The sequence below is a fragment of the Calonectris borealis genome, chromosome 1, assembly GCF_964195595.1.
Source record: "Calonectris borealis chromosome 1, bCalBor7.hap1.2, whole genome shotgun sequence".
Lineage (NCBI taxonomy): Eukaryota > Metazoa > Chordata > Aves > Procellariiformes > Procellariidae > Calonectris > Calonectris borealis.
The window spans coordinates 217,606,035-217,677,550 of record NC_134312.1 but is presented as its reverse complement, the minus strand read 5'-3'; the positions used below and the strand labels follow the sequence as shown (position 1 = coordinate 217,677,550).

Here is a 71,516-nt window from a genome sequence, read left to right as displayed (position 1 = left end):
ACCAACCTTCTGGGGTCTGGCTGGGGCTTGCCATCATCACCAGCACTTGGGGGGTTACACATAGGACATCTCCACCCCTCTCTCAGCTCTGATGCTGAGTGATTAGTCTTCGAGGCAGAGAGATAATTCAGTCCTCATGCCAGAGGAGGCCCTGTCTCAGTGAGCAGAAAGGCACACCAGTGATGACGATTACCTTTGAATCCTAGGCTATAATTTTTGGATACTGAGCTCAGAGCAGCTGACCTGTCATTCTGCAGTAAGACCTTGAGCCAGGGCCATGGAGGTCAGAGAAAATAAGAGAGCAAGAGAGCAGCAAATGATTCATTCTTTCAGTCACTCAATCCTCGGGAGCAATAGCTATCTCAATCTTCAGCATGGAGGCTGATGATGAATGGTTTTATTACCAATGATAATTTAAACCATGTGCAATGTTTACCATATTACCTGTTTGCCTCCCTGCCCTCAGCTATGGGAGTTCTGCTTTAAGGATACTTTCACCGTTCACCTCCGGTGTTGCGATGGGTGAAGCAGTACAGCGTGACAGAGGACTTTCCTCGTCCCCTTTCCAAAAAGCTCTCACTGACTTGGGGTCCATTTCTCTCCCCTTAAATTGCTTTTTTTTTTCTCTTGTCTCTCTTGCTTTTTAAGAAACTGCCAGACATCTTAAACACATTTAAAAATACATGTCCTCCACTGTAATCCATTATCTAAGGTTCCCATGTGGGCTCCATCATCAGAGACCGCCAGATTGATAGCGTGGTTTGCATGGGGCCCCCAGCATGGGATGGGTTGGAAACAGGATTAGTGCACACAGCACATCCTCTGTGTTTCTACCTTTATTGGAAAGGGGGAATGAGCTGTGTCAGGTGAAGGGCATGAGCAAGATACAAAGCAATGATCTAGTTACGCGGGATAACAGATGGCAAGATGGAGACCGGGGAGGTGGAAAGCAAGGGGGAGCGAAGAGGTTCCTCCGATAGAGCTGAAACGGCACTATCCTTGCTGATGGTTTTCAGCTGTTTGGGTGCATGTGGAGATTTCTGCTTTATTAAAAAGGGTTCACGTTTGAGATAGGCGCAGGCTGAAATCTGAACTCTCACACACCTTGGAGGGGTTTGGATTTAGACCTGGATGCAAACCACATCTCGCATATCCAGGGGCTGAGAACAGAGAAAGGTGTCGTGTCAAGAGGTAAATGACGAGGATTCAGAAAGGCAAGTTGTACTGCTCTTGTTACCACCGGTCAGCTAAATCAAAGGGGGGGCTGTTCCCTTGCTGGGCTGATCAGCACCATGTGTTTCTGGAGGAAATACACACGTCCAAGTGCAAAGTATGTGTTCTGTGCATGGTCTCGCGTTAAGCTCTTCAATGCACGGTGTGCTGTGCCTCTAAAGCAGCCCGGTCAAAAAACTGTGGCCATGTTCAGCAATGACTCCCACAGAAACTGTCACCTCTTTCCCAGAGACATGTAATTCTGATAGCACAGAGTCATATTTTTCCAAAGCTGATTGTCCTCCTGGTTGCTAGAAAAAGTTTCAGAAGACCAACCATAATAGCTCAAAAGCAAGAAGCTAACTGAAAAGTTTAACAAATGTCTTACATTGCAGAATCTGATGGTTTCAGTGTCCAAGTCATGTTTTTAAGTGGGTAGGACAGAGAGTTCTTTAGACATTTACAGAATCTGGAAATGGACAAATATGCATTTAAAGAAAGCAAATTTCTTTCACAATTTTAGACTATATCCAGGTAGTATATCTACCCTGACCCTAGAAAGACCTCTGGAAGCTTCTTGTAGATTTCTTTCCATTCTCTTCTAGAGGAGTCCCAGAAGTATTGGACAATCATCTACCATGATTCTTTTCCAGATCATTTATCACTCAATATCAGCCCCAAGGAACCTCACCAGCAGGTTGAAAATTGATCATCCCTTCCTAAATCCAGTTTTCTGTCTCTTACGTGGCCCCATTCCTTAACAGAGCTATCACTCTCCTATTATGACTGTATTATTTCCATAACACTCTCTAGTGATGAACTTCATCAAAGCTTAATTAAATTCTACCCTCTCATTTTCAATCACCCCCTCCCCTTTTTCAATAACATGAACCAAGAGTTCTACTAGACCTGGGATGACTTCTGAGGGGAAGTTACACCAGTTTGCTCCCTTGGGTCTTCTACCAACTATTTTAAATATTACTTCTAAAAGTTTGATTGTATCAGGGAAGTCTCTGGCCTTCAATTTGCAAAATATCTTAAGTAACCAGACACACCATTAGCAAACCATCAAATTGCTGTTTTGGAGGCTGGTTCTTATAGGAGGGCTGCATAGTTTTGGTAGATACTTCCTCAAAGAGTCTTGTATGAATATTGGCTGGTGCTAGACTTGTTCCCTCAGAACTTTTCAGATCCCAAGAAAATGAGCAGGCTCATTTCTCATCCTGCCAATCATCGGTGTGGGTTCCTGCAGGCCTAACTGAAACAGCGGGGAAGTGAGGAACTGTATCGGGGGTGGTGTTTAGCTCTCAGTTTCTAGCAGGAATGGGGTGTTTTACCCATGTGTGCTGGTTTCAGCTGGGATAGAGTTAATTTTCTTCACAGTAGCTGGTATGGGGCTGTGGTTTGGATTTGTGCTGGAAACAGTGTTGATAACACAGGGACGTTTCGTTCCTGCTGAGCAGGGCTTACACAGAGTCAAGGCCTTTTCTGCTCCTCACCCCACCCCACCAGCGAGGAGGCTGGGGGGGCACAAGGAGTTTGGAGGGGACACGGCTGGGACAGCTGACCCCAACTGACCAATAGGGTATTCCATACCATATGACGTCATGCTCAGCATATAAGGCTGGGGGAAGAAGAAGAAAGGGGGGGACGTTCGGAGTGATGGTGCTTGTCTTGCCAAGTAACCGTTAGGCGTGATGGAGCCCTGCTTTCCTGGAGATGGCTGAACCCCTGCCTGCCGATGGGAAGCAGTGAATGAATTCCTTGTTTTGCTTTGCTTGCATGTGCGGCCTTTGCTTTACCTATTAAACTGTCTTTATCTCAACCCACGAGTTTTCTCACTTTTACCCTTCCGATTCTCTCCCCCATCCCACCGGGGGAGTGAGCAAGTGGCTGTGTGGGGCTTAGCTGCCAGCTGGGGTTAAACCACGACACCATGTCATTATGGAAAAGCTTCTGATTCCAGACTGCATTAGTCAAACTCACGCTGAAGTAGCTCAGCACATCCTCTGTGCAAAACCTACAACCCCAGCTGAGGCGTGGTGAAGATATCTTGCAGGCTACCTCCAGCTTAATGGCAAGCAGATGCAAGTCCAATGAGACCCACAGCATCACAGCCACTTGCGTTGGGTCTAGTTTTCCAGCAGAGCAGGGGCATGCTTACTTTAACATGCCTTCATTTAACTCTCTGGGGTTTTGTCCATGCAGTGAAAAGTGGGAAGAAAAAGCCCACCTCAGGCACTGAAGTGGGATGCAGGAGGACTTTGGTGCATCTCTTTCCTGAAGTACAGGCTGCCTGTGTGACCTTGGGAAATCATTAAATTTATGCAGTTTCCCCATCACTGTTATGGCAGTGCTGTTTCCTTATTGCACGCTGTCGTTAACAGCAGTTAATGACTGTACATAAATAGCACAGGGAGGAGAGCCTGCAGCAGGGTGAAGATGGAGACAAAGAGCTATACAAAGTTTGCTCTCTTCCTCCGAAGTTACCATCTCACAAGAGGTACAGCTGTCATGAGACACGACCACATCAGTAGTTTCTGCGGTTCATTCTCCCAGTATTTTCACTTAAAACCAAGGCAGAGGTTTCTCATTCCCAGCATTCTCCAACACAGTTTTTATTGTTCCAGTGGGAGACTGGTGGCTTTAGTGCTGAGATGTGTGACAGCCACGTGACAAGCATCATTTGTTTACCTCGCTGGACGTGTGCTGGGTCTGGATGAGGTCAGGTTGCTGCAGAGAGTTCTCAGCTCTGGAGCTTTTGATGTCCTTCCAGGTCTCCCCAAGGTCCTGAGTTCAGGGAGGTCTCTGTCTTGAGAGCTCATCTGTTGCGGCAGGAAGGAGGATTAGTTAGGCTGCTTCGTTTGCAAGCAAGCTGAGGCCGTTTGCAGTGAATTTGCTCCATAATCCTCTCTCAAGGTCCTGCATGCAACCAAACACATTTGGCTACCCCTAGTGGTTCATTAATAGAGTTTGTAATGAAACACTTGGAAAGAAAGCAATAAAGTATGATCCCATAAAGAGAATTATTGCAAAGAAGGAGAAAGGGATTCAACCCCAACTGCAAGCTGTCGATCAGAGCTTTGGAGGTGATGAGGCATGCAAACACAGCCCTAGGCGCTGGGTAACGGTTCCTCTTATTTCCTTTATATTTAAGCAGTGATTGGAAGTGGAGCGCATGGGCCCCTCGTGCACTGCGCATACACGTAGAGAGAGAGAATCTCTAAATGGAAAAGACATATTGACAGGGAGGGGAGAAAAAACGAGGAAGAGATCTGCTTGCTCTCATCTTTTATTTCTGCCTTAGATCAAGCAATAAGCTGAGGTCTCTGGAGTCCAGTTCAGCGACCCACTCAGTCTCATGGCCTCTCCTTTTTGGTAGAGGGCTAGACAGAGGGGTGCAATTGCATTCCCTCATCACCTCCGAAGAGCTACAAGCCGATCTATAGACTGGCTTTCCAACCAGAGCCCAGGTCTGTTCCCTGGGAAATCTCTTGTGGGGTATTTCCGACCTCTCCAACCCACTCCCAGCCCTCAGGAGCTGCTGCAATCCCTGCCGTGCGTAGGGGAGAAGTGATGTCAGGAAGGCCAGACAAGGAAAATTCACTTCTGGAGGGTTATGGCATGTGTTTTTCCCCGTGGGGCCATTGCAGCACGCTGATGCTCAGACAACATCTGGGTATGCAGGCAGCTCTGCTTGGAGGAAGCGTTTCATGAGATGGGTCTGTGTTTGAGGCACAAGAAATAAAATAGGGCTGTATCAGGGTTTGGGGTTGCTGTTTTTCCACTTAGATTATGACCGTGGTCCTTAGGAGCAAATCTAGGAAATCCAAAGTGGAGACTACTGGAAAAAGGAACAAAAGTCAGAGAGAAACCACATCCCTGGCACTAAATTAGAGCCCTGACCCCCACCAAACCCTGCGTAGCAGCTTGATGTCTTTTGCCTGGGCATTGCAATGGTTAAAAAATAAAGCTAAATACAAGCTGCTGCACTATTAGCTGTAGTAGGCAATGGCTGTCACCTCTCATCTGGATGCATCCACAACTCACCAGAGGACCCAAATAAATGTTAATTGTACTCCAAAATCACTGTCAGCCCACAGAAAATATCATGTATGAAAGATTTGTGACAGAGGTCAAAAATCTGGAGAAACAATAGATCAGACCATTGCCAAATTACACAAAATTTGTAATAGGAATGAAAGATGTGGGAGTCTGAATGAAAAGGCTCAGTAGACTTACCAACTGTCAGGTTTTTCTCTGGTCTGTGCAGATTTTATTATTGCTCCTCAGCACGTAAACTTTGGAAAGAAGGCGGTTTCTGAAATACAAATAGCAGATGAAGAAGCTGAGGACAGTGCCCCAGAGACACCAAAAGAAGTTACCCTGAGCGCTGCATCAAGGACCAGACTATCCGACACTGCAGCGTATAGACTGGATTTGTCCTGGGTGATGGTAAGCACTGAAGCAAAGCACATAGGAGCGCATTCCCTGGGGACTCCCCTTTACTGTCAGTGGAAAGAAAGAGGCACTTCCAGAAGAAGTGGGCTGAAATGCCCTCTGAAGTTGTCTTCATTGGTTGCAACTAGTCAGGGGTGCTCCTGACTTCAGCTGGCTAGCTGAGGTTGGGTAAAATGAGGTCTAAAATCTACGGATCTAAATATCTGCACATTATGAGGCTGGAGGAGGAGTGGAGGTAGAGCAAAGGAGGTGGAGGTGGGCACTGAGTGGCTGGAGGAGGTGGAGGTCCTAAGTGGAACGATAGGGTAGAAGTCAAAGGCAGGAAGATAATGGGGCCGGGGAGTGAAGGAGGCGGGGGACAAAGCTCCTTTAGTGAATTCTTGGATAAAGAGGAGAACAATTCTTCACAGCCATCTCCATTTGTCCAAACCAATTGACAACCCTCATGCTCCCACAAGAACTCTACCAAGAGCTATGAGCATAGGAAAAGCAGGTGAAATCCCACCTATGTGAAAGTGCCAAACAGACATGAAGTTCACCAGATATCAAGAGGATGCACAAAAAGCCATGGAAAAGAAGACAGAGAGAGGCTACTAGCTGCAAATACAGAGATGAGCTAATTGCATGGCATAGACGGATCAGACAGAAATGCAGCTGAATCACAACACCCAGATTTTTGGGAACAGATGCACTCTGAGGAGCACACCAGAAAGCTGGAGGTGCCTCATCCTGGCCAAATGCGATCAAGGATATCTGCGGTCTGGTGAGCAGATGTTATACAGGCAAGGAAATGCTGGCCAAGCAACAAACAGAGACAATGAAAATATACAGCATCCCCAGTAGATTTTGGAACAAACTAGGAAAGGACCTTTTCATCGCAAACCACACAAACTACCTCATTGTTGCAGACAAGTGTTCAGACCGAGGGGAGGTAGATGAACTGCCAGATGAAATGCAATAAGGCAAAGAAGCACTTCAGCAGGCACCTTGTTTGACTTGCGGTAACTTTGCATGATTTACCCAGAAAGAGAAGTCCTGTCCCAGCATGTCACCCTCTGACCGTGACCAAACAGCAAAGCTGAACCAGCAGTTTTATTTGCTAAGATTGTACCGAAGGAAGCAAAGACAGTGCCTGGTGAGTCATTCCCTAGGGGAGAAATACTCTCGTTGCAGACCAGCACGATGCTCCAATGCAAGCACCAAGGTCCAAATACTTGCACAGCATGAAAGAACCAAGAGGAGTGGTTCAAAATACAACATGAGAAGGAAGACAGCCAAAGACCAGAGCTTACCTTTCTCACAAGCTGGAAACCTTCTAGAACACCTTTTTGGGGAACTTTTCTAGGACCAGACTATTTTCTTGGAACAAAATGTGAACATGTAAGAGCGCTTCATGGACTGAGAAGTAAAGGGCATATAAGACAAAGCAATACTTTGAAGCCACAAGTATATTTGCCCGTTGCACATACGAGCTACAGATGCAGATGTAAGAGATTACAGATCCGCTGAGACTTGACCGGAGGGACACAGAAGGAACACGGGCCATGAGCTAGCAGCAGATACAGAAATATAAGCAAAATATCACATACCCCCAGAAGAAATACATCCTGGAGAGTTTCCTGTTCTAAAAACAAAGGTCAGCCCCAGTTCACTGCAAGACGTATGTGAGAGTTTGAAAATAGTCAAGATCTTTGCATCAAGGGGTGAGATCTCTGGTCCAGCCCACTGCTAGACCTTATCTCTGTCTTTTCTTACTCTGTGGGCCGGCTATGGGCCCTACATTACCAATACATTCCATAGGTAAGCTATGGAATAGATGAGATGGAGAAACCTCTCTGAACCCAACATTTAATCTTGTAATTCTTCAAAAGTAATAAATATTTGGCCGATCTTCCTCCAAAAGGTGTTGCTGTGAAATGGTAGTAAAAAATGCATAACATAAAGAGTGATATTAAGGGGAGCATGGTGGAATGTGAAATATGGAGAGAGATTTATTACTATTACCTATTTGTATTTTCAATTTTCCTCTTCAAAAAAAGAAAAGGAAAAACAAAAAAACACATGGAAAAGGGGACTTTACCAAAGGTAGCATCTGCCCAAGGGAAGGTAACATGATAGCATCCTTATACTTAAAGCAATTTTGGGAATGGAGGGACCCCTAATTGTGGGAAATGGTCAATAGGGGAGGACTGCAATGGGAAAGGAAGGGATCAGGTCTGAGTATTGAAACCCCCTGTTTATGCTTGAACTCTGGCGTTTGGTACGGCAGATTTGCTGGAGGGTAAGTGAAGAGGGTTATGGTGCAATAGCAGAAGAAAAATGTATGGGCTGGGAGTAATTTCTTGCTAGTGTTTTAAGATTGAGGAGATTTGACAGATTCCTTCCCTTATACCAAGCGCAGGTTTTTGGAGGTTGGTGTAGAAAAATAGTCCAACCGTCTGTCTGGCTTTTGTTACTAGAAAATGCATCTGTCTGCCTGACTGTCAATCACGGTCTTTATATCTAAACATTATTTCCTTATTCAGTCAGAGGATGGGGTGCACCAGAAAAGTGATCATCGGCAAGGCACTGAAAGCTCACATGGCATTGAAAAAAAAAAATCCCTTTCCCTTCCAATCTGTCAGACTGATGGACCAGAAAGGGTATCAAATCCATCAGGCCCGGCTGCGTGTGTTTAGTAGTGATGGAACGTAAAACACATTTGGGGCTCACCTGTTGAGAAATTCAGATGAAAGTTTCCCTTCAGGATGTCTCATTTTCATAAACACCAAAACCCTGCATGGTGAGGAGACCTGAAGAAACTCCTGCTGTTACTCGGCGTGAGGATTGCACAGCTGGGATGAGCTACGTTAATAAACACTGTGCTCAGAAAGTCCTCTTCTGCAGGGCTGTGGATACTCTACCAGGAAAGCAAAGTGGCAAAGGGCTGCAAATCTGCGAGTTATGATTTTGCACGCTTATTTGAGATACTTTGATTTTCACAAGGTGCAAAGTGGAAGTTTTGACCTCTGAAACTTGAAGCACCCTAAATCAGCAGCATTTTTGTTTCTCCAGTTTGGCCCTATCGGTCTCATTCAACTAAATCCACATAATTAAGCCACCTTGCACCTAAGACTAGTCTTCTGAAAATGACCTTCTTGCTTCACACAGGCAAGGTACGCCCGAGGGCAGCAAGGACTGATGAAGCCTTGGTCATACAGAAGATAGCTGCAAAACCTGGTTTGACTTTAGTGGAACAAAGACTGAAACTAAGTTTCCTACCTGCTGCTCATTCACTGATTTTGGGTAAAACTGAGTCCCTCAGCTGTCCTCTCTCCCTTGTTGGTTTTGTCTAGCTGGACTCTGTATAGCGAAGTTTCTTGTGATGCTTTTCCTTGTGCTTGCGGGGTAGAAGGGACTGTCCCTGCCAGCCCTGTGTGTCTAGGAGTCCCCAAATCATCTCAAAAGAGCAACCATGTATAACATTTCAACACTGACTTTGGGCAGCTCTATTGAGTGCAATATTTTGAAATATCATCTGGCACAAAGGATCCATTGAGTTCTTTTTTTTCTAAAACTGGTGGGCTCCAGCATATAAATTTCATGCTTTCCAAAGCCAGAGGGTCACTCTAAGAGGACCCATGAGTACATGAGAAATGCACATACACCTAACTTTGACTTACACACCACACAGGCACAGGCAGAAATGAAGTTACTCCTTTGTGGTCCATTTTTGCCCCCTTGATGTTTAAGACAATACCTCTAGGGAGCTCTTAGATGGGAGAAGTTGGCTGTGGCCACCTGCAGAGGTCTGTAGTTGAACCATAATCCCAGCTGATATAAAGCAGGGAAGTTGCATTGTTGCCTATGGAGCTATACCCTGGAGATATGTACAGCCAGGTCTGGTGCTGGAGCTACACCCTGTTTTGATCCTGTTTGAACAGTTTCTTCTGTCACTTTTGGAGGGTTTTATTCCAGTCTCAGCTATAAAAAGCCTATTTCATAGCAGACATTTTCTATAAGCCTTTTTAAAACTTTTACTTTAAAAAGTGTAGCTAGGAGCTGCGTGAAATGCAGTCACTGGAAAGCAAGCTCAGCAGACACTGCACTTCACTGTGCTTTTCTGTAGTCTGGGCAGAGCATCACTAACAGAAAGAGGGTTGCTTCCATCTCCCCAGAGCATCACTAACAGAAAGAGGGTTGCTTCCATCTCCCCAGTGCTCTCTTTCTACTCTGCTGGTGTGAGCACCAGCCTAGTATTTCAGAGACCCAGGCTCAGCATCCCACCCTGCCACTCACTTCAAGGGTGACCTTGGCCAAAGCACTTCATCTCAGTTCCCCTTCTGGGACAATAAAAGTAAAAGCAAGGGCTGATGTCACAAAGCATTCAATATCTGCAGAGGTGGGATCACAAAAGTTCTCAGGAACATGGCTCCAGTGTCCACTGTTTTTACAGTGCAAAATTTGCACGTCTGTGAGGACTGGCAAAGTTGCTCTCCCTCATGTCTTGTTATCCCTTATCCCTCCAGATGAAGGACCTAAGGCACCAGGTAAGGGTGGCAGGGATTCGTCTCACCTAAGGTTAGCCACCTGAAGGATCCAGAGTAGGACCCTGTAACAGCTTGGGGCACATCCAAAGCTTCGTTCATCCCACCAGCCTTCATCTTCTGCGATAGATCTCTCTCTCCATCTATTGGGATGGAAAGAGGGTGCCTGTCTCTCTCCTCTGTCTCTAAAAGCTTTTGGGACCTACACAGTCAACAGACCCAGAGCGTGGGCTCACCTGTAGAAGCTGGCTGAGCATTAGCATACTCCTGGGATGGTTTTGGCAACATTGCCTGAGCACCGGCCAGAGACCATTCACCATGGACAGTTTTGGGGCAGAAAAAGGGGATTTTAACTATGTGGATGTGAGTCACAATCTGAGATCAAACCTGGCTTGCTTTCCTTACCCGTTCAGGTGTAGCCTGGATGGTCAGAGTCGGCCAGAGATTGAGCTCAGAGACAGCAAGAGTTGGGAGAAGTGTATATGGGCACTAGTGACCGACCCGGCTGCACGGGAGGGCTCGGGGGGAGATGAAAATGCATCTTCTGCACTCTCAGTCACTACCCAAATCGGAGAAGGAGCCTAGCTCTTTCGGCAGAGAAACCTGGACTTGCTCTCGGGGTGTTGGTGCCTTTCTGGGAGGGGATGGCCAGGCATCACCATGCTGAGGACATCCTGACTGTCTTTGGAGCTGGGACAGGGATTAAACTAGTGTCTGCACTTAAGGCTGAACCTTAAATTCCACCCTGTCAGTTGCTCTCAGTCTCTTTGTTGTTCGCTGTCTTGACCTGAAGATTTTCATTCCCTTATTTGACGAAAAAAAATAGCTGCAGTGTGGAAAAATGAAGGTGGGTGAGAACAGCACCCTGCCCACAACCAGTGCGACGCCGGCGTTGCTGCATCTGCTGACGTGACTCTCTTCACTTGAATGTTCACGTGGGGCTCTGTGGTCCCTCTCCCTTCATTTCCAAAAAAGTCCTCGCTTGTCCGTGACTGTTGGTGTCAGCATTAACCACAACCATATTAGGACCAACGGTCAGACTGAAGCTAGCAGTAACACAGCTGAGTGATGACACCCTCTCTTCTGTGACAGAGGCTCCTTCCCTCATCTCAGATAATAACGGTGTTTTTTATTTATGAATAAGCAAATTTCCAGGGGATGAGAAGCAATGAAATCAGCCCAGGCTCAGCTTTCTGGGGACGCAGGAATCCACACTAAATGGGATCCATCCCATGACTGATAGTGTAAATTAAGCAGTTTCTGGTTTAAGTGCCTGGAGATGCACATGCCTGTCAGATACTAAATAGTTTTAAGTAAGTGACAACCCCTTGTGTGACTTGAGTAAGCCCTGTCCAAACCCTTATATGTTTCAGAATCATTCAGGCCTTGATCTGACATCCACTAATTGGAATAGCGTTTCTGGCAGACTAAATATTTGCAGATTCCCTTTCCCCGGTGGTGCTGGAGTCTCAGCACTGACATCCTCCTGGCACGGTGTCCTGGGTACCGTCCCCAGGGAAGGCAATGTTGGACTTGGACATTATCTGGAGCTGATTAGCATCAGATCTTCTGGCATCCGTCCCAGTCTTCCTCTCTGTCTATTTTATGTTCTCCCTCTTTCTATTATCCTTAATTTTTTTTCAAATAAAAGGAATATTTTTTTACTAGCATCAGATTCTGAGGGAGACTGAAGCACATCAGGGGTCACTTAAAAGATTCAAGGCAATGCTGAGCTTGATAATTTTTTCAGGGCTACTTCTTTTCCCAGAGGGAGGTTATTGTGACTTAACTGTGGTGAAGACTCCAAGGTAACGTAACTGCCAGCCACAGTTATGAGTTGAGGTGGTCAGCTCCATGGGAAGGTGCTACTGGAATAACAGAGACGTGGTTAAACTCAAAAGAATTGTTTAATTCCCCATTTTGCTATAGCTTTCTTTTATAGTTATTGCTGCCTCAGGTCCCTGGATGAGAAACAGAATTAATCCATCCTTTTTTCCACCCTTTCATCTGCACTTCTTACTGCATGTCTGAGTTTTCCCCCATATAATAATGTAGGAAAGGCTGCAGTGGATTAGCCTCTTTGTCCTATGTCTGAGAAGATGCAGGAGCTCAGGAAAGAATGATAGAGCCTGAATACAGCAAGGCCTATTTCGGTTCTGCCCTCATTTTGTTCCAGGACCTTAAAAGACATTTATTTTCCATCCTCCTTCAGCTGCTGGCATTTTTTATTGAGGCAGCAGACTCAATATCTGAGGCAATGGGTGCTGCTGTTAGAAATGTAATGGAGGATACCAAAGGTACCTTCATGCCAGCAGCCAGACAGGGCGGTTGCTTTCTGCCCCTATCAAGCCAGACACACAGCGCAGTTTGTTCCTCACCTCTTTTCCACCGCTGCAATATTTTTCATAACTGTGTCTGAACTACTTCACAGGTTGCTGGGTAAAAATGCAAATCACTGACAATCCAAGAAGCAGTTTGAGATCTCTTCATTTCCATTTTCTCTATCAGCTTAAGAAGTGCACGAGTGCTTCCTTGCATTTCTCTATTCAGAGATGTTGAGGGTGGCAGAAACCGTCGAATCCCGAATTTGATCTCCTGCGTAGCACAGAACAGGCGCTTTCACCTTGAAACTGGACTGAGCCCAGTGACCTGGATTTGTTTAAAGTGTCTTTTCCTGAAGGCACCCTAACGATTGGCCAACTCTTTAACCATTCCTTGATAGATCGCCCCGGGCTGTCAACCTCCCCCTTCAATTTACAAGGTTCACTTGCTCGTAACCAATGTTTTTTTGGCTTCAGCTCCCAGCTGTTGGCTCCTGCTATTTTTTTCTCTGAGTAGAGCCCTTTATTATTCCCTTGTGTTAAGCTAATATGATTGTAGCTCTTGTTGGAAGCATGGACGGTTTTCTCCTCTGAATTTACGGCAGTTCTTCCTCCGTATCTATGCTCAATTAAGAGAGCTCTTGGTTAACCAGCAAAAGGGGTAGGCTTGAGTCAAGACGGCTCAGGATTTGGCAGAAGACATCTCTTCTTTTCCCAAAGCTATTACCCAGCAATGAAATCACAGTCAGGTTTCTTTCTCAAGATGCAATAGCTCCAGCTCAGGATCCTTACTCAGGAACGTATTTCAATACATACCTAAGAATGACTCTGAGCGTTTTACCAAAAAAGGGGTACTTAAGCAAGTCTTTAAGTACTCTCTGCTGAAGGTGGCAAGATTTCGGCAAGGCTAAATCCCTGTTGTATCAGAGCGATGCTACCTGAGCACCAGGAGCCCCATGGTTCCACCTCATAGACTGCCTGGCATCCCTGTACTGGTGAGACTTTGCTCTGTCCTTTTCCCCATCCTCCCTCTCAGCTGCACTTCGAGTGTCATCCAAAGCCTACTGAAGTGAAAAATGTTTTTCCGTCGACTTCAACGGGCTTCAGCTCAGGCTCCCAGCGTGTGCATGTGTCTCTCACTTCCAAACACGGCTACCCCAGTTCAGACGCGGCGTGTCTGAAGGCTCCTGGCATCTGCGTCCTGCAGTTTTCCTTCTCAGCTCTGAGCCACATGGCCAAGGACTTCACGCCTTGAGTACGGGCCATCGCCTGGCTGGATGTGTGGCTGCTTCCAAATTGCCAGCGTTAGCACCTTGTCCGTGTGCAGCTTCAGCCTGGACCGGCGTGGCTGTGTGGCTGATGTTTCTGGGGGCCCACCTACAGCTCTGTACCCCCCTCCCTCGCGTCATGCACACATAGACATACATATGCGTACGCAGACCCATGTGCATTTCCTGGCTTTGTTTCAAGAAGCAGAAAATAAAAAAGTGGGAACCTCTGGTCTAATCTGCAGGGACAGGATTCCTGAATTAATAAGTCACCAACATCTAATTCACCTCCCTGTCCTCAGCAGCAAGCGTAATGATTCCCTCTTTGCCTCTAACAAAAGCAATAAAAAGAAAAAAATTAAAATAGAAAATTCCTGAACAATGCTTTTCTTTTCTTTACTTTTTTTTTTTTTTTTGCTCCTAACATCAGTAAGTGGGGGTACTTCCACAATCTTGAAATTAAAACAATCCAGACAAACAATATGTCGAGCTCTGTCCTGCTTCCTGCTGCAATTATTCCTAATGTTTGGCATCAGATCAGAGGCAGCAGCAATCTCTATAAATACGACAGCGGAGCGGAGAGCTATTTCCAACAGAAACGCCTCCCGAATCATGTCAGGAATTTATGAGGCTGAGAATGGGCCAAGATTGAAATATGTTCTGGATCAAATGGCATTGCATAGGTGGCTCTGATCAGCTTGGCAGTGGTGGGATGAAGGAGGAATCCTCCAGATGGAAGAGTGGAGGGATATTTATTGATTTAAAAAAATAATAAATTAAAGCTGAGAGTGACAAGAAAAGGCATTGGTATTTTAAAACTCAGGCTCTGCCAGACAGAGCCAGCAAGGAAAAGGCTTTAACAAGTCTAGACTCCTCGGCATCTTTGTGTGTGTGTGTTATTCTTACTGTTAAAGCTCCCTGGACCACTTTGTGCCTGGTACGTAGGAAGAAGCAATCCCTATGCCTCTACCTTTTCCCCTTTAAATCCCATCTTCCTGGGGGTATGCTTGCAGATTTGGGGCCCCCCTTCATTGCAGACCATTTGGAGAAGGTGTCATCTGGTGAGTTTTGTTCAATGCCTGCCTCCTATCAAATGTAAAGTAAAATATTTTGCCCGTCTCTGTTTCTGCTGAGACCACGTCAGGTCAGACAGAGTCCTCCTCAGAGCCAGATCAGCCTCCTACACCTAAATAAACAAGATGGGGAAAGGGAGAGAGCGCCGTGGGGAGATGGGCTGGCTTGCTGTCTCCCCTCGCCAGCTCTGACGGTGCAGCACTGAGAAACATCATTAAAAGTTGCAAAAGAAGCACCAGCATCTATTTTCTTTCACTGCACTTGGAGAGACTCAGTGTTAGACCTTTTCACCTCATTTTCCCAAACCATGAGGTAATCAGTGCTGCAAGTAACAGATCTCACTTGTGCAGAGACGCAGTGACCAGCACCAGGTCAGACGGAACAACACTTTCTTTAGTAAGCAAAGTGAACAGATCGCAGTGGCACAGCCTTAGACCGGGGTTTTCCAGGGGTAAATTCCTGGTTCGCACCTTAATAGGGCTTTTGGGCAGGGACAGCATATATGGTGCCACGTTGTACTGGTTTTGAGTTAATTTTCTTCACAGCAACTGGTATGGGGCTATGTTTTGGATTTGTGCTGGAAACAGCGTTGATAACACAGGGATATTTTAGCTATTGCTGAGCAGTGCTGACACAGAGTCAAGGCCTTTTCTGCTCCTCACCCCACCCCACCAGCGAGGAGGCTGGGGGAGCACAAGGAGTTGGGAGGGGACACGGCTGGGACAGCTGACCCCAACTGACCAAAGGGGTATCCCATACCATATGGCGCCACGCTCAGCATATAAGGCTGGGGGAAGAAGGAAGGGGGTGATGTAGGAGGGCCACAAAAATGGTCAGAGGAATGGAACACCTCTGCTGTGAGGAAAGGCTGAGAGATTTGGGGTTGTTCAGCCTGGAGAAGAGAAGGCTCCGGGGACACCTTATTGCGGCCTTCCAGTACTTAAAGGGGGCTTACAGGAAAGATGGAGACAAACTTTTTAGCAGGGCCTGTAGCAATAGGACAAGGGGGAATGGTTTTGAACTAAAAGAGGAGAGATTCAGACTAGATATAAGGAAGAATTTTTTTACGGTGAGGGTGGTGAAACCCTGGCACAGGTTGCCCAGAGAGGTGGTAGATGCCCCATCCCTGGACACATTCAAGGTCAGGTTGTATGGGGCTCTGAGCAACTTGATCTAGTTGAAGATGTCCCTGTTCATGGCAGGGGGGTTAGATTAGATGACCTTTAAAAGTCCCTTCCAATCGAAACCATTCCATGATTCTATGACATTCGGAGTGATGGCGTTTGTCTTCCCAAGTCACCGTTATGTGTGATGGAGCCCTGCTTTCCTGGAGATGGCTGAACCCCTGCCTGCTGGTGGGAAGCAGTGAATGAATTCCTTGTTTTGCTTTGCTTGTGCGCACACCTTTTGCTTTATCTATTAAACTGTCTTTATCTGAATCCATGAGTTTTTTCACTTTTACCCTTCTGATTCTCTCCCCCATCCCACTGGCGGGGAGTGAGTGAGTGGCTGGGTGGGGCTTAGTTGCCAGCTGGAGTTAAACCACGACACAGGTTTTGTGAGCCTCAGCCAGACTCTATGAACACCAGCCTGCTTTTGAAGGACCTGTGACATTCCCAAAGGTCCCAATTAACTTTTTGCACTGAAACTACTCCCAGATGTCAGACCCAAAGAGCGATATCATATGTAGATCAAGGTGGCATCACGTGGTTGAACAAGCATTTGATCCCATGCACACACAGGGAGTAAGGGGGTCATGAAAAGCTCATGCCCTCTGTGAACTTTTGGACAGATTTGCTAATTGTCATGACAATTTGGTTGACAGGCAGCTGAACATGAGCCGGCAGTGTGCCCAGGTGGCCAAGAAGGCCAACGGCATCCTGGCCTGTGTCAGAAATAGCGTGGCCAGCAGGAGCAGGGAGGTGATCGTGCCCCTGTAATCGGCACTGGTGAGGCCAGACCTCGAATCCTGTGTTCAGTTTTGGGCCCCTCACTACAAGAAGGACATGGAGGTGCTGGAGCGTGTCCAGAGGAGGGCAACAAAGCTGGTGAACGGCCTGGAGCACAAGTCTGATGGGGAGTGGCTGAGGGAACTGGGGTTGTTTAGCCTGGAGAAGAGGAGGCTGAGGGGAGACCTCATCGCGCTCTACAACTACCTGAAAGGAGGTTGTAGTGAGGTGGGGGTTGGTCTCTTCTCCCAAGTAACTAGCGATAGGACGAGAGGAAATGGCCTCAAGTTGCGCCAAGGGAGGTTTAGATTGGACATTAGGAGAAATTTCTTTCCTGAAAGAGTGGTCAGGCCTTGGAACAGGCTGCCCAGGGAAGTGGTTGAGTCACCATCCCTGGAAGTATTTAAAAGACGTGTAGATGAGGCGCTTAGGGACATGGTGTAATGGGCATGGTGGTGTTGGGTTGACGGTTGGACTCGATGATCTTAGAGGTCTTTTCCAACCTTAATGATTCTATGATTCTATGAAATTAGCATCTGGTGCAGCACCAACTACACTGTCTCTATAGTCAGTGGAAGGAGATGGGCAGTTCAAGAGGACAGTTCATTCACCATGGTCAGATATTGAAGATAAGGTATTGAGGGAACGTGGACAACAATTTTTGTCTAGATGCCAGCGTTTAGAAGCAATGCCCATCCTTGGCTTCCAATTCATATGCCAGCTCAGTGATGGGGTATAAACTCTGTGTTTCACACTGTCCATGCTGCTGATAATATATATGATGAGGGGAGCTTGAAGGGAAAAGGAAGAGGTCTTTTTTGAATAAATGAAGATCTCCTACAGAGCCAGTGGGAAGTGCCTAGTGCCTATATACTGCTGAGGTGAGCATGGCTTGAGCTGGCATGTCTAACAGAAGGACATAAGTAGCAGAAAAGAGATTATCAGTTAAAGTAGGACTTATCTCAGGGCCAAATTCTCCTTCAGCTTCAGCGGGAGTTCCTGAGGATGAAATGTGGGTCTGGTATATTTGCATTTGAATACAATAAAACTGTACCCTAGACTCACACATGTCAGAAGCTAGGAGGGTATTGCAAAGGAAGGAGGAGTCATTACTTGTTTTTTAAAATACTTTTTCAAACATTTGTTTCTAACTACAGCTGGGTAGGACATTATCTGGGTATATATGGTCTAACGTAGTCATTCTTTTATCATTACTTTTGTAAGGACAAGGTTCCGCGTAGAGATGACTTTTTAAAGAGTCTCTCCCCAGCTTGTGAAGATTTAATTCAGTTCTGCTGTGAAGGCAGATGGAGTCATTTTAAGGGCAAGATGTTGCCCCAACTCACACCTACACAGCCTGCGGGGCTGTGCTGTATCCTCGTGTCTTCTCCAGCCCCTCTGCACATAAGCTGCAAATATTTAGACTTCTTGGCTCTCCCTCGCCAATGTGTAACTTAAACCTTCGTCTGTGTGACCCCTGACTTTTGCCTCAAACCTTACAACTTGTATATCATTACTGAGTTCCTGCCCCATCGTTCCTGGGCCTCCTTTGGACTTTTCCATCAGCTTCACTGGAGGTGGAGTTCCCATCTTTTTCCAATATTCTTCCACCCAGCGCTCTCATTCCTGGGGCCGGTCCATAACGCATAACGTTCCTCTTCATGTTCCTGCCAGGTAGGTCTTTATTAGTTTTGGTCTACGTGTTGGATCATTGTTTGGATCGTTGCGCGACTGAAGTCCTGGACAATAACAGAATTCTGTGCATTTGCTAGTGTTTCCGTCATCGTTTCCAGGACTAAAATTTCCCCAACTAAAATGAAGTAAGAAGAAAAGAAAAAAAAGAAGCAGCACAGACCATCCACTGCTACCCTCTACTTGCAAAAGACATCTCACCAGTGAAACAATGCTCCCAAAATTTGGCTTCGGATGTTACAGCCCAAGTGCAATAGCTTTTGTCACCTTTGACAGTTTTTTATTGCTGTTTCCTTCAACACTGGTCAATATTTGCATAATAAAGTTTCTCTGGTGCTGGAATGCAGCCATGTCTTTGGAAACAAGCCCTGGATCTGTCGGGAATGCCTCTTAGAATGAAAGAAATATCTGAATTTCCTTAATTTGTGCAGGGATTTCCCTTTCAGTAGCTTGGCTGGCCCTGGTGGAATAATAGCTAAAGGAGACATTGTGCCCTGTTATTTTCTTCTTTCTCTTCATGCTACAGAGGTCAAGATTGTATAAGCTGCAGCTCTGCTAAACTGGAGGAAAATCTTCTGATAATCACTGTAAAGACACAATAGAAGATGCAGCTGGATTTTTGCAGGGGAAGCAGCTGTGGGATCTGTTTTGAATGAGTAGGATTTGGGGAAATTCCTAAAGGCTGGGAATATGTGTGGCATTTCTAAAGTGCAACATACCTGGCAGACAGAGAGCTAACATCGATGTTTATTATAGCAATAACACCCATGCCCTCTGAGACACGAATGCTGTACAGAAGGGAGACATTCAGGGGCTTGTAAGCCTGCTGGGATATGTTTTGGATGGTAGTTCAAATCCAGCCTGGTTTGATAGTGGTGAAAAACTGCCATCTGCTCACTGCCTGGAGTCAGTAAGTAGACGTGTCCATCTTATAAAAACCACAGTTGCCCCCTGGGGTCTCCTTGTCAGCAGAGAGGTGGGTACTGAAGGAGCTGTTTCTTCTTTCAAGCTCACTGAAAGAGAGACAGTTTCCCTTCCATGTTATCTCTGAAGACTTATCAAGCCTCTCAAATTGTTTGACCAAGGCACGCCACTTCCATCCTTGCAACTGGCAAGCCTGCCTCATTTGTCTTACCTCAGCTGGGATCTCCAGAGCAATTTCACGCAATGATGTCTGAAGATAAAATATGAGGACAGCTATGTCCTTTGAGACGGGTCAGATGTGAGGTTTGAGAAATCTTCTCCTGACATCTACAGAAATGGGACAGCAGTGTCCTTGTACTCTCAGGGATGAAGGAAAAGACTCATGAGGTTGACTGACTGGGAGATGAATGGTTGGCCTTCACACCTCCACAGGCTGGCTCTTCCAGACCAACAGCAAGGCCGTTGTTTCAAGAGATGCAAATTCCTCAAACCAAAGCCAGGATGACCTTTTCAGTAGTGGCCTTTCAGTCATTGAGCAAACAGAGCCCAAAGTGTGTCCATGATTTTATATTAAGTCGTTGCCTGAGGCACCTACATACCTCTTCCTACACGGTCAAGTCACTCATATTCCTTTAGACCACATCCAGGCTATCAAACAGATTTAGACAACAAGCATTTTGGCACAAGATCCTTTTGCATATATAACAACATATCCATGCTCATGCTGCGTGGGGACCTAGAGGTTTGCTATAATATCTACAGCAATGTCAAGATATGCCTGGAATGTCAAACTCATGCATTCTGGATTAAAGACAAGCTGGGTTTTCATTCTCAAAGAGCAGTCCACATCTGTCGCCCCTTTGTGGAGATGCAACCCATCGTCTGTGAACAGCTGGATGCCGGGCTCAAACACACAACCCAGTTATGGCAGCCGAACGCATTGCCACATGTTGGCTGAGATGTAGTAACTATCCCAGTGCGTATTCTCCATGCAAGGCAAGCAGAAGTTGGACACTTCTGCATGGTAAGTTGAGTTGATGTGAATGACCTCACATTTGGCTGCCATGGATTGCCTTGCATTTGATAACCTTATTAAACTGCTCTGTTGTGCTGTGGACTTAACCAGGGGTATTTATGGAGACTTGTTGAGTTTTGAGTGTTGCCATGTGTCGTACACAAAGGAAGATTGCTCTGAGCAACAATTTTTGTCACACGAAGGTGAGCTGGTAAGTCAGTCAGATGTATGTATATCTCACAAACTATTTCCAATGTCTGCACTGGCAAAAGTCTTTCTTGCTTTCTAAGGGCATGTTTCCTCTAAATCCACAACGATTTCCTCTCTAGTGCTAAAGCAAAGAGGGTTGTGCTCCCATGTAGCCTCGAAGTCCAGTCGCGCAGCCTGGTTTGTATCGCCGCACACAGCTTGGGGTTGCCAGCAGACTGCCTGGTCCACAGCACGTGGCATTTGGCCTTCAGCCTCCTCTGGGTCCTGTGTGATGCCCCATGGCCCTAGTTCATAGTAATTATTGGAGGAGGGATGGGGGGGTTCAGTTCAAAGTGTCTGAAATATTAAGTGGGCTGTGCTGCAGCCTGCCAGAGTAATGTTTTTATAGTAAGAAACTGAGGGTAGGTGTTACGAGCTCTGAGATGTGGCATAAAGACTTGTGGGGGTGTTTGAAGGTGCAAAGCCTGCCGGGACAGTATTGAAGGACTGCGCAGGGCAGAGGGAGCCAAAAGCGGTGCAGTCTCATCAGCAACACCTACTCTACTAAATAAAGCCGGCCGGGGCTGGTTTGCTGGCCCTGAGGCCAAGTGTCACAGCATGGCTTGTGTTCAAACACCTCAGCTCTCCTCTGCCTGAGAGCAGGGTTTGGGAGTGAGCTAACGGCAAAGCAGCGTGGTCAACTGGTGCTCCAAGACCTGAGCTTGCACCCTGGACCTCTCTTACTTAGCAGTGAAGACATTCCCTGAGATCTCAGGAATGATTTCAGGGATCTTTAAACCAGCTCTTCTACAGCTTAGAAGCAGAAAGGACCTTCTTATGGGGACTGCTGAGGACTTCAGATTGTATTTTATAATACAATCTGAAATTAGATGGTTGCCTAGCTGTCCTTCATCAAACACAACAGCAGCAGCACCTTCAAGTACAAGGACGCTCCGGAAAAGAAGGCCACCACGTCTTCTGGTTGCCCTTTCCATAGGCCATACCACACAGGCAACACCATTACTAAACAAGGCTATTATTAAAAAGTGTAATTTCACATGGGAGTAGCAGACTGAGCACTTCCCAGACGATGAGAAAACAGTCACTGGTCTCCTGCCACTAAAATGAAGGGGGCCCACTTTCTTGGAGGTAAGTGTCTGTCTCTCATTACTGTCACATCTGAATGATCCTCAAGCTGATAGGAAAGTAAAAACCTTATCTTGCAGATAGGGGGAAAAAAGAGAAATACAGATCGTAAGAAAATGTCACACCAAAGATCTATGCCTTTCATGTGAACCATGTCCACACCAGTGACAAGGGTCACCTTGTTGAAGAAACTCAAATTTTGTACCACGTAACTCAATAGTTTTGTACAACATCATAACAAACCAGTTATATCTTCTCAGCATCTTCCTGCATATGTTATGTAAAAGTTGGCTAATACATCCCAAATGTCCCAGCTGGTTTATGACCAAATACACATTAGCCTGGCTAGCAATCACTCAGAAAAAGGCTTGTTAGGCAGCTCTTTGCTATTAATTTTTTTTTGCTCAGACATTAAACAGCCTCGTCCACCTAGATCATAAAATGTCTTCCTAACCCTGCAGACTGTTAAAAAGTGTGCCTGCAGACATTTACTGTCACATCTGGAAAAGCCCGCGCTATCATAATGACTTCAATACAGATTTCATCAGAAGACACATGGAAATTAAGCTGGATTCACCAAATCCCTTGCAAGCCATTCCACACTAAGCACATAAGAGCTGACTCCCTCTGTTTTGGGGTCTGCACAAGCTGGTGGTGCTCAGCTCGGTTTGCAGGTGAGTCTCCAGGACTAATGTTGGATCAAGCTGCCAGGCTAGAGTTATGCAATTTTCCCTATTCCAGTGATCCTGTCCCCGACTGGCTCTGCACATTTTGGATTCCTGAATGGCCCCGGGACCATGGTGCATGATTCCTTCTCTGATACTTGCTAGCATGATGAAGTCGTATTTCCTTCTCTTGAAAAGAAACCTTTGTAGAAACCCCAGGCTTGACTACGACTTATTTAACAAGTGGTTTAGGTCAAGACACAGTCCTGGTGTTTGTTGCAGTGCTAGTAGGGACTGGGTGCTCCCTACTTATTTATGAGCTGAGATGCCTACTAACTCATCCTCTTGTTTTCTAGTTGTCTCCACTCCGTGGTGTTGTGTAAAGGCTGCAGTGAATTGCCCATGGTCTGATATAATGATATGGCTCCAGAAACTCACTCCTGCACGTTTTGTGGGTTGCTCTGACACTAGCTGTGACTGGAGAAGAGCAGAACCAGAAGAGCCCTTGGTCTGTGGTTGCACTGCTCCAGCTGATGGGGCACAGATCAATCGGAAGACGGCTATGCACTTTGCAATGCTATCTTCAAATGATCAAGGTGGCAGCATTGTATTTTCCTTGCAAATGTCTCCTGGGGTTGGAAACCTGTGGCTCTGGGGACTTTGCCTACAAAAAGGCTGTTTCCACACAGGTAAGTGAGTACAACATGAAATTTTGCAAAACATAGATGCAGAGAAATGTTTCTTCCTAAAAAAAAAAAAAGCCTCCAATGTCACAAATCAAAGTATTGGAAATCCTGCTGAGAAAAAGTCTTTTCTTTTGGTGAACATAGACAGGTTTTTACTCCCAAGTTTGATTTCAAGCCAGGAAGGACAAAAGTCCTTTTCATGAAACTTTAAAAAAACTGGGAAAGAAATACAAAGTTTACAAATTCCTTTCAATGCTCCTCCTTATTTTACCATCATTACTGGAAACCCACTCGACCTGAAACCTTTCTGGCTTGAAAACCAATCAGGTGACATTTTAAAATACAGCCTTGAGAAGCAATCAGTGACTTCATTCCCTTCTTTTCCTTGATTGTTGCACTTTCTTTTCTCCATGGTTCCCAACCCTCTGCCTTCCAGCCCACCCTTAAACCTACTACTTGCCTTTTCGTACACGCAAAGGACCCAGACTTCCAACTCGTTTCTACAACCAGGTCACAATTGACTACATATGCTTAAAAAAACCCCACACAGGCTGTGCAAGGAACTCCGCCTTGAGCCAACCAACACTCCTGATTCTCTTTGCAGATCCTTTCCCACGGATGCAAAGCAATGATGAAGTGGGTGTCAGTGCCCCCATACATACTCTTTTGCACCCTCTTTGCAGGCCAGTCAGGCTGCAGGCTGTGAGCTGGGCCAAGAAAAGGTCTGTATCTCTTAATCTCCCTTCTCCTGGTGGGGAGCTTGGCCAGCTCTTGGAGAAGAGGGCACATTTCTCCAGCCTGCTCTAGAAAAGGTTATAACATCTGCTTGCCAGGGAGGAAGAAAGCCACAGTACAAGGATCCCATCTGTTTTCCATCTTGACATGAAGCCAGAAAAGCCAGCTGGTTTTTCATTTCCCCAGATGCTCGTGGAGCTTAGCTCCTCGCCCTCCTATCCATGCACCAGGAATGGAGGCTGCTGGTGAGGTTTGGTGGTGCCATGAAAGTCATATGGGCTGGTTCCCCAGCTCCCTGCCCAGCTTCTCAAGACAGGGTGGCCTCCGCTTCCCCTGCAGATCTCACCTCATGATACCTGAACATGTCTCCACGGTCTCAGGGATGGTGCTAAGATCTCCAGCTGAGGCACAGACCTCTGTGGCCCAGGTGAATCCCATGCAATGAACCTCTCAGGAGTTTGTTCTTGAACCCCCAGTGCCCAAAGTTAGCTGAGCTGAGGAGACAGGGAAGCTACCCGCTCCTGAAGCATTTCGGGATCAATCTCTGGTCCTCATTGTGTGCACCTCTCTCTGAGCAGCATATGAAGGGATCTTATAAAGGGGGAACAAGCATAACAGAGGTACAGAGGTTTCCTGCCAACTCTGAGAGATGGGGAAAAGAGCAGTTTGCTGCTAGTCCTTCCAGGTTAGCTGTCCTATTCTCCTGTCCCATTGGGAGATATGGAAGGAAGGGGCTTTTGTGATCTCCGTTAGTACCCCCAGGGTGATACATGCTTGTTTTACTCCAGAAGAACATTTGGCTGGGCAACCTTTCCAATTACATCTCACCTACATGCAGGCAGACTGCCGATCATTGTTCCCAGCCTGCCACAGGGAGTCAGGGCTTGCCAGCACCTCCATCCTCTCTGCCTGTCAGCAAAGGGCTACGGAGAAAAAGCAATAGCTGAGGAGAACCTGTAAAAGACCCACCACTTCTTTCTCAGCCTCCTTCCTCAGCCTCCAATTTATTAAGCAAGAAGGTAAATAACTAAATCAAAACCTGGCCTGGTATCACCGGTGAGGATGATGTGGTCCATATCTTGTCGTTGAGAGACTGGTGTTTCTCTTTCTCCTGGCCCATCACCATGTTGTGGCCCAGGAGCACTGTCTGAGCCATTCCTTTGAGTATGAAAACTCCTGGGAGGCACTGGGACAAGAAAAATAAGCAAATGTGACATTGGCAGTGAGGGAAGCCTGGATGGACATCACAGTGATTCCTGCTCCTCGCAATCAAAAAGCTGCAAAGGCTCATTTCTGAGGAGGGATAAAAAGAGAGGTCTGCAACCTGTGTGTTGCTTGACTACCAGCTATAGCTATAGCAGGATATCCCTCTGATGCCTCTGTTATGCATCCTTGAGGATTATGAGGGTGATAGCTACATGAAAATGAGAGGATGTCTTGGAAGGACATCCAGGAGGGATGAAGAGGGGTCTCTTTCAGTACAAGAACCTTCTCTTGTAGAAGGGGGACACCAAATGAAGCTATTGGGAACCAGGTTCACAACAAATAAGGTAGTTAGCTCTTCAGCCAACAGAGAAGTGAACTGCAGGACTCTCTGCTAGAATATGAAAAGGTGGCAGGAGATCAACGGGAGGATGTATGATTTCAGGAAAGGGAAACCAAAGGGTTACAAAATGCTTTAAGCCTCCAAGGCTATGTCTGTATTAAAGAACCAGCTAGAGCCAGAGCAACGGCTCCAGCTCTGTTCCATGATCATCCAGACTACTTAAACCTCAGCTTACTCCCCATCGTGTCTGAGGCCCACACCAGCTAGTGAGTCTAGACAACATCCAGGCATGGTCATCCTAGCAAAGGGCAAGGATCATTGAAAAAACTCAGTAGGGGTGAAGTCATCTGTTTGGGCGATAAAAACCATCCCGTTGCAAGTTCTGCTGTGCCACTTGCCATGGGCAGCCAGCGAACAGGCTCCAGCCTGGTTTATTTGCTAGTCAAACGCAGCCAAAGATGCAGGTATCTCGGGGCTGTACACAGGCGCTTGAGTCCAAGAAAGAAGTGTGATTTCCAACACGTCTCTCTCTTTGGCAGTGCCTGTTGGCTGGGCTGAGACATTCCCCTGTGAAACACTTCAGGCTGCTGTGACGCTGAGATGCCAGTGGTCCTCATTTAGGCATGTCCATCCGGGCTTGCCCCACCTGCTAGCAGGGCTGTGTCTCCACTAGACCTTTCCCCATTCCTCTGATCCAGGGAATTTTGAAAAACAAGTATGATGCAAGTTGGGATGGGTACCAGAAGGAGCATGGCACCCATGGCAGGAACACAATGTCCCATTAGTACCTCGCACCTTCCATGAACAGCAGACCTGTTCTGGTCGAAACAGTTTGTCTGATGGGGTTTCTGCAAGTGAGAATAATGTGGTCCATCTGGTAGCTCCAGAGCTGGGATTTAAGCCCAGCAGCTTGGTCAAAGTCCAAATAGAAAGTTCAGCCATAGCTGAACCATATTTAAAGGGTAATATGGCTTTCCACTTTCAAGCACACTCTTATGAAATCCTGGTTATAACTGAGCACAAAGGAGAGCAGGAAAATGAATTGGTGTTTCATAGAGAAATGCCTTTCTTTGACTTGTTATGCCCATAGATTTATCATGTTTCAAAGGCAATTTAGCCAGAATAGAGACAGGAATTCAGCTCCAAGAGTTTGGAATTATTATCACTAAATTTATTTACCTAGCTCTAGAAGGAGTGTAGTTACTTCGATTTTTCTTCTAAGTATACCAAGCATAATTGATCATTTGGTAGATTAATGCTGAACTACCCTTGCAGTGTGCTGCCTTAATCAGAGAAGTTCTGGGCTATTTTACACAAGGATGAAACACGTCCCTGATGCCAATTCCTAATCACAGCTTATAGAGGGAGTCCAGGATGAACTAGCTCAACCACAGAGCTAGCATATCTAGGCAAATGGGATATTGTCCACCTTTGATGCTCTTGAAACCTCAACCCCCTGCCAAAGTTTGCTGGAATTGGCCATTGAGAGCAGAAGACATCTGAAACGATGCAGGATGGACATAAAGACATTCATGAAGACAGAAGAAGAACGTCACAAAAGTCTTATATCCTTAGCAAATCAGGGTCCAAACTGCAATCCCTCCAGCTTACCAGAACTTGCCACCTCTCCTACAGCTCTCAGCTCTGATATAGGCAAACTCTGGTTTGCTAGGATATTTAGGACATTACCACTCCCAAGTGTTTGTTCCTTTCCTAACCCTCTGTCAGGACTAGCTAACCGTGTGAGAGGAGCAGAAGATGTTCACTAGGTTCTCAGATGCCCCTAATCAGAGGTCCACATGTCGATTGTCACTCCTTGAATTCATTTGCCCCAGGAACAGATCCGTCAGTCTTTCTGAGAAAATGAAATACATTTCCAAAAAAACCCAAATGCCGCTTCCTATTTGCCTTCGTACTGCACTGTCCTTCTCATCCGTCACCATGGTGGGTGGACACCTATTTCCACCTCCTTCCCTCCTGGGTATCCAACCTGTGGGCTGCATCCATCACAGCTCCAGATGCCTCTGGAGGCCCCTTAGATCCTTGTAAAGCACTGTGGGCTCCAGCGGGGCTTGCAAGCTGTCAATACCTCGTATGGGATATTCAGCACCTCAGCTTCAAGTGACTTGCCCATGATGTAAGAGGGAGCTTAGACCATTATCACCCAGCTCCTGGTCTGTTCTGCAATGACAAGTCCATCTTTCCTCTTGTTTAATCATGCAAACAGTGTGGGAATATAAAGGATATGAAAAAAAGATGGCATAAAATACAACAGTATTTTTACAAAATGTTTTTGTAGCTAATATAATACACAGTCCAATGCACTTTACAAGGGAGGCCCTCTAAAACCTGCTACAAAACACCAGAATTCATATGTTCAGCTGGTATAAATCATTGCTGCTGATTTACACCAGCTGAGAACCAGGTCACAATTGCCTAATTAAATAACTTCTCTTTGAGCAAAAAGCTATACTTTTAAAAAAGTGTAACTGTGAATTACTTTATATAGCCCATCGATGGAAAGGGAGACAAAGCAAGAAAGAAAGTGAGAAAGAAAGCAAGAAAAAGAGAGAAAGAGCAAGAGAAAGCAGACAAAAGAAAAAGAAAGGAATGGGAAGGGAAAGAAAGGGAAAGAAAGAAGGAAAGAGAAAGAAAAAGAGAGAGAAAGAAAGAAATAATTTTTTTGTATTTCTTTTGGGAGCTCAATTCCTTTCATTGGGAAAGAATGGGGAAGCTTGGGAAGCCCAGACTAAATCACTCACAATGATAACAGGGTGATACCGAGAGCAGTAAAACTAATTTATTGGGCTGAGTTTATCTGATTCCAGGGAAAGTGAGTACTGCTGAGTGCAGATCTGACTGTGCTTGTGTCTGACAAGACACACAGTTCAGATGCAAAATTACATTAAGCAGATGTAGCCCATTAAGAAGCCGAGTCTGAAAATGTGCTTTATCCTGTCAAGGCAAATCCTAGTTGAAAACTTTGGGCCTTTAAAAAAAAAAAAAAAACTGCAAGAAGACATTCTATTTTGGGTTTTATTGCTTTAATCTTTTTTGTGTCAGTCCTAGTTACAGGGTGATGATAAATATAAACCCACCTCCACTGGATTTCTAATATCACATAACTCCATTACCTAGCCTCAGCTAGAGCAGTGATAAGTCCCTTAGCATGAAACCCAGCAGAACCAGTCCTGGATTCAATTATAATCCAGAATTAGGTGAGGCTGGCCAGATCTCAGAGGCAAATCAGGTAAAACACAAATCATATGTTCCTACCCCAGACCAGGCTAAAAGGCAGAATAACTGAGGGGGTGCAGCCAGTTCATCCCTTCCTCGCACCCATCCATCGTGAAGACGGTGCTGGGTTAGCTCAGATGGAGGTGTCTCCGTCGCTGTCACCTGAAACTGCATGAGATGATTCTCACCCCAGATGCGCCTCTGCATGAGAGCACCTGAAAAAACGTGGGATCTGGTACAGAAGGAAAACTTGGACGGGATTTGAGATCTGTGGAATTGCATTTGGTTGTGCTAGAGGAGGGTGGAAGTTTTATTTAATAAAAATTGTGGTGAATTCCCAGACCCATTCCTTTATATCTACCCTATTTACATACCACATTAGTTGTAAAGCTGGGAAGGAACAACTGCTCCGGGCTAAAAAGAATAAAATATACAAGAATATATTAGTCACTGAGGTGCTCAATCCTCAATATTGAATTTAGGTGCCTAAAAGGCACTTTGGAGCACCTTCCCCTCAAGTGCTGAATTTTTTATTTTGGAGTATTTCAGCTCATTTTCCATGATTCCTTTATTCTCATGTATTTCATCCAGTACACACACCATCAAAAGAAGTGTTCAAAAGTACTAGCAGGATATAAGCAACAAGAAAGAATGTCAGTCTTGTTAGACTGGCCAAGACCATTTTGAGGAGAAAAAGGATGATGTTGAAAGGATGATCGGTGTATTTCTATGCAGGAAGATCTCTCAGCTTATCTACGTCTCGTAAAGGTAAGCCAGGGCACTTAGAGTATTAACCAGACTACACAGAGTAATGGAAAATATTTTGCAAGGCGAAATCCTCTACCAGCAATTCAGTGTTCATGTAAAACACAGTTATTCTATGGGATTCATTTTGTTCTTTGAAGTTTCTTTGTTTACATTTTATTATCTGGAATAGACTCTTTAATGGTTGGGAAAAAAAAAGTTACTTTGTACCAGAGCAATTAACAATATGAGTCAAGTTCAGGGGCCTTGAGTCTGACATTTGATTGCAACCACAAAGTGGACAGTGTGCTTGGATGGTTTGATTTTCTTTCAAAAATTTCTTTCTTTACTTTGAAAGAAAAGTAAATGAAAAGTAACTTTTTTAGTTTCCTTGGAATTATGTGCAAATCCCAAGATGAAAATGTTCCCTCTAACGGAGAGAAGAGGAAAAGGTAAATCTAACCAGCTACACTTCCATGTTTACAATGCTTGATTTCATCCATTGAGTTTCATTGTTTTATTTGGAAGTGTCTTTAAGGAATTTGTGTAAAATAATAGATGCCAGCTGTAATCATCTTGGGCATAGGAGTTATATATGATCATGCTCTGATGCTAATAGTCCAGCTATGCTTAACTTGGTTTATAACAAGACCAAACATCAAAAGAGAAGGACCTCTACGCCAAGCATCAGGCTAAGGATAAATCTCATCCAACTTTTGACATCTGCTCTATGGATGTCTACATGAAAGGGTCACGCTAACTCCCAATGGACACATTTTATCTTATCCTGATCCCCTCTTCAGAGGCACGCCAGGTTTCTAGAAATATCTTTATTGACAGCGCAGGGAGCTGAGGACCACTTGCTCAGCGACCTGTGTGCTGTCAGAGAAGGTCAGTTCCTCCTGGAGGAATTAATTCAAGAACTTGGGACTTTTCACTAAGGTCCTCTTTAACTCAGAAGCCCCTCTTGGAGATTTGGGGCTGTAAGGACCAGATCTGGAGACCTGACCCAGCCTATGTGTGTCAGTGGCAATTATGAGGCAGGATCAGCCCCATGGCTTTGCAGAGCTCATTTTTGAGTGTGACCCAGTTTGTTGGTCTATGATGGTCCTGAAAGAGCCCTTGGGATCACTGCTATGGAGGGAAGAAAGTGTCCTTGAGTCCTTGCATCACCAGATGCAGGGGTGCAATTCAATTGCTTGAATGCCAATGCTATTTGAAATGCCCTTGGGTGTCCTCTTGACGTTCCTCTTCCAGCCCTGGTGGGCAGGGGACTCCTGCGGGGCCAAGGTCACCCTGAAGTCCTGTGCAAAGCTTCGAATGACACCACATGCTTCACTGCAGACTGCTGAGAGAAGCCCTACATCCAGCGGAGGAAGAGTTATGTGTAGGGGTCAGGGCAAGCTGCGGAGTCGTGGCTGCCTTAAATCAGCCAATTCTTTGCAACTGTCAACTTGACGCTTTTATGTCACGCCGAGGGCTGCTCCTTAAGCGTGGATATACAGGGGGTTGCTTGCCATCATTTCCCACTTTCCCCAAATGCAAAGATACTTCCAGCTCGCACCCCCCTGCAGCTTGCACGCTGCCTGCAGCCAGGAAGGAAGCACCTGCAGAGGTGAGCACCGAGGTGGTATTTTAATCTGTCCAAGCCAGATGAGGAGAGCAGCCCTGGACAGAGCAGGAGTTTAGAAAAGAAAACAGTTTTCCGGCCTGAGCCTGGCCCTGGTCAACATGTGCAGCACTTTGTAAAATTAATTGCATATTGAGCAGGTAGCGGAGTGGAAAGTAGCTGCAGGTGGTGCGTGTTTTCTGCATGCAGCAGGGGAAGTTCTGGGTCCTTCTTTGCACGATCAACCTCCTGGACCTGGGCGGCATTTGATTTGAGGTATGCCCACGGGTTGGTTTTCTTGGGTGATATAGTTGTTGCTATTAATGACTTGTGTAATGACCCAGATTATAGCAACTCATCCCAAATGTCAAGCTATTTAGGATAATAGCTTGAAATTTAGGATGAGATGCTATAATCCTAAATAGCTTGAAATTTAGGATAAGAAACAACGGGCAAAGAAGGAAGCCCCCTAGAATGATGGAATTAAAATCTCTCTTTCCTTTGAAATTCCATATGAATTTTGAGAAAGCAGCCAATGCTCAAGGATGTTGAAGTCGAGCTGTCACACGCCCCTGGAGCTTTAGACAAACATGGGGTTGTGAGCACCCAACTTTACCTAGTTTTATTTTTTAGTCCCACCTTTGCTCCAGCCTGGGCTCATCGTTCATCACCACTGAGCAACGCTACAGACCCGATCCCAGACTGAGTGAATTTGGGGCCCAGCTTTAGAAAATCTGAAAGAAACACGGGTCCGCATTTTAAAAAGCCCGTGTTTGTCAGCAGTTACCACTTAGAGAGATCTGAGATATCGATAACCGGCCTTCACAGGATTCAATTCTCCAAGGTTTTCAGTGCTTTGGCCCTGATCCAGAAAAACACTTATACACATGTTTAGCCTTAAGCGTGCGAGCCGTCCCCGTTTGAGTTGTCGCTGTGTTGTATGAGCGGGCAGGCTCTCAAAGTAACTCAACCCACGACAATTTTTAGGTCTGAAGCTCATCCCCGCCTGGATGGCAGCACAAGAGCCCCAGCACAGCGTTACGGATCTGGTGGCTTTCTCATCAGCTCTGCAGCCTTTGCAGCATTTCCCTTCACATCCCAGCTCCTGGAGTCGTGCAATTACATGATACCCTCTTCTGCCTTTTTATTTTCTTAAGAGAAATTTCGAGGCCATGTGGTTCTGGTGAATACCTTGAAAAATTCCACTTAAAAGAGCAAAAAAACTCCACACAACCCAGAAAGGATCTTTAAAATAACTCATTTCATCTTTACAATACAGACAAAATACAGTCCACTTACTCTTAACAAAAAGCAAATAAAAACGATCCACAATGCATGCCATTGTTATTATTTTTATTATTATTGTTGTTCTTATAATTAGAAAACAAAGCTAATGCTGCTTCCCTGAACAGGGGGTAACTTTTGCTCTAGATGAATAAACCATGGCTCTGCTGAGATATTTAATCAAACTCTGACTGATGAAACTGGTCCTGAGGGGAAAACAAAACAAAACAAAACATGTTGTACATGTTAAAGTCATTAATCTCAGGTGGATTTTAAGTTTCCTGTTCTTTCTCCCTCTCTCCCAAATCTTGTTTTCTGCTCCGTCTCCCACGTGTAGAGGACAAAGTCATTCCTGTGCTGGCTCCCATCTGCTCTTGGGAGTGAAGCGATGGTGTTTCACAACCCTCTGCCCGATGCAGGGAAGGCAAATCCTTCGTGGTGGGGTGAGGGTGTTGAGGACAAGCGATCCCAGGGCTGAATTTTCCTCTTACTCCCCTACGTCCCCAAGAACGTCCAGATCCTTCTCCCAGCATCTTCCGCAAGCAGGTAGCCCGGAGCTGGGCAGCTCAAGCCCAGCTCACTTGGAGGATGCTAATGGTTGTCTACAGGGATCTGTTTTCCAGCAGGAAAAGGGATGGTCCTTCAGGGAGTCTTTTATCACTTTCCTGATGAAGGCACTGTTAATTGTATTCAGGTTTTTGCCTCCTTTCCCCACCCCTCCTTCCCCTCAGTGAGGGCTTTTGTAGCTGCACATGAAACACTCGTGGGCTGCCTGCTTTAGCATGATTAAGATACTTTCTGTTTTGCAGACTAAACTAAACAATCGGATGGGAGTTTTCCATAATGAATGTCGTTTGCCTACCTTGGGGAGCAACCTAAATGATATAAAACTGGAAGGGGGTGAGGATGGGGGGGAATTCATCAAAAAAATATAAAGCCAGCTGGATGCACGCAAGGTCTAAATCCTCAGATTTGGAAATAGCATTAAGTCCAAACTGTTTTATTAAATCACGGATACTTTTTCAAATGAATAAATGCTACAAAGCCACCGACATAATACTTTTCAAGATAGCTTGCCCTTTTCCCTCAGGGGTAATAGTGTAATATTTTGAAATAAGAGTATTTATGGGAATATATCAGCTGTATTTTCCCAGCTAGTGTAAATCAACAGAGCTGTGTAGTAGGACATGGACCTGGGCCAAATTATACCAGCTGTTGGGATCTGGTAGGGCATGTTATAAGAGAGGGAATGGTATCATCACGCGACAGAGACATTCACAATAATTAAAGCCATTTCATTCAGAAGCTGAAAGACCTCAGTGTTTCAGAGCAAAGCCTTGAAAACTGGTTGCTGAGGGGCTGGGAAGGAGACTGGTACATGAAGGTCTTGCTCTGCCGTTAGGGATATATTTTCCATGCAAAACTGGTTTGTGACAAATGTTCTCCTAAACATCTTTCAGACCACACATGCACAAAAAATAATTTGGCAGCTACATTTCGGACTCCTGTTGCACCAAGCTTTGCAATTGAGAGCAAGGATACTTCTCTCTTCTGGCCTCTCTCTGCTTTGCTGCTGATGCCAGGAGGAAAGCATCAGGGCCAGGTTGCAAGGAGCAAGATGCACCACGAGTTATTCCACCAGTATGGTCCCATGTTATAGACTCTCTTTTTATTCCTAGTTTGTATTATAAGGAAAAGAAAACAGAAAGCACTGTCACCATCTCATAGAAAGCCATTTTCTGAAAAATTAGAAAATGCCAGAACATCAGGAGGGAGATGATCCTAATTTGCCGAATGAAGCAGGGCTGTGTAACAAGGGAGGCTGCAGTCTATCAGATCTTGCCCTGTGCGTCACTCTCATCTGGGTAAGCTACATCACCCTGGGCACATTGCTAATGCAAGGTGCAGCTGCTCCGGAGAAGAAAAGGGCCCTGAAACTTAGGAGTAATGGCAAAAGTGGTATAACAGTGTTAATTCATAGACCAACAGCCTAGGACATGGGCTGGGGCCACACAGACTTTAGCTCAAAGAAGCAAAATCAGATGAAGCCTATGATAGATTATCTAGAGGAGCCAGCAGAGATTTTGAGCCTGGATGCCCCAAACTGCAAACCTCCAAACGCTGCCATTTCAGTTCAGCATCTTCAGTACCAGACACCTGTGGGCAGAGGCAGACACAAAGCGTGAGGTACCACCATGGCTAAAGGTCTGCGGAGGGGTCATTTCCCACCTGATGGACCTGCAGATGCCTGGTGGCCTTACTCACATCTTCTCATGCTCTGCAAAGTTATGGTTTCTTCTGACATGAGAAAACCAGCTGAGGAACACAGGTCTGACACCAGAGGAGTGAAATGCAGCTGAAAACAATGTGCATATAGAGCATTCCTTCCATCTCGCTATTTTTTCGCCAAGCAGAAAGACTCAGGACATCAGCAAGGGAGCAAGAAAAAGAGTCATTACAGAATAACATAGAAATGCTCAAATTTTTCTTTGGTCAGAACATCCCTGCCTTGTTGGCTTCATCAGAAACTGGAAATAAAAATAAAATTCCTTAAAAGAATGAAAGTAGACCGTTTCTTTACATATCAAACGAAGCCAAATTCTGGCTTTGGAAAGCAGTGGGATTTGTGCCACCAGCCTGTCTGCATGTCAGCCTAAAGACACCCACCGCTCATCACACCGCACTGCGGAGACGTTTTAGTCCACCAGCTTTTATGGGGTGACAATAACACAAACCACTGACAAACTACCAAAGGCCTCTTTTTGCCTGCTTGTGGCTGGGGGAGGGAAGGAGGCGAGGAGACCAAACCCGTTACAGCAAAGCAAAGTAGCTGAAGAGTACAAAATATCTCTAATTTTGCTCTATAGCCCACAATGCTTTTCTCCTCCAGCTCCCCAGGGCTGCTCAGAGACATGTCAGAGGTAGTTGCCTCCTAGAGAGCGGCTGGGTGGGGAAAAAAAGGGATTTGGAGGAAGACTGCAGTGTTATGGACATATTTCCCCCTAGGAAAGTGGCACTGTCCTCCCCCATTTGTGTAGGAGTGATTTTTTGGCTGCTTACAGCACTTTGCTTGGGAAACAGGGTGCCAAAAAATGATCTCAAGGACCTCACAGGCTCTGCTGCCTTCTGCTCCTGGAGCAGACATCCTTCTCCAACATCACCTTTCCTAACAGGGACACAGAGCTGGATACCCACTGCAAAAAAAAAGAGCAGGAAAGGGAACCTAACCTAAGCTAAAACTTCCAATGCACAGCAACTCCTGCAACACGCAGGAGCGAGGAGCAAACCACCCGTGAGAGGTATTAGTCACGTTTGTTATTACACTCCTTGGGGGCACTGGGATATTTTACTGATGAGAGTGATCACTAATATAAAAAGCAAAACAAGAACGGTGACTCTTCCTTTCTCCAAGTGCTCTGTTTCATTGTCTTGACTGTATCTTGGCTAATTCTGCTCAAAATGAAGAGGCTGGGGAGACAGGGAATAAAGGAACTTATCTATCCCACGCCAGCGAGTGCCTTGAGCCATGCTCTTCTCCCGTCCTTGGGAGGGAAAGCAGGGTTGCTTTCCAAGTAGGAGAGTGAAACATAATAATCTAACATTTTGCTGTTGCACCAGTAATTTCAGCATTTATTTCATACTATTGTTAATGCTTGTTTATAATATATAGATATATTTATGTAGGAAGAGGAGTAGACGAAAGCGCGAGATATATCTTATAAATATTTCTGTATGTCCGCATACAAAAGAAAATATGTACAGCCACAGATAGTGGTTCTCTGCTGCGTCAGGGCAGGGCCACGCGAAGGACTGACACGTTCCCCCTCCTTTCTGCGGGGAATAGCTGCTGCCCTGCATGGCTGCACCCCCTACAGCCGGGACCGGACCCGCTCCGCTCTCTGCAGTTTCTTGGGGCTGGGAAAATTGTTTTGCAGGGCAAAAAGAGGCAGCGGCGTAATTCCCTAAGGACGTGATGGCCCAACGTGGCAGAACATCAGTGACTAAGGGCATCACACCCAAAGGGCAAGAGAGAAAGAGAGCAGGAGCTGGTTTTTTTTACTTTCCCCACTGGATTTTGACTTCACTGTGTTACTTTATCCTAACGGCTCCACTACGATCTCGGGGACCCCGTAAAGCCCTTCTCAGGGTACCCTATTCTCACTGCCTCCGGAATCCCACAGGAGTTTTTGCACGGCTGAATTTGAAACCCCATCCAGCCCGGAAAAATCATGGACAGCTTTTCCTGCAGCAGTAACTTCAAAGTCGCAGACCTGCGTAAAAGAAAGGTTAAAATGAGTTTTTAATTTCAGGGGATTGACCTGAAATCTTTCCACCTTTATCATCCAGAGTGGATGCTTTCCATGCTAAAAATTAAGTCTTTGGCAACAAAGGCAGTTATTGCTGAAACGTTGCAGCGTTTTCCCTTCTGGGATGGTCCTAATGCGGACTCAGTACCTGTGCTAGAAGGCATAGGCAGGTGTGAGCCTTAGTTATTTTCAAACAAGAGTTGCTTTTCTTCCCCGGGGAAAGTTTCTACTTTTGTTTCTCAAAATACTAAGGCACTCGATGGCTGGACGTCATTGGCAACCATAGGAAATATTTTGGAAGAAGATACCATCCCAAATGAGTTTTCGTCTTCTCAGAGAGTATTTTATTGGTGGGGGGAAACATTTGTGGGTTTGGCTGGTTTTCTTAAGGGTCTTATTTTTACTGGTGTGATTGCTTTTTTTTCCTCCTACCATCTTTCTTCAAGTCTGTGTCTTTACAAGATAAACGACATCTAGTCGGGGAAATGTTTTCTCTTCTCTGAATAGTGCTGGGGTGCCGCTGGCGTCTCAGCTCCCGGGCGGAGAGAGGGGGGGTTTTCATTTGCACACATATCTCTCGACAGTCCTCTCACACTTTTTACAGGTCACGTAGCAGCACCAGTGGTACTTGCAGTGGCATCGCTCCACCACTTTGTCCATGTAGGGGTTGTAGCCTCTGCCGCAGCACATCAAGTCGCAGCTGTCGCTCCCATTGGAGGTCTTGTTGCATTGCCTGAAAGAAAGAAAATGCGGTGAGCAAGCGCAAATCCCTGCAGGGCTTTCCAAACCAGTGTCCTGCGGTGATGCTGGGGCCTGACAGCTCTACAAGGTGCTGGGTGAAGCCAGCACGGTTGCCTCTCAGCTGCAGCAAGCACATGGCAGGGGTGAGCACCCAGCCAAGCAGCGCTCTTACACCTGCAAGGGAGGTAGGGAGAGCCCCAGGGCTGCACTCACATGACCTGCTCTGATGCCCGGGATTGCACTTGCATCACCTGCTCTGACACCCAAAATAACATTAAATTCCTGGTTTGACTCTCAGTTCAGGCTCAGTGGCATTCAGGCTGCCTGTCAGCCAGGGCAGGCAGGACCTACCTCCCGTACAGGCAGACAAGCAAAGCTATCGTGATACCTCCACCAAAACAAAAACTCATAGTCCTTAGCAATCTGTATTCCCAGGCAGGCTCGAAAGCTGTCTGAAAGGAGCTGGAAGAAGATGATAACCTAAAGAACAAACACCAGTGTTTGTCCAACACTACCTAACCTGAAAAGGATGGAGGAGGAACCCTGCAGCCACAGAATATTTGCACAGGCTCCGTGCCAATGATCCCGGTCTGGGAAAGCTCCTGAGCAGGCTGTTACAGCTACAATCCAGCCCTGACCTTATCAGGGAAATCACGACCGATACTAGCAGGGCCGGACTCTGCACTTTCCCCTCCGAGTGTCTCCCAGCACGGCACAAGCAGCCGGGGAGGTGGCCCTATACCACCCCGAGTCCTGACCCAGGAGCAGGCAGCACGGCAGGAGCACAGTATAGGATGACAAGTCGCCAAATATCACAGGGACTTCCACTGCTTGTTTTGCTTCTGCTTTTAATTAAAGCCAGACTCATTGGGATAAGTTGGCCATTGTGTGGGGTTCCGGCACTTTGTCTGCTTACAAGTGGCTGGCTTGAGGTTTTCAGAAGTAACCCGTGAATTGGGGAATCTCTTTTATTGATCCATTGATCATGGATCCCCAGCCGTTCTCAAAAACCAGCTATCTCATTCTCCTAAAATACTCCAAGTTGGGTCACTGGACATGACAGCGCAACAGGCATTGACTTTTGGATGGGATTAACCATGTCGTAGAGATGCCATGTCTCCATGGGCTGCAAAGATAGCCCAGGGGGGAAGCGTTCATGTTTGGTCAGATGCTTGGCTGGACACTAGCGCTCAGATCTCATGATGCACCCAACACCACGGGGCTGTGAACTTGATGGAGTCTTGAAACTACTGTAAGACAGGCAGTCTGGAGAATGGGGGGAATTGCTGGCATCTCTCCTAAATCTTATTCTGCATTGTTATTTTGGACAGAAATGCTCAAAGGCTGGTTTGAGGCAGGGAAAGGAGAAAAGAGCGTGAGTCAGGCTCTTGAGCTGACTCCATTAATAGATGAAAACAAATCCATGAGATTTATAGGAATTCCTCATGAGGTAATGCTTTAGGAGAAGTTACGGGATTAATGAGGTGTTGAGATTTTGTTCTTATTCTTCCCTTATTTTTTTCTGACTCAGGCAGGCCTCCTGTTTGTTATTTCTGACTTGCATTCCTCTCCAGGTTCAGTGTTTAAAGGCCCCCCCCGCTCCCCCTCATTCGGGAGTGCGTGTAAATATTTACAAACCTTTGAAAGCCTCTACCGAAGCCGAAGTCTGCAACCACACTGAGCGTGTTTGCCTAACGCTGAACCAAAGGCGTTGTTATTGCCCCTGCGAGCCGGGGCCCCTCTGCCAGGAAACCTCCGAATGACTCCTCATAAATGTATTAGTAAATGCATTAAATATTTGGAGCAAAGGTTCAAATATAGGCATGTTGACATTAGAAGAAGGGAGGGTATTTGACAATCTTACTCAGCTTTACCGGTGGACGGAAAGGTTGTTGCCCGGAGGTTCACCTAGGGAGGATGGGGAGTCTGCAGAAGCACAGTGATGGATGTGCAGTGCATCCATGCCACCTCATGCTGAGACCTCATTAAAATGGCCGAGAAAAGGAATACGGGTCCATTCTGACTCCAGTTCACCCCTGAGGACATTCACTTCCCAAATATACAAAGCACCTGACATTCAAATTTACCCCATTCAAATAGAGAACAAAACTCTTCTACCTGCTGTATTGGGACATGGGAATCTCCCTTTCCTTCCACCCACACTTGTGGTTTGCAAAAAAAAAGTGGATCTACTAAGAGATATACCTTTCCATAGTTGTCCCATTCCACCCAGCCTGAAATAAAGAAAGGAAAAAAACCAAATCCTATTAAAAAATCGCCAAGCTTCCCTCAGTTTTGGATAAAGGAACAGGGACATTCTGGATGGATGGGTTGAATAACCAAACCAAAGCTTTTGACCCCATCCTGAACGTAAATGGGCTTCTAGAAAACTTTCCTGACAATGCCTCTAATCAGAGATCCTGTTTTCTGTTTTCAAGTGTAGGCCTGGGTGAATTATCTTTATTTTTCTTTAAACAAGCTGAAGCAGAGGTAGTTTCTCAGCTGTATCTATACATACAAAAAGCAAGTGGGGAAAGACAAAGGAGCCCAAAGACCAGAGTTTACCCACAGAAGCTGCCCCCGAGCATCTGCTTTCAGAGCCCACGGCTGCGATCTCACCAGGCACCCTGCTGATGGGTTAAGTTCAATCTCATTTGTTTTGGGTTGGGTCCAGCACGATTCCAGCAACTCAGAGAAATGCCCTCCTCCCGAGCCTCGGAGAGAAAATACGAAGGCAGGCGATTGCATCTTAACACAACACCGTAACCTCTAGAAGCACTTGGAAGACTGGTGAAAAATGATGCTTCGGCTGTAATCCCAGCCAAGGTCCTGGCTCAGGAACAGTCTTTCACATTGTCACAGTGCTTTTTCCTTCTTTTTGCAAGAAGGGAGGAGGTCAGCCGTGCTGACTGGACAAATCCCGCTCAATTTGCCTGCCCAAAATCTCCCCCTTCCAGCCCTCATTTGCAGAAACACTGCGGTACATCGTACAGCCTCATCATGGGGGTGGCTCCTCGGCAGAGATGGTGAAGGACATCTCAGCACTTCTAAGAGTCTTCTCCCAGATGGAGAGGCTAAGCCATCTCACAGTTACCTCCTGGGGGACTTTCATTTTAAAAGCTACGGGGAGATGTCACGCTTAATGTCATTGCTGAACCCAGTTCACTTCTGTCCCATCGGCAGATATAAGGGTAGATTTTTTCGGTTGCCCAACTGGCATCTGAGAGCCAAACTGAGGCCAACTCTGTACTGCGTCACCCACCATAATGACAAATGGTGACAGGGATGGGCCAGATGTCCACTGGGATCTGACTCCGTCAGTCCTATTGATAAGTGGAAGCTGCTTATGAGTATATAAGAAAAGTCATTCTGGGTCACAGCAACTGCCTGCCTGGCCCATTACTCTGCAGTGGCCGTGGGAGATGCTCTTGAGGGAGGAAAACACAAATCTGGCTGCTTTCTGTAGTCCATCTCCTCATACCCACCAGCACCTGGGCTGTTGTATTAGGGATGATAGAAGGTATGTTCCTGCCTAGACATCTCAGTATCCCCTTGTGGGCATCCTGGCCGTGGGTTTGTTTCATCCCTTTCTGACCTGAGGGAAACCATCTGCCTCCATGAACTCCAGCAGCCACAAGTCCCAGAAGACAGTACTGCTGTGTAAAGAAGTAAATTATTTTTTGTCTTTTAAATCAAATTCCTATTCATTTCTTTAGTGCCCCTCGCTCCGGTAATGTCAAGTTGTACAGCAGTATATAAAAGAAAGAAAGAGAAAAATAATCCAAATCCCCCAGGAGGTATGTAACACAATGGACATCGCTAAAAATACATCAAAGTGCACAGCTTCATGTAAGATTTTGAGGGCAGAATCTTAACTACTTTTAAATTGCTTTCTCATCCACAAGGAACGACTAGAGACTGACACTGAACAACTGTACGAAAGAGAGTTATCAATAGTACATGTCAGCGAGGAGATGTCAAGGGAGATCCTGGAACCAGCCTGTATTTGCATTAATGAGGAGTAGAGAGTAAGCTTGAAAATTTGTGGATAACGCTGGGGCAAAAGGAGCTGAGAGCATTTTGCGAGCGTGGATTAAAATGCAAAGTAAGAACACACTTTGAGAAAGATCGAGATAAACGTGGGAATGTTCCCAGGAGAGTCAGAAGAGCAGTTCAGAAAGTAGAAAAGGATGAAGGAACTGATTTAGAGAAGTTTGTAAGAAGAGGTGTCTTCCCATCTATAAAAGATTGTTGCAAAAAGGAGAGAGAAAAAATGTTCTTCATATGCTGAGGAAAGAGGACAAGAAATTATTTGTTTGATTTCAAATTATGATTAGTTTGAATTCAGATTAAGAAAAACATAACTCTGAGGATAGTAAAACCCTGAAACAGGTTGTTTAGGGAAACTGTTTTTAAGATCAGAGTAGACAAACATCTTCAGTAACAGCCTAGGTCGTCTCAGTTTGGTCTTGCTCCTAAAAAGATCAGGCTCTGTGGAAAGTCATTCCCAGCCCCGATATTCCCTAACTCCAACGCTGTTTTGATGCAGAGGGCCTAAATACGTTTAGGAGAGCTGGCTGCAATTTTTTTATCCCCTGAATTCACTATCCACTGCAATTTTCATGTCTGAAATTACTCTTTCCACTAATAAATTTATTATTCACAAATATGTTCAGGAAACTTTACGGTCAAATCTAGGTCTCTCAAAGTGGGAAGGATTCAAACTTCCCCAGGGATTAATTGAGAAAAAGCCCAAAAAAGCACAGCTGGCCCAACTACCGAAACGGGCACCAGCTACAAGCACAAAGTAGAAAGTAGAAATAGCACTGCAGGGGGGAGGAACAGAAAGCTACCGTTTTTCTGACTTTCCTCTATTTTAAACTTCCGGGACACACAGAGAAAAATTATTTGCTATTTGTTCTTCATCATTTGCTGGATCCCATGAAAAAAGGGTGGCACACCTGATAACAGTTCCAAAAATTACTAAATCATCGTACACATTATAACCTACTCAAAGCCAAAGTTCATCTTATTGCTTCTTGTGCCCTCGCTGGGTGAAACAAAAAACAAACACCAAATGCTGTTGTCTACCCATAACTACCACTCTTCCCCATCTAAATATGAGTGCTTCTGCTACGAAATTTCATTGCCCACATAATCATGCCATGCAAAGCCTGTTTTCAGCGTGACAGAAAACAAGTGGTATCAAGGGCTGTCACTGAACGCTGCAAACCACCGCATCCTTTCTTTGCAGCATTTGATCAGCTCTGCTCGGGATCACCAAGATGCCACAGAGGTAACCACCAGCCACTGTGTCTTTGCAGTCACCACCGAGCAGCAGATGCACGCTCAGCTAACTTTATGCACGTTCCAAGAAAACGAACCAGCCTAAGACACCTTGGGGGACACTTCAGACTAATATTTTACGTTGCAGAAAAGAACGAATACGTCAGCAAGGAGCAGCCACCAAAGAATGGCCGCGTTCCTTGCTGAAGTGAGTCAGCTAAGGAGCGGTGGCTGATCAACCCAGCTTAGCTGCAGCGCAACGTTGCAGCCTGATTTCTGCAGTGTAAGAGAGCTCCTTCCCATTTTCAGCAGGGAGGGAGCAGCTCCAAGACTGCTCTGGGAAAGATCAGTAATAAACAGCTCAGTTATCTCTGCAAGGCTTCAGGAGCTGGAGGCTTTTGCATGCATGGCAGAATTTCCCTTTCCTTGGATTCCTTAAGGGACCTTAAACAGCCTTTGAAATACGATACATTGCACCCTACCGATAAAGAAGGTAATACTTTCGCTTCTTTTCTCACAAAAGAGATCTCAGTTTTACAATCCGCTATTATTTATCATTTACTCAAAACTGATAATGAATTTTTCAGGCAGGAGAAACTGAACTGCCTTTTTAAAAGATGAGTTATACGGTGCTTCTGTCCAAGAAAGCTCTGAAACGGGAACATATAGATTTTTTCCCAGTGGTTAATTTGTTGTATTGAAAGTTGTACAATCCACTTGCTGCTCCACGGATCAGCTTCTCTAGATTTTTCTCCAGACCATTTTTTATTGGCTATGAAAGTGTGATGGTGACTTATAAGCACATGGAGCTTGGCTGGAGTCGATGAGGGCTGCGGTTGCAGCAAGCCTGTTTGCAAGAGCCTTGGACAACGGTTGCAAAACTCAGCTCCTTAATCAGATTTTGAGCACTTCAAAGAGGGCTTCAAATCTCAGGTTTGGGTTCAGCTCCCTGGCTTTGAAACCTGGATACACCCCAAGCGCTTGGAGGCATGCAGATTTCCAAACCATTTCTAATTTCAACAAACTAAGAATGGCCAAGGTGTCTTAGAAAATATTTCAGGCTTGTTCCGAAGAAGGCTTTGAAATCCTTTCAGCAAAGAGCTCTGAAAGGCTTTTGAGTAACCGGGTGCAAGTTTTCCGAGTGGATTTTCACGCGGTTCCAGTACAAGGTAATTCAATTCCCTTTCCTGCCTGAAAAACACATAATAAGTCCGCATAGTACGGGGATAATTAGAGAGATGGAAGCCACCGATTAGATTATCCCTTCCACCCACCTGCCGGTGCAGGATTGTTCCCTACAGCATACATTGAAACCCAATATGTCCAAGGTGTTGCAACTGAGCCATCAACCCCTGTCCTGCTTCCAGCGTGCTCTGAGCGAGCACCAGACCTGGGGGAGCGGGAGGGGGGAAAGGACTTTTTCTCCATATGATGCAAAACTACTCATTTTTTGTCATGAAAATGCAGTAATCTGAATTTTTTAATCCAGTAACAGGAAAAGGGGTTGTTCATGGGATCCCCTCTTGTCTGCACCCCTTTGGAGGCAGAAAGTAGGGCTGGAAAGCTGCTGAAGCTGCCCAGATCAAGGTCTTCTGGAGAGTGGTGAGAGGGGTCTGCACTGTAACATCCCGTGGGCTGACCCCTGCACCCATGTTCATGACCAGAAAAAGGCCAAAGAGGGAATAGGCAGGTGGTGGAAGAAAAGAAGAGAAAAAACAAACTGAAGGACCACCACGAAAAATCCCTTTTTGATTGCATTTGCCATAAAAGACCTCAAAAATTAGCCTAGCAGGAAACAGCAGGATCTCCCCCCAGAAAATTTTGATGTGCACAAGGGTAAAATGTTAAAATGCCTCCGGGACTTGACTTATAAAATAAAAACCTGTTTGAGCTATTTCCATGCAAGTGTTTTTACATCTTTGTGGAGAAAGCAGGAACCACAATTTCCCTGCCCTCTCTAACAGCATCCCTTTTGTGTTCCTTCTCCCTCATCCCTGTCATTAGCCGCTATCTCTGCAGCCCCGCAGCCAGCTGGAACAGAGCCACCGCATTTAAAATGCATTTAGATGTCCTTTCCGTGAGAGAAAAATTGGGAAAGAAAAAAAGCATCCATGGGAGGAGGAGGTTAGGGAAGCTCCCCTCCTTTTCCCCGCTCCCCTCGGGAAGCACAGACCGATCTGCAAACACATTGTGTGCATTTTACACTTATTTCCTCTGCTAATTTAACGCAGAAAAGGGGCTATGGCTTGTGTTACACATGACAATTTTGAGACACCAGGCATCTTCTCAAGAGCTGGCAGATGGATTGCGATGAAAATGAGTGTAACTACACGTGACCTTAAAACTTGGCCTGAGAGATGCCTGCAGCTCAACACGGGGCTATCTCGCCCTCCTCCCCTCCCACAGCCATCACCGTTTTGTACATCCGAGAATAAGGAGTATTTCTTGACAGGTTCCTTTTGAAAGTCATCCCCTCCTGCCTTAATATCTCAGTCCTCTAAATCCTCACTCAATCTCACTTCCCGTGGACCCTCGCCTGGCAGGCTCACAATCACCGCTGTCGCCCAGCTCAGGATAAACGGACGCCTGCAATACACATTTTCCTATCCTCGGAAGAAAAAAAAAAAATCATTCAAGACCTTAACATATTTTTCATCCTTAGCTGGGACAAAAAGGCAAAATCTGCTGTGAAATTAAATTAGATGAAGAAGAAGTCACGCTTCCCTCCCCCTTAAAAGGATTTCAGCGCATGGAAAATGTTTTACTTGGCAAATCTGTAATTAATTCAGTTTGGTTTTGACACAACCTGTTGATTTCACGCAATTCCTATAAAACTAATTTCCAAATAACCTCCACAATTTTTTCGTTGCAAAACAGAATGACATAACAATGAGGTCTTTTTCAAGACACAAATTTGTCAAAATCCATACAAATCCAGAAAAACATCGCTTCCACTCAATCAGAAACCAGTTTCAATGCATGCTTTTTCCCTACAATCCTCAGTGACCCATAAACATCTTCACTTGCTAATTACTGTCCCACCGCTGGGCCAGCGATGAACATCAGCCTGGCGTTCCCCACCACAGAGCTGCCAGATAAATACTGTTGAAGAGCAGTCCAACCACCGGTTTCGGTCCTAATGGAGGATACAAAACCGTAACTGCCACAAAACATCAGAGGACAAAAAGGACACACTTGTCTCACTCAACTGTCCTCATCTCCTGATCAGCTCCACCAGGTAAATGCTGATATATTGTCTACAGAGTTGTGGTTCCAGGTTAAATGGCCATTGCCAAAGGATATCTTCTAAAGTCTCCTCACCAAATACTTCATATGAATCAAAGGTATCCGAAGAGTATCTTTTCTGCATTTGGGTCATTTACTTCATTTCCACTACAGCAAAACCTTTCCTCCATTGAACCAAAGTGGTCCAAATACCACTACGTCCAACAAGAGTTAAAATGAAGACACCCCACAAAAAGGCAGGCGCATGCTCCTTGCAACTTGACTATCTGAGTCTCCACCACAAAGTAACACAGAGAGCAAAGAAGAATTATGAGAACTATCTGAAGAAAGCCAAGCCAGCAGACAGCAACTAATGAGACAGCTTGAAACCCAGCCATTGCAGCCACCTAACAAAAAATCTGGAAATTCTGCAAAATTCTGGAAATACATAATTATTTGGCTGTTGAAGGGTCTGCTGCCCACCTAGAGATGCTCAGACTGCTGAAACATGGAATTAGCTTGTCTTGGAGGGAATTCAACAGATCCTGGGAACAGACAGGCATGTTTGCTGCCTGTGAAAGGGACAGCACTGTGCCCGGTGGAGGCTGGGTATGATGACCTTAAATCACTAATATTAACGGGATAAAGAAATTCCTCTGCAGACACATGAGCAATACAAACACATTTGGATTTTTAAAAGGCGGTGGAAGAAAAATCCTAAAAATTCACCTTTGTAGTTTACAGGGCTTTTTTAAGGCTGCCTGGGAGCATTGGCCCTAATTGGGTTAACACTCGCCTACTTAGAGGAGCCTTAAAGTAGAGTAACAACTCATCACATCAGCAATGACTGCAAGAAATGACTTAGAGAGACTCAACACAGTAAAAAACAGCTGCTTGATCTTTACAAGTTCCTGCAGAGGTGAGGTGAGCTGCTTAGAGCATTTCAAAAGGTATCTTGTGCCTGCCTGTATAACGCAAAAGGTGTCTGCAGCCTTGTCTTGGCCACAGCCACCACTAAGAGGCTTGGGGATCTGTAGACCATGCCGTATGTTAGAGATGTCCTTTACATGCAGGCATGTGCTATCTCTCCAATTATTTGCCTCTTATTCATACATGTTCCCCTCTTCCCCTTCCCTCTTTGGGGCTCAGAGTGTGGTCAGCACCCGCTGCAGAAACCCTCACCTGTCCTGGGTCCCGTGTGACCCCACTTTCTCGTTCTTCATGCAGAAATCGGGCGAGCTCTGCAGGTAAATCAGCTCTGTCTCTTTAACCGGCCTGATATCAATATCCTTTGGCACGAGGTATTTGCGTGTGCCCATGGGCCGGTGAACGACCTTGGTGGCTGATAAATACTTGTTTTTGAGGTCCAATGCAATGTCTCGCAGCTCTTGAAGGCCTTTCCAACAGGTCTTGATAGAGCATGACCCAGAAACTCCATGGCACTTACATTTCATTTCAAGAGAGGCTTTCAAGACCTGCAAAAAGGAATGCAGGAGTTAGGAAATGCCCTTCTCTTACCTCCAAACATCCCACAAGCTTGCTAAAGAAGGCACTTTCTTAGCAGGGACTGCCACAGAAAAGGACTGCTGCTCTGATTTCTGCACAGTCACTCTAGAGTAACTACTGTGCAAAGGGAATGAGATCCCACAGCTCCTTGGTGATCACTATCAGCCCAGGACTACTTTGACCAAGGCACCTTTGCAGCCAGCAGACAGAAGAGTATTTTGAATTTTGATCAGATTTCTACATAGGGCTGCATTTCCACCCTCTAAGTTCCTAAGGAGCTGAAAATCAAAGCAATCCACAAACAGATGATTAACATCCACTTCTGCCTCCAGCAGCTTTGGGTAATAGAGATGTCAAGGCTCTGATGAATTCAGGGCACCCTCACCCTGCCTTTCTGCTGGCCATGGGATCAAAAGAGCCTTTTACTTTGGTTCTGTACTGCTCTTATTTCTGTAGGACATGGCAGGACGCTGCCAGGAAGGGGTGAATGCACCAGCCATGGCAACGCTACGTCCCAAACAAAAATTTGCTGATTGCAATTAAAACAAAAACTCAAGACATTACGAAAACAAAAAAAAAACCAAAAACAACCAGATAGAGTGGGAATGGTAGAGAAAAACACCCAGGGAAGGCAAGTTCAGCATGGTTGTGCTCTGCAAAGGTGAGTTCAGCCTGTAGCTACACAGTCAGCTGCCAATGAGCTCAACACGCTCCAAGTTTTATCTGCTCCAGTGCCCAAGCACAGGCAGCCCTGGAAGGACTAAGCTGTGTGGTAGGACCAGCCTAGGGTACCGCTGCAGCCCCAGAAATGGGTGCAGGGGTCAGCTTTACAGTCCCCCGCCCGTTTCTCCAGCCGCGTGGAGGGCTGCGATGGGGATTTGCACCTCGGTGGACACCAAGCTCTGCGCGTGGTAAGCATTATCCCTCCATTAGATGCAAGCTGTTAAAAGCGGCTTCTGCCAGATATGGGAATAATCACTAGCAAAGTAGTTTGGAAAGGAAAAATCAGCCCTCCTGGCTGCAGGGATGGCTGGGAGGCAGCTGCTGCTGGATGCGTCTGGCAGATGATAATCCTCCACGCTTACACAGCACTTCGCCTGTGCAACGCCCTTGGCAGAGCACGACGGGACCCGTCCCCACCACACCTCCTGGTGTGAGCAAGCCAGAGCCATCCTTGGCTGTGGAAAGGGTAGCAATGAGACATCCCACCCACGGTTATATAGGGCTGATAATAGCATTCAGGACCTCCTGAGTCCCAGCGTGAATTATATAGCTACAGTCTTCAGCAGGCCAAAGGAGTTCAGAGCAATCTGGGAGAAACCTGCTCCTTTCGCTAGCTGATAGAGACACTGAACCTCACAGAGCGACCGACCACTACAGATGATTGTACAATTACAATAACTCTCGTGGATTTGTTACCTGTCTCCCTACTTCACTGTTGTGCAGATGCATCAGTTTATTGGCTTGTGATCCTGATTTTTTCATCTTCATGGGAGCATCTGAAAATTTGGACCCCATGATAAGACCATAGTTGAGGTTGTCTGCACATCCTCCCCATCGATACCCAGGTCCAGGTGTCTCACCTGGGATGGGACCACAGGAACAGCCAGGGAGGTCCCCGGTGGTGCAGGCTCTGGCAATGGTGTGGCTGATGGCAGCAGCAGAAAGGGCATACACAAATGCTGACTCCCTTGTGCCTGGAAGAGACAAGAACTCCAGCTCAGCCTCCTGGGACAGCTAAAGGTTCCCCAAAAAGAGACCCATACAATCTGTGCCCTACAGAGCAGCAAACACACCAACTCAGTGCAGCTGAGACCTCCCATGGCATCACCAGCTTGGAGCACATCTCCTAAGTGAGCTCTCCAACATGAGGCAACATCCCAGCAGGGCAAGGGAGGCGCATGGACTTATGCAACTTGTCCATCGTGGTGTGATCTGCTCTTGCAGCACGTGAAGAAGCCTCCTCATGGACTCTCCTGCCTCCTTTTGCCCCTGTGCTGGATGCTGCTTGCTGGCAGGTCATGGAGCTGGCATGCATGGAGCTGGAGGAGGTGGTGGGAGGCCATAGAGCTGCAGCATGAGTGCGCAAGGATGCTCTGACCCATGAAAGCTGACTGTGCAGCCTCACACGTAGCGTGTGCTGCTTGACAAGTCTGCATGCCCTGAGCAGCAGCTCCATGGCTGTGAGCAACCGCACCATGACTCCTAAGGAGATGAGCAGACCAGATGGGTGGCACGCTTTGTAAGACCTGTGGGAGACCAGGTCTTGGACTCGAGAGCTCCTGGGCATGACTGGCACCATAACGATGAACATGGTCTCAGAGAACAAGACAACTGGGCTGTGTAGTCCCTCCACATCCCCCCTGGTAGCAAGACCCTTCCCAGCCCCAGCAGGCATCCACACACGCTGGCTGACTCTACTCACTCATGTCCCCGGCTGAGCCAGCAGTGCTGTTTACCTCTCTCTAAGTCCAGCAGGTAGTTAGGAGCCAGCTCAATGGAAGAGCAGTTCCACCGCATGTCTGAGAAAGTTTTACGGCAGGTCTTTATCACTTCCCGTGCCGCCTGGATGATGGTCTGCATTAGCTCCAGGTTGCTGCGGCACAACTGCACCTGGGAAACCACCAAGCCTTCGAGCTGCTTGCAGTGCTGGGTTTGATTCAGGGCCAAAGCCGAAGGAGTTTTGGACAGAGCTCTGAGGAGACAAGCACATGCAAAAAGGCATTAAAACCTGCAAAAAATGTTAATCTTCAGATCAATATTAATTTCTCCACTACCTCCAGTCCGGTGAATGCTTTGGCCTGTGTTCACCTGACTTAATTTTAGCTACCTGTAAATAGGTGCTTAGTTTAAGCTGGTGAGAAAGATGGGCAACTACGAAGAGTGATTTATCTCATCTAAAGTAGGTGTTTAAGGTAGGTGGGAAGAAACAGCCTCTAGAAGTACACATTTCTCTCCATCATCTAGGGGAGCCTCGACAAAGCTCCTGGGGCATATGCCAAGTTGACTGAATGTGTAAATCCTTATGGGAAGGTTTTTTGCTGGAGAATGAAGAAGATGGACCTCCCAACAGAGTGAAAAATGACCCAACAGTTCCACGATAACAGAAAGCTGGATCTTCCAAGACTGTGGTATTCAGGGGAAAAAAAAAAAAAAAGTGGAGTTGGTGTTATCAGTGTTTTGCATTCAGCATCTGTCTCACACACTCTCTAAGGATTATGCTAAATGTCATGTAATTAATTATGGAGAAAATCGCCTGCAAGGCCTAGGAAAAAGCCACCAAGTTTGCAAAACAGATGCTTTCCCTTAGAGTTAATGCCAAGGGCCTCCACCAATTCCATCACTGTTGCACGTAGATAAGTCTGTTTCTCTAGTCTCCAAAAACATAGTGCAGAAGCATGACGAGAGTATGTGCAGAGAGAGTACCATGGTCAAAACTGAGAAGGAATCCACTAGCACCAGCACATACGTTACCATGGAAGAAACCAACAACACCCCAAAGACCCCATTGGTTCTTCGAGTGTGCAATCGCCAATGTTTCCAGGTAAAAAAGAAAAAAACCAAAGGCTGCCATGCATCGTACAGGGCTATGCTCTTCTTCCCCAAGCACCCACAGCGATCAGCAGAAGCCTGGTGTGTAACTCTCTTTGTATCTTTATGACCTGCTTAGGGTAGTCATAAATGTTATTCATTCCCATAAAACAACTTTCTAGCTGGCCGCATCAGTAACTGGCATCTGATCCTGGCAACATAACTGCCTTAACACATATTTCCTTCTCTCCTTGTTAAATGTGTTGCCTTTCAGTTTCATCCTAAGCCATCTTGGTTAGTTTGGCTTATTAGCAGACACATTTCTGGGTGCATTTCACTTTATTACTGTAACATCCACGTCCTTCAGAAGTTAAATGAGATGGAAACGGAGCTAAAATTGAGCCCTAACCAAGATCGGGGGTATTAGCTCTGATCTCGGTTTTCAGGAAAACACATCTATGTTCCACCGGCTCCCTCAAGGTTGGCTTGAACCAGCTGCTGTGTATGTTGGAGCTCTCTCTGGGCTGCGCGTAACTGCTAACCCCAACCGCTCTTCCAGCAGGGAAAAGCTACGATCCTTGCTAGGGCTGAGTAGGTCTGCACTGACAAATTCCCAGGCGGCTGGAGTTTGGTATTTCTGGCACTAGATAATCAGTGGCAAACTTGGAAGGGAAACCACCACTCTGCTAGCTATGTCAATATATACATCATACATATATTTAAAGAGATCCATTAAATATACAGCGAACAGAAGTTTTGGCCAGTGAATTTCAAGGGAAAGGAAAAAGTGCAGTATTTAATTGTCAGAAATTCTGCCTTGTAGTTCATCTCGGTCCCTTGCACACTGTTGCTCATGCAACACTCCCTGTCTGGAGAGGGGCATCTCCAGAAGGCAACTCCTCCTGCCTTAGATGTGAACCAGTGCTGGACTTGAGCTGGTGGAGAGCTGTTGGTGATAATCTGGGTGCTCACGTATCTCAGATATATCACGTCCTTGAAGGTAGAGGCATGAGTCTTGGGACAGTATGAATGTCACCTGACTGCAAATCTCTACAGTGTGGACCTCATGGTAGTCCTTCAGGGTCCTTCTCCAGCCCATGGAAAGAAAAAGCCACATTTAGGGAGTAATTAGCCTGATGTGCTTTTAGGATAAGATGACTCATGTCCTAGAAGTGCTCATTTTCTGCTCTGGCTATAGAGGGAACCCAGGTACCGAGCAGACATCTGGACTGTATAAGCACAGAGCTGGGTGAGATGAATTCAACCCCTAGCACTTGGCACCAGAGACCTGTGAAAACTTATCCCAGAAAGCCTATCAGCAACTCTCAGGAATGGGCTGAAATGCAAATCAGGCAAGAGGCCAAAGCAGCTTGTCACTAATAGAGTAAAAATGATAAATACTCCAGCAGAGTACGTCCCAGCAGCTAAATAAGCAGGCAGGGTGAGGCAGATGAAATGAGAGAGCTTCACAGCCTGAGCTTCAGGCAAATGAGGAATGCTCCAGGTCTCCGAGAGATGCTGTACTATGGGGCACAGCTCAGTTTTCTCATCAGAGGTGCCAAGTGACACTTTAGAGGCCTCGGGATGTTTCACCTGGCCCTCCAGAAGGATGCATATATCTCCCAGGTCCTGCACCACATTTTCTAATCCTGTATAGAGGTCTTCGGCATCTTTAAAGGACCTGGAAGCCTACGTTGAGGCACCTGCATCTCACCACTACAGACAAGTCATGAACAGCAGAAATAACCACCTGCAAGTTGGGATGAGAGCTGAATTCTGACTGAAACTCATCCCCATTGTGAAAAAAGGGGATGTGATACAACGAGATCATGTTATTACAGATGGCCTGAAATGATCACCATTAGAAAAGCAGATTTATAATGCAACAAGAAAGAAATTCATTTTGTGGAAGAGGGAAAAATATCTGCCAGACGGTCAAGAGAGGAAGGACCATGGCCCCATTGGGGAGAACTCAGTAAACGGCAGCAATGGCTGTTTCTTGTCGAATGAGCCGAGCTCCAGGGAGCCCGCCAAGAATAAAAATGCAAGACGCAGGAAGGTGTTTTCTGAACATCTCCCAGGCCTGAACTTCATGCCTTTGCTTGTGAGAACCTATAATTGGAAACATCTCCAAGCGTCGGGAGGAAAAAGTAAAGGGTAATGGAGATGGAAAAGAAAACTCACAGTTACTGGAGTTGCTTGCCGAGACCGAAAAGTGCATTTATAAATCACAGATCAGGAATGTGAGAGGCCTATTAGGTCATCTAGTCCATGCCCTGTCAGCCCAGGTTTGCTCAGTCTCTGTCCTATATTCAGAAATGTCTTCTCCACCCCTTGTCGCTTTAAACCCTCCCCGTGGAAAGGCACCAACCCTCCCTGCTCCCCAAATTCTGGCAGCACCAGGGAGGGATGCCCACCGCCTGCAAAGAACATTGTTGGGGAACAAAGTCCATTCCTGGAGCAGTGGAAAGGAATTCACCTTCCCCCAGAAGAGTCTTGTCCATGGTGGGATTTGGTGGAGGGTCTCTATCCCACCTCCACCCGGTCTCTGTTGACCACCAGCACAGGGAGGGGAAACAGCCAGCCTGAATAAAGCAGCCCTCAGGGAAGAACCACCTTTAGTCCTCCATCTGGTAAAAAAATTCCTGATAAACATCTTTCTTTGGACTCACACCCTTCATCCAAGAAGCAGCATGTGGGGATTTTACCTGCTGCCATCCCATAAATGCTGCTTTTCACCGTTTCCTCCTGCTAACATCGTGCTCTCCTCCCTTCACTCTCCTGCCCCATCCTCCATTCTCCAGAAAGCTGAGGACGACTGAGGGGTGGTTGTTTTTTTTTTTTTTAAAAATACACATATTTGACCCATCCCTTTAAATAAACAGGCCCCAAACCAAACATCTCCTGCTTTATATATAGCATAGCAGGGCTTTCAATTGAAGTTATGGATACTGACAGAAAACCATAAACGTAATTACAGAGGAAATATGATGCATGAATGGATCATGACTTTCGTTTACTCTTTTAATTATCTCAGGCAGTTAATAAATTCATTTGAAAACATGAATGCTCTACAGTGTTAGGTCCTTTGAGAGGTATGGGCCCATTCCTGCAGATCTGGGCTCCATGAGAAGACTATTCATAGGAGCAGCAGCTTGGGAAAAGTACCTTCAGATCTGAGCAGACATCAATGAAAGCCATACGCGGTTTGGTTTACAAGGACCACTGTACATAGGACATTGCTCCTGGTCAAAGCGAAAGGAGAAAAACTCCTTGAATTGAGTGGTGCAGCATTGGTGCCCTTTAAAACACCCTTAAAGGGCAGAGGGCATCTCCCCATCGTCCCTTGTGTGATGTGACCCAAGAAAGGTCTCACAGAGGGGCTGTTGGTGAAACCATGAACTTCTGCTCCAAATTGTCTGCTTTCTGTGAAGGCACTCTCATTTTTATGCCTGTTCTTAAACCCCTTAAGCTCCCAGGGATTTGGGTGAAACAAAAAGATTTAGACAAAATTACATGGCTGTGGAGAGTGAAGTGTGCGGTAAAGTTTAATAAAGAGAGGCAGCGACTGGGGGTTTTTTGCATTCAATCTCATTGAAGTTTTTTTATCTGCAGGAGCCTCATTTTCTCAGGTTTTTAACTGGAAGAGGTTCACAGGACTGTTACGATAACCTTGTCTAAGCTCGTGGTAGTCAGAGACAGCCCATGCCCCTGCCACCCTGCCCTGCATCAGTCCTGGCCTGGGGACCACAAGTGCTGGGAAAGTCACCACGTCCCCTGGTAAATGCTTTCAGTGGTTCTGCAAAGCCTTTTCAAAACAGAAAAGTGGGATTTATATAGTAAAAAAAAAAAAAAAAAGAGGAGGAAGAGGGAGAGGACGGGGAGGAAAAAAAACCCAGCCCTGAAGTAAAAGCTTAAAATAAGAGCTGCTTTCAGATACGGTGCCAAATCCAGTGCTGGCAGTAGTGGGCACAAGGCCATTGACTTCCAGCCCAAGCTCGACTGAAGTCGATGCCAGCGGCGAGTTGGCTCACCGAACGCCAAGGAAGGCCATGGAGCTTTGTCAAGTTTTCCCGAGCTGCCTACGGAGCGAAGAGCAAACTTCAAAGCTGTTGTCCCCCCCCCCCGCCTTCCTCGCCCCCAGCCCGCTCCCCTCCCACCATCCCCGTCCTGCAGTCCTTTCACGGCAGCTCATCTAGCAACCCCCTTGCCAGGCAGACGGTCTCCTCGCAGGCGCCCATGCCCCGATGTCCCACCTCCACCCCCCCCGGCTGGAGAAGAGAAGCAGGAGCTGCTGGGAAGCACAAAATCTTTCCATTTTCTCCCCCGCTTTCTGCTGGCTGCAGAAAGGCTGCGGTGCTGCTCGAGGTCGGTGAGCTGGGGGACATCCCGGGTTCACCAAAATACATGGCTGAGCCACCTTTTGCTCCTGAAGGGCTGTGATTTAACCATGGGAATTGTGCAGCAAAGCTGACCTCGTAGCTGGGAATGGTGCTCATCTAGGGATGGCTCCAGAGGGCATGGGGCATGTCTAGGCCACCACAACAGAGGCAGGGATTTCCCAAAGTGACCAAGCTCCACCTAAAAATGATGGGATTCCTAATGCCACCGCTTGCTCATCCTGCAAGCCACGCAAAAAAAAAACACCCACTCGCTGCATTTGGCTTCTTTACAACCATTCTTGCGTTGAAGGTGACACTCAATACAGTGGGACAGTCCAACCTGTGTCTTGGCACCTGGGCAGAGGGGTGGCAGAAGTGCCTCGAAAGCCACACTGTGCCTGGACATCCTAACATCTGCAGACCTCTGCGGAGCGCACATCTGGCCGCAGCTCCCTCTAGTGCTCATCTACTTTTCAGCTCTACCCAAACAAGTTGCTTCAGCAACCCGCTTGGCCAAACCCAAGCCCTCCTAGGAAAGCTAAAGGAGGTGCAAAAGATGGGTGATAGAGTTCCTACACCCATCGGCCCTAAGACACCTCCCGTTGAAACCGATGGCTGCCTCACCTCCCCAGCCGCTGTGATGCAAAACAAGCACTGAGGACCACAAAGCGATGCAAAAAAAAAACCCCTGCTCTAAGGATGGGAAAGTGTTTGCAAAAAGCAGCGTGCAAAAATAAGACTCGGGGGCTCATATGCACTGAATGGGAAGGCTGCCTCTCCACGACACCCCTGATCCTGCAAAGATCTGTCTGTACCCTGACTTTACACCCAAGCAGCTCCCCGGAGCTCGGATGGAAGAGACCAAAACATGAAGTTTCTCCAGCAGCATGAGCAGGTTTATGAGATGCTGACCATCCATGCACCACGCTGGATGCTCAGCGGTGCACGCCTCTGTCGCAGGGAAGGGCACGGTGCCGATTTACAACAGCTGGGGATCTGGACCACAGAATTCATAAAAATAAGCCAAATAAAATAAAACAAATAGCTCCCTTTTACCTTCTCCCCGCTTTTACTAATTTACAGGGGATATTCATGTTACAGGGAAGTCCTGAACGGCTGAAAAGTGTGTATTTCTTCTCCCCCTCCCCCTGCAATTACATCACGCGCTGAATCAAAATTGAATTTCCTATCGCCTTTCATATCAGTCGCTCCCTCTTCCTCAGGCTTGCAAACCCAGCCCACCAGGCTGGCAAAACCCACCTCCTTATCTTCCCCCTCCCCGCCCAAATCCTCTTTGAAGCTCGCCTTTGGCACCGTGCCTACAACAACGGCCCAGCGAGCAGACCGCTGAGACAAGCCCACGACCGAAAACATCTTGTAGCACTTTCCTCCCTCTTCATCTCCGTCCTTTTTTTTTTTTTTTTTTTTACCCCCCGCTCTCCATTCATGAGTACGAGAGGGTAGGGGCAGGGTTTGGTTGTACAGCTCCCAGCGCATGGGTCCGGGGCTGGGATTGCAGCTCCAAGGTATTATTCGGTATTCGGTAGCATCGATCTCCATTCGCCAAGAGTTTACCTACGTGATTTCCAAGGATGGTCCCCTAGCCCTAAGGACGGCAGCACCGCTGCAGCGGGGGAAAGAGAGTGATGGGGAAGGGGGGGGGGGGGAAATTGGCCTGTGTTTCTGTAGAAAAACAAGGGTGGGGAAAGGAGGAGAAACTGCAAATGAAAAACAACAAAACCACCGTAATTTTGTGAAATCCCAGCTGGCAGCATCCCAGTTGCGCAAAGTGCCCTGGGACAGGGAGTGCAGGTCTCTGCCAAGTTTTAAACAGGTGTGAGGGGAGCCCCGCGGCACATCTGGATGCAGTTCATGCTTCAGATGCCACTTTAATCCCAGCTTTCATCTTCCCCACTTGCTTTTCGATAAGGGGGGATGTGTCTGCTGGGAAGGGGAGGAGCGGCAACAGCGTCTTTCCTCCAACTACCTCCCCCCCACCCCATCCCCAAAAGCAACCCTCGCAGCTCAACCACTTACCGGCCGAAAGGCTGCTTTTGCCAGCAAAGCTATTAGGGACCTTGCCCTGCCTTCCAGCCTTTTTTCATGTCTATGGCTTGTCAACGTGCTATCAGGTTCCCTCTGAAGCTCATCTCGCCTCTGCCCTTCAGAGGAACCCAGGCTCTTTGCTGGGGATTTAGCACCTTGCTTAAGCAGGACCCTAATGCCAAACATATAAGCGAGCCCCTCCACTCAGTTCTGGGTCTGTACATAAGCACCCTACTGAATCAGGGTGCCACAAAACAGCTTTATTTTGAAATAAAGGTTGCAAACGAGTCCAGGCTCTGCCAGCCCATGGGCATATCGCTAAATGTCCTACAGAGAGGAGATGCCCACCTTTGTGCGAGGTGCTGGATATATGCAGAGCTGAGAGCCTAAATACCCGAGGAAGCCGGCAGAAAGAAATAGCTGGGCTATGTAATTTAGCTGTGGTGACTGCTACAAGGTGTAAAGCCAAGATGGTGAACAGCAAATCAGATCCTGACTCTCCTCTACTTTCAAGGTGGTCCTTAGATTATGGAGACAGCACATTTTAATGCCCTAAAGTAGGTGACTATTCCTCCCACCTGACCACATACATTTAAAGACCCTATGGAGGGATTCACCCTGCCTCTCTTTACGTGTATAAAAGGTGGATGTGTGGTCTCAGCCAGCTCCCTGCAGTCCATGGCATCTCCAGAGGACATGTCTTGACATTTGTGTTGGATGTCTGTCTTTGGAGAGGGTGAATCCCCATCCGGAAGGTCCTGTTTCCCATGACTGCATGCAGGGCAGTGAAAACACTGGCTCCAACAAGACATCTAACTTGAAGATGTCCAAATTTAAGAGAGCCTTTATAAAATGTGGCACGGGGAGAGCCTCAGATGACAATGATTGGGACAGTGGAATGGGAATGAGACATAGCAGAGAGGGAGGAACAAAACCAGAACCTCTTGTCTCGGTTTCCCTACCTAACCCCAAGATCCTCCCCTCGACGCACTATACCCTCCCCAACAGACTCTTCCTGGCATCGCCTTTTATTGCGCCTTTTCTTTTACGGAAGATGCTCATTTGAGGCCAGCCCACATCCCCTTATTTATTTTGTGCACAGCTTCAAACCCGAGTAGAAAAGACAGATCACTCATCAAGGACATGAAACCAGATGGGTGTCGGAGGGGCTTGTTTGTTTATTTTGCAGTAAGCGACTAATTGATTGCTTGCTTAAGCAAAGAAATGAGATAGTGATGTTTTCACTTTGTTTGCAGCGACATTACCTCCAAGGAAACTCGATCCAGACTCCACCACAGTCCCTGGTATTTCTCTACCCTCCTCCCCCCCCAACCCCCGCCTCATTTTTAACACCCTTCACAAAATCCAAAGGTTAAAAGGTCCACAAAAAACCCCATGTTATCTGTTAAGCATCCCCTGTGGTTGGAGATTGGCGGCATTATCTTAGCTGCCGTCCCTACTGCTCTCAGCTCCTACTCAGCACAACCAGCGGTCCCGGTGGGAGAATTTCCCAGCGTGGCAGGAGCTAACGCTAGAAACTTCATTAAGTGGCTCATGTGAGCGTTCAAGTGTGTGCCTTTCCTTTGGTATCAATGAGGAGAAGAAAAAGCGAGCCTAAATCATGCATATTTTGGAAAGAAGATGGAGACATATTGTTAGCACAAGCCCCTAGAACACACACTTGAAATCAATGAATGCCCAGAGAAATGCAGCGTTTGCTGCTCTTTAAATGGTTTTACAGTGTGCTTCAAATAGCAGTTGCAAAAATGGGTAACAGACCAGCAATGCCTACAAAGACTTTAAAAATGCAGAGAGATAACCAGGTACTTACATCCATTTTATCCCATAGCAAATCCCCGTCTGCAGAATCAAAGACAGAAAAGCAGCTAAGAAAAATCGTGGACTCGGCTTCATTTTCTCCACCGTCCCCCACTTGCCGAAGGAAATCGGCTTCTCCCAAGGAAAAAAAGGAGTCTTCCTAATTTTCTGCACCACGTATTTCCCTGCAGTTTGGGTGTTGCTCCTCCTTGGAGATGAACAACCTGAAAGGAGAGAAAGAAAGAGCACGAGCTACGGTTAACTCTGAAGTTTAGCAAGTCGTCGCGAGAGAGAGATCTATTATCCAAATTGCAAAGGAGTGGTTTATGAATCACGAAAAAGTTTGGATTATCCCCTCTCAGTCCCCTCCCTCGCCAAGCCTTGATACAACCTTTCGAGTCAACAGACAGACAAACCGTATGGCTTGAATTACACCCTGAGTTATGGTCTGATTGTGTGTTTCCATTTAACCCTGCACATGGCAAGACTTCATTCGCTGCTTCACTACCTTTTTTTTCTTTCCCCCTCTCCAAAAGGTTTGTGTAACTGCTCGGGAAGAAGGAAAAAAACCAAGATAAATCTTTAGACGAGCCCAAATCTTCAGCTATTCATCTCTCCCTTCCTTCTCTCTGGATTTCTCCCCCCCCCCCTTTTTCTGCAGAGAAGACAAATTATAAAAACTGTATGTCCCGACTTCACGCAGGTGCCCATGCCCTGCAGATGTTTCGCTCTGATCTGTTACAACAAATGTGTTTTGCTCTTTCCCTTCTGCTTTCCTTCTCACCTCATTAACTCTGCCTCTCACTTCTTCCAAGTCCTCGGGCACCTGGAGCTCACGGAAAGGGCTGCAACTTCGTAAACATAAAATCACATTTCTGTCTCCGGGAGCAGCCAGGAGGAGACAAAAGCTCTCAAGGATCTCCCCCCTGGTTTTTTTTTTTGTTGTTTTTCCCTTCTTCAGTCCAAGCAAATAAACAAACCAGGTGCAGGACTTAAATTCTTAGAGGGGTCCTCTCTGTCTCCGGGGCACGGCTTGCTTATTTTAGCAGCGGTATTAATAGCATTAAATGGGTTTCCCTTCAGTTATTCACTTCAGACACCGCTCCGGGCTGCTCGTTGTGGTCTTTGCGGTGGTTTCCCACCCCGCGAGAAAGCCAATAATAAAATAAACAGAAAAATCTGCCCACCACATTGCACCTCTGGAGTCTCACAGCCCACGCTGGCATCCCCAAACCGTGACCGTGCATCCCCCCCACGCCATCCCCTTCGAAAGGGTTTGGGATGGGAGCAGGAATGGCTGGAGCAGTCGGCATCGCTTCGGGGAACCCCTTACCCTGGGAAAAGCACATCCCACCTGACCCCCAGCTCTGGATTTGTCCCAGCTGCAGCTTTCTGCCTCGATACCCCCATTTGGGGAGCAACTGGGTCAGGGGGGGAGGGAATATTTCTGGGTGTTTTCTCTACCATCTGCACCGTATTTTTCCATTCAGGCTGCTTTTTGGCTATCCCAACCCCAGCGCCTGGTGTAAAGGGTTACTAGAGAAGTGCTGTTATTATAAAGGATTTTAATAACCTCTAGGGGCGAGTTCCCGGCTCCCTTGAAGTCCGAGACAAAACTCCAACAGACTACAAGGGAGGCAGGATTTCATCGCCACGGGTTGTTTTTCTTTAATGCCCGCTCGGATTTGGGTTTGATGTGTCCCTTGAAGGCAGTGCTCCCACGAGCATCCAGGCATACTTCTTGTTTCAGGGTATTTCTGTATCTTTTCATCTTTAGAAGCTCTTTTCTTCCTACATCTCCATGAGCACACTGGAAACCTTCAACCCTTAATCCTGTCCATGCCTTTTAGTGTCCATTTAGATATTTCAGACCCCTTATCTCCTTCCCGTGAATTGCTGAACAACACAGAGTCGGGTGTAAAATGTCTCAGATGATCTAAAACCCTCTCGCTAACCCTGACCAGCCAACATCATCATTTGCTTTGCCCCCTGCCTTGGGGAAAAAGAAAAAAAAAGAAAAAAAAAACCGCACCCCACACATTTTGGGTTTTTCCCCGCCCCCCAGGGAGGAACAGAAATGCTCTAACCCCCCCATCCCCACCCCAAGAGCTGCAAGCTTGGCCTGCAATCGCCCCCCCTGTTATTTGGGGAGGTAATAACACCTTTTTCCACTCAGTCCAGCACAGGCTACGTTTGCAAGAGGAATTTGCAAGGGGAGGGGAGGGAGGGAGACCCTTTGGGGCAGACGTGATGTTTACAGCTCTGGAGAGCTCTGGGTCACTGATCAAACCAGCAGCAAGTGGCCTGCGGACTCCTAAAAACTGGAGTCGTTTTTAACTCAAAGCTCTCTTTTCTCTTCACCCTAAGGCTGTTTGCAGCCAGCCCCACTCCTCCACGCAGAAAACGCTCCCATCTGACACCTCTGAGAGTCCGGGGATGGGAACAGGCAATACGAACTATATATATAAATGTGTGAGTATCCATCTCACGTTTTTCCAACTTTCCCACCCAAGAAGGAAAGACATCCACCTGACCCCGCTGCCAGCCTGCAGCTCTCCCTGGGAGCACAGTCGCCTGGTTTAGGGGTAATGCATCCCCAAATGATCTGCAGTGAGGATGGGGAGCAGGGACAGGGAACAGGGGGGTGGTGGGGCTGCTTGCAGCCCCCAGGTCTCCCCTCTCCATGCAGCCTCTCCTCTCTCTTGAAGCTGCTGGGTATCCCCCCTCTCTTCCAGCCCTCTCCATCTCCCTTCTCCATTGCAGCCCCTGGGTGTCCCCGCTATTCGGCAGCCTCCCAGGCTCCTCTCTCCATTGCAGCCCCCTGCATCTCCCTTCACGCTTGCAGCCCCGAGTCTCCCCTCTCCCTTGCAGCCCCCGGATCTTAGGTGTCCCTATACCCTCCTCCATCTCCCCTCTCCCTTTTAGCCCCCGGGTCTCCCCTCTCACTTCAGCCCCCCGGAGTGTCCAGTCTCCCTTGCAGTTCTTGGGTCTCCACGCCCCCCCTGCAGCGCATCGGTCTTAGGTCTCTCTACACCCTCTGGGTCTCCTTCTCCTTTGCAGTTCTTGGGTCCCCCCTCTCTCCTGCAGGTCTCAGGTCTCTAATGCAGCCTCCAAGCCTCCTCTCTCCCTGCATCCCCCCGGGTCTCCCCTCTCCCTGCATCTTCCCTGGGTCTCCCCTCTCCCTTGCAGACTCCAAGCCTCCCCTTTCCCTGCATCCCCCCGGGTCTCCCCTCTCCCTTGCATCCCCCCCGGGTCTCCCCCCTCCCTGCATCCTCTCCGGGTCTCCCCCCGTCCCTTGCAGCCTCCAAGCCTCCTCTCTCCCTGCATCCCCCCGGGTCTCCCCTCTCCCCGCATCCCCCCTGGGTCTCCCCTCTCCCCGCAGGTCCCCGCTTTTGGTCATCCCCGCCCTCGCACCTTCGGTCTTTCGGGGGGCTCCCGCCGGGACACTGTCCCCTTCCGCAGCTCGCAACCCCCCCGGTCCCCTCCGCCGCCGCTTACCTCTGCGCGGGCTGCGCGGGCGCGGCGGGGCCGGGGCCGGGGCCGGGGCTGCGCGGGGGCCGGGGCTGCTCTGGCGGGGCGGCCCGCGGAGCCGCCTTATATGCGGCCCCCTCGGCTTTGATATGCGGCGTGATGTCAGCCCGGATTAGCATAACAAAGGGCTCCGCGAGGAGAGCTCCGCGCCCCGCGGATCCCCCCGCGGGCAGGGCCGGGGCTCCGCGGGGCTCCGCGCCGGCAGCATCCCCCCCTCCTTCCCTGGGACATCCCCCGCGGGAGCCGGGGCTGGGCCAGCGCGTCCCCCCCGCCCCCGGCAGAGCTCCCCCGGGGATGGCAGGGACCTGGCTGGAGTCGGTGCTGCAACTGTTAACGGCGTTATTCTAATGAGCGGTTAATGATTAGCAACAAAAATAGCTAGTTCGTGTTTTCACCGGAAACTTTTAAACGTTACCTCTCCAGAGGGTGATTAGCGCTTGCTGGGCTGCGCGATCGACTTCCCAATTAAAGGACAAAGATACTTTTCATGCACGGGGCTGTCAGGTGGATTTTCTTCTCCTGCGAGGCTAAGAAATCACTGCCCGGCAGTCCTAACGCGGGCTGCAAGCGCACGTCCCGCCGCACGGAGTCCTGCTGTCAGCCTCCTTTTCTTTGATCCGTCTTTAATCTGTGGAAAGTTCAGATGTTGAGATCTGATTTTTGCTTTGACGCCAGTATCAGGGATGGAGGCGTGATGATAGCCTGCAAGAAAAAGAAAAAGAAGAAAAAGGAAAAGGAAAAGGAAAAGGAAAAGAAAAAGAAAAAGAAAAAGAAAAAGAAAAAGAAAAAGAAAAAGAAAAAGAAAAAGAAAAAGAAAAAGAAAAAGAAAAAGAAAGAAAGAAAAAAAGAAAGAAAAAGAGAAAGAGAAGGAAAAAGAAAAAAGAAAGAGAGAAAGAAAAAGAAAATGAATAAAAGAAATAAAAAGAAAAAGAAGAAGAGAAAAAGGAAAAGAAAATTAAAAAGAGAAAGAAAAAGAAAAAAGAAAAGGAGAAGAAAAAGAAAAAGAGAAAGAAAAAGAGAAAGAAGAAGAAAAGAAAAAGAAAAAGAAAAAATAAAAAGAAAAGGAAAATAAAAGGAAAAGGAAAAGGAAAAGAAAAGGAACAAGAAGAAGAAAAAGAAGAAAAAGCAAAAAAAAAAAGGGTTAAGAAAAAAACCCTTAAGAAAGAAAAGCACAACTGGCTTCTCAACCTCAAGCCTCATGAGTCTGAATTTAAGACATCTGTGTCAACTACGGATTATGAACAAATGGGTGCTGGTTGCAAAAGTACCTGTGTGATTTTGTTTACTCGGTTTGATTGTGGGTTTCAGGTGAAAGGAAAGAAGAGAATAAATGCTTTAGTCTCAGGACCAAAAGACTCAGAATAAATTTCCTAAAGGTCTATTTTTGGAACAGCTATTTTTACAGGATAATATTTTTATGTATGTGTCCCTGTGCCGGAAAGATTGCGTTCATATACACAGGTCGCTAATGGGCTTTCCTATGTGAACTGCAAAGAACCCTGTATACACAATCCCAAATTCCCAAAGCCACTATATTATTTGTTTAAGACCCAGTTTTGCCAGCAGCTTTGCACAGTATGTCCATTTTTCTTTGTGTGACAGTTGCCCATAAGTGCTCAAACTGCTCGAGACTCCCATTTCCCCAGCCCGCCTCCCACCCCACTTCCCCCAGAAACGTGTACCTACGAGGAGGAGGTTTTGTCAGGATTCTCCAAGGAGGACTTATTTACATGGGGAAATTGCCTGGAATATCTATTGCAGTCCGGCTTGCTGTGCAAATGCCCTGATTTCTGTATAAATAGCCTTTTTCCAAATTACCTTAATCTTTAAAGGGCTGTTGGGAAAATGCAGTTGTTATTAATCAATAGGAGCAGAACTAGTAAGTAGCGGTAGTTATAATACTCATGATTTTGCAGTAGGCACCTGCTGTGCTCGGAGCTGTGCAAACACGACACAGCAAGGCAAGTCCTACCACCAGACCTTCATGGTCTAAATATCGTCGATGAGAGTTGAATGGCCAAAAACGACGGTGTGGAGGAGGAATATGGAAAGAAGGAGACGGTCCCAGTTTCCATGGTTGTCTTGAGCCCTAACAGTTTGTTAAGGTTTCTTACAACAGGACAACATGCTGGAGAATCATTAAAAAAATGGCACTGGGAGCACAAGTATCTACTCCTTGTAGTGTTCATGAGAGCTGCTTCTCCACGGTGTTCATCAGGACAGAAGGACATAGAAGACAGAAGTCAAAAGGTGGGATAAAGAGTAAGAAACCAGAAAGCTAGTGAGAAAGGATGTATACATAAAGGATATAGGATAAATATGCTCTGGACTAACCATATGCATATAGGGAGTTATTCAGGAAGAGCTTTAGGAACTTTAAAACCACCCCAAACATTTAATCTGAGACAATTTCGTGCATAGACAAGCCCCCAGGCCCTGGTATGCCAAAATATTTCAGCACATGTTTAAATCCTTTTAATCTCTATGTGACACGTTGTGCTCTAAGTACTTTGCTGAATCAGGGACGTCCATTGCCGAAATGTTGCAGGTCTTTGTCTCCTGCTCCTCATGCATGCAGATGTGGGTCTGGTGGCAAAGCATGGATGCTTTTTGGGCACCTGGGGAGTGGGGAGCTGCCTCAATGTGCATATGGAATTTTATTTCATGGGATCCGAGTGCTGAATCAAGTGCCTAAATCTAGAATTTTAGCAATCATTAACTTTCCTACTGCTTCTGTGGGTCAAAGCTATTACCATTTTCATCAGCAGAAGACAACCTGTTTCACCATTTTCCACACGGTTTTCATAAAAGAGAACTGGTCACACCAGTGTGACAATAAATAAACCAGAGCTGGAAGTTTTCAAAAGCATTTAAGCCCCATGGGAAGCAAGCGGTTGTTGAGCAAACAACCCTCTTTGGCATTGCAGCCTGCAAAGACACAGTCTTTACGTAGGGTATGGATGTATCCATCTGTATTGGGTCGGGCTGAGATGGAGTTAATTTTCCCCATAGCCGCCCTCACAGTGCTGTGCTGTGTACTGGTAGCTAGAAAGGTGTTGATAACACCTTTGGCAGCATCGGGGCTGTCTCTCTAACTTCCCCCCCTCACCAGTAGACTGGGTGTGGGCAAGATCTTGGGAGGGGACATAGCCAGGACAGCTGACCCAAACTGACCAAAGGGATATTCCATACCATATGACGTCTGCTCAGCAATAAAAGCTGAGAGAAAGGAGGAGGAGGGGGGGCATTCATTGTTATGACATTTGTCTTCCAGAGCAACCGCTACACGTACTGAAGCCCTGCTTCCCGGGAAGTGGCTGGACGTCGCCTGCTGATGGGAAGTAGAGAATAAATCTTTTGTTTTCCTTTGCTTCCACGTGCGGCCTTTGCTTTTGCTTTATTAAACTGCCTTTATCTTGACCCACAAGTTTTTTCCATCTTATTTTCTCCCCCTCCCCTGTCCTGCTGAGGAGGGGAGCGATAGAGCCGCTTGGTGGGCATCTGGCGTCCAGCCTAGGTCAACCCACCACACCATCCATTATTAGAAGTGGAGACAGTGGGACAGTATTCTCTGGATTGCATTTCCTAATTGACCTAATTATTAGACTCAAAGAAATGTTTGGAAAATCATCTTCTTGTTAACCTTTAGAAATACCTTTGGGTGGTATAAAGAAATTTTTTAGCATGTCAGAAAGATACCAGGCTGGAAAATAAGGCTTTGTTGTCATCTGTTGCAGCAGGTGTGGTAACCTCCAAAACTTGAAACCCTCCCCAGATCTGCCAGCAAGTCCTTGCAGGATTTACCAGGAGAGCTTACGGTGATGAGATATCAGTCTTCAAAGCAACCGTAGGCAGCACAGGTGAGACTCCCTTCACCCAGACTGCAGCTACATCTGTCCCTGGCCTCAAATGTAACTCAGAAGCAAGAGGGAGTGAGTCCTGCGACCCCTTGCAAAAGTCCTAATTTTGTTGCAGACCTCACCAGACTCACACTACAGAAACCATGACACTGCCGTTGAGAGAGGGATACCATTCATTGAGGAGCTCAACTGGATTTCAACCAACCACATAGATGCAAAAAAGACGTATTCTGTTACTAATGCCCCAGGCCCACCCATGCTGCCTTCGGGAGCATCATTTATCATTCCTTTTTATGCATGTGTCTCCTCACCCTCTCTTCTTCTTCCACCCCCCTGCAAGAGAAGAAGACCCTCCATGGATGACTCAGGATAACATTAAACATATGCAGAACCGGGACCCGAATGTAAACTCTCTTGGAGCAGGGGGCCATGCTCCTTTATTTAAAAAATCTCTAAAGCGCTGTGCCAAGTCATGGCACTCTGCAAATATTTATTAATATGACACAGTTATGTATACTGTGGGGTGTGGTATTACGGTTTTATCAGTGAGTTTCAAGATGCTGTGTGCTATGAATGAGCTATGAAAGCCATCACACCCGCAGAGGGGTTGGGATAGCACTTCACCCAGCGTGACTGTGTGTTCTGCATGTGACAGTCAAAGGAGCCTTTTATAAATGTTCTGGAGGGTTGTTTTTTTGTTTTGTTTTTTTTTTTTAAATATTTAGCTGGGACCAGTGGCTGGAAGCTGCCAGGGCATGTGACAGCATGCCCTGCAACAGGATGTCATTCCTCCATTTTATACAAGTATTCTGGCCATCTTCAAACACGGATTCCAGCTATAAATATAAATATTGGGCTAGTGGCCATTTACTGGCCCGATGCACAACTGGCATGTAAAACTAAGCTCCGTTACCCAAAACAGGGTGACCACATCCACACTCTGCATTGGGAAACATCTCTCTTAAATCCCCCAAGGCCTGCCCAGACTTTGGTGAGTGGTATTTTGGTGAGCAACGCCGATTAATAATAAATGATAGGTCAGTGACCAGGTTTGTGTCCTTGACCCTATTTAGTTACTAGTTTAAGCAGATGTAAGTTTTTCACTGGGTCTCTAAGTTTCAATTTCAAGCATTGATAAGGACTTTTTTTTTAAGGCTCCTCCACCTACTGAAAAAAAAAGCCAAATTATTATCAGATGAGTTTTGAATATTCACCCACATGCTTTTTCTTCAGGGAGAACAAACAAGGACTGTTTGATGCTAAAATCTTCTGCAAAATGCTGAAGAGCAGGAGCATATGTAAAAGTAAGGACTCAGTAACTGAGGTTCCTCCAAATTAAATCAAGAATAGGGTATATACTGAAGGAGCGTTTTCTCTAGACTGCCTCATAGCAAGCATTGATACTCCTGAGGGGTAAATACATTGGTACAAGACTGGATACGGCCCGTCCTGGTCTGTACAGCATCCAGGGAGAAATGCCACATCTCTGGGAAGAGGAAGACAGCTTCTGATACGTGGATTTTTTTTTTTTTTTAACATGAGGTTGCTCTGAAGCCAGTCAGGGTTTTAAAACAAGAATACACCTCGGCAGGGACCGAGCAGGGATGGGGGTGCAGAGGAGCAATGTCCATCACACCCCACAGCCACACCGCCACGTGCGTGGAGGGGATGCAGCTCCGGTTACGCCTCGGTGGTACGTGGCAACTCTAAGGCAAATCATAGAAAAGAGTTTTTTGTCCCAAGAAGGTGCAGTCAGAGGGAGGTGAAAGTTCTGTGGTTCTCCTTGTAGTGTCCAAACCCTGGTGATGGAGGCCAGATCTTACAGAGGCCCTATGCAAACTCCCTTGTACCTATAGCACGGACAGCTTTAAAAGGGGATGAGGCCACTGCTTGTCCGTCCTCTGGCGTGCGAGGCCACCCCTGTAAAGCAGCAAGATTGCAGCAACCTGAGATTTCTCCCCCACCAGACATTTTGCAGAAGATTATAGCATTTTCCAGGGTGAAATGCAAGCCTGAAGCCTCACAGTTCTGCTTTATTCTGCCTCTTTTCTCCCCCTACCCTGCCCTCAAATAACAGAGATTTTTGTGCACTAACATCCTGCTTACCTGCCTGTAAAGGGGCAGGATTCAGAGCTGTAACCACAGCTCATTTTCCCTAAATTTCAGTTGTGTTTTTCTCCCTCACCTTGTCTTTAATATCATCACTCATCACCTATGCTGTAGGAGTGCCCGGTCCGTGCCCAGTCCAAGCCACAGCAGAGGCCAACTCTTGTCCCACTGCACCAGCCCAGCTCCCATCACCAGCCAGAGGAAAATCAAAGCAGAGCCTCTCGACTCTTGTGCCATTTGGCCGGAGACCACGTAATCCCGACCTTCCAGCCCATGGACTCAGCAGAACATGCTTCTCCTCCGGACCAAAGGTCCCACCCCTACCCCAACACTGCCTTTTAAAGGCCTCCATCCTAATAAAAACCAGCTGTCAGCTCCTCTCTCCAAAGCTCAGTGATCCCTTCAGGGTGGGGTAGCGCTTTCTCTTCCCTTCGAAGAAGTCCAGTAACCCTTCCTCTGCTGCGGTGCCGGAGCTGGAATCCTCCTCGCAGGGGAGCTTAGCAGTGGGTGCATAATTAATAACAGTCATTTGCAAGAGTGGAGAGATGGAGACCAACTGAAAAGGATAAAATGCCTGAACAGCTTTTTTGGAATAGGAGGAATAATGTAAAATATTCAGGGGAGCGTCTGCCATTGTGGTCCCGGCTTTGCAAATGCTGGCTGAGAGTAAAAACACTTCATCTGTGAGCAAGACATTTGTTAGACATCCCTATTTCTGCCCATTTTTAATCTAGTCCCTGATCCCAACATTCATTCTGACTCTGCGATGGGAAGCAGGGACCAGGAGAGAGCTGTGCCAGGTTTTGCTCTGACTCAGTGGGTCTTGGGACCATCTCATGCAAGGCAGCATTAGGGCCAGGTTATCCAAAGGGCTTTTGGAGAGGTTTTCAGACAAGATTGATTTGCAGAAAAGAAGGTGGACTTTTTGCAGGGCTCAAGGCAGCCATCCCTGCTGCCACATCTCCTGGGCAGATATTCCAGTGCTGTTTGTGTGAACATCCTTCAAAAACAGGATTTCTGTTGCCTAAGTGGGACCTGAGCACCTCTGCAAACCCAGCTGTGACCAAAGGGGCTGAACATTTCTGAAGCTCCAGACACGACTTGCTCTGCTGAAAGCACAGATTTTCAGACAAGGCAAAACAAAGCAAGATGGGACATGGGTCACCTTGGTTAGTTGCAATCCATGGCCTTGAGTGGAGAACGTACAACCCTCAGACTGGGGAAGCATCCCAAAGCAACCCACAGTGCCCCATCTTAGCCAAGTATTTCTATTTGCAACTGTGAGAAAAAGCTGCTTTTTGATGAAGATTGGAGACAGCAAGGAGATTAATGGCATAATCACCTTATGACCTAACTTGACAAGAGCTGGCAAGGTACCAGACAAGGTACCGTGTTTTGAAACTCAGTCTGGAACCATTTGGACAAGGAAAACCTCTCCCAGACACACTCTGCTCTATGTAATCATAAACCATAGGTAACACCAGGCTTTTATATTTTTACCTAAAAACTTCCTTGCATTTCACAGGAGTCATTTCATACATCCACCTCACTCACCCCTTCCCTGGCTTAGAGACGTAAATTTGAAGCTGCTCTGGACAGCTCAGGTGGGGTCTAATTTTCAAGCATCCACATCCCATTTAGTCCCTGCTAATACATGGCTCTTCTCTCAACTCTTGGTGTTAGTTTCTCCTGAAAACCTGCCCGGCTGGGTCACAGCTATGAGCACCCAGAGTTGCTCATCTGTTTGCTCTGCTGGGAGCCCAGCTTCCCAAAACCTGGTCTCTGATTTTCTTAGGCATCCTTTAAGACATTCTTAAGACATTCTTAAGACATCCAGTTTGAGTTATTGTCCTGGTTTTGGCTGGGATGGCGTTGATTTTCTTCCTATTAACTGGTATAGTGCTGTGTTTTGGATGTAGTGTGAGAATAATGTTGATGACACGCTGATGTTTTGGTTGTTGCTAGGTATTGTTTACGCTAGTCAAGGACTTTTCATCTTCCCATGCCCTGCCAGATGTGCAGGGGGCTGGGAGGGAGCGTGGCCAGGACGGCTGGCCCAGCTGGCCAATAGGCTATTCCATACCATATGACGTCATGCTCAGCATATAAGGCTGGGTGAAGAAGAAGGAGGGGGGGCGTTCGGAGTGATGGCGTTTGTCTTCCCAAGTCACCGTTACACGTGATGGAGCCCTGCTTTCCTGGAGATGGCTGAACCCCTGCCTGCCGATGGGAAGTGGTGAATGAATTCCTTGTTCTGCTTTGCTTGCGTGCACGGATTTTGCTTTCCCTATTAAACTGTCTTTATCTCAACCCGCGAGTTTTTCTCACTTTTACCCCTCTGATTCTTTCCCCCATCCCACCCGGCGGGGGGGGTGAGCGAGCGGCTGTGTGGGGCTCAGTGGCCAGTTGGGGTTAAACCACGACAGTTATCTTCCCTTCCAGTTGTTTTTTTTAAAGAATGGTCTTCAAGGGGATGCTATGAAAACCCTTCATCCTTTCCCAGAAACACACAGGCTTGGTTGTTTTGTTCTTATCTAAAACTGCCAGGAAAACATTGGAGATGAATCCTTTTTGTTGACAGCAGTGATTTTTTTTTCCTGAGTGATTTCTCTCTGATCCTGACGTGATTTCTCTCCGATTCCACCTTGATGGTTCAGTTTTACCTACAAACACCTGATACAGGCTTTGGTTCCTCTTCCATGATGAAATATGTCCGTTATAAAAACTTTGTGAAATAGGTGCTGAGCAAGGTATAGCACTTTTGAGGTTGTAGTATGGATTCAGGGCCTGACTTAGCACTGAGTTACTTGAATTTTATTCCAGCCAGGGGTTAATTATAGGATGGCATAAAAACACAAGCAGGCATTTGTTCCTTTTCCCTCCTCGTAGCA

At 46.7% G+C, this 71,516-nt stretch overlaps 1 protein-coding gene across 1 annotated transcript; it reads right to left on the bottom strand.

Annotated features, from left to right (window-relative positions):
- Positions 1–32,336: 32,336 nt before the first annotated feature.
- On the bottom strand, positions 32,337–62,689 carry WNT11 (Wnt family member 11). Its single transcript, XM_075140616.1, has 6 exons — positions 62,624–62,689; positions 59,139–59,349; positions 49,808–50,043; positions 48,768–49,045; positions 47,025–47,317; positions 32,337–37,323 (listed from the first exon to the last, which is right to left on the bottom strand). The coding sequence occupies exons 2-6, from the start codon at positions 59,219–59,221 to the stop codon at positions 37,149–37,151; spliced, it is 1,065 nt and encodes a 354-aa protein (XP_074996717.1). The 5' UTR covers positions 59,222–59,349; positions 62,624–62,689; the 3' UTR covers positions 32,337–37,148.
- Positions 62,690–71,516: the final 8,827 nt, after the last annotated feature.

Excerpts from the sequence above, each read along its gene's own strand:
- WNT11 (XM_075140616.1), bottom strand. The coding sequence starts at position 59,221 with ATGAAGCCGAGTCCACGATTTTTCTTAGCTGCTTTTCTGTCTTTGATT. Across the intron at positions 50,044-59,138 it reads TGCTATGGGATAAAATGGAT|AGCTCTGTCCAAAACTCCTT; the intron begins GTAAGTACCTGG and ends TTGTCTCCTCAG. Across the intron at positions 37,324-47,024 it reads TCACACGGGACCCAGGACAG|GCAATGCAACAAGACCTCCA; the intron begins GTGAGGGTTTCT and ends TCTTTCTTTCAG.